Here is a 71,171-nt window from a genome sequence, read left to right as displayed (position 1 = left end):
CCACAATAGGGCTGCAACAAACGACTAATTTGATTATCGATTAATCTATAGATTAATGAAACGATTAATCGACTATTCGGACTACTACTGTGTGCCTTGCACAATTTCTCAAACGCTCTTATTTAGCCATCAACTTTTAGATTTAGTTTGAGGTTGTTTTAGGCATGTGGAAACTAACAATGAAGACAATAAAGATAAATACTTGATTCAAAAATACATATATTATTAAATTAACTTTACAAATTATGAACAAAATTAACATTGCTTTTTATTTGAATTAAATAAATAATATTTCACATCAAAAGAAACAACAATGTTTTAACAAATCTTATTAAATAATCTTATGACAGAACTGGAAACAGAATAGCTGAAACTTTAACAAAATAAATAACTCAGTTACCTCTAATCATTAACCCATGTTTGTATAATGTAGTTAACTCCGTGTGTTGCTGCTAGCATACATAACACCTGACGTGGAAACGTTACTCGTCGATGGGGCTACAGAGCTACTAGAAAGATAGTCGAACCCGGTGCATTCGTCCGTCTGAATGTGGTGCACTTTTGCTAAATGTTTAGACAAATTGCTCGTGTTACCGCCCTTACATGCTAAACACTTTTGGTGACGAGCATTGTCCACCTCAAGACGGGTAACATGTAACCACACCTTGGAGCGCTTCTCTCCACCATCTCCTCCGTGTGTTGCTGCATGTAGCAGATGCGTGTGTGTAAACTGCCCCGCCCCCTTGCAAACAGACGGGGGAGAGAGAGATCTCTTCTGGATTGGAAAGATAGAAAATACACCGACCATAGACGCATTTGTTTGTCTTTTTGCATGTTAGAAACGAGTTGGCGACACTAAGACTAAGAGATAATGTTTGTGTAGCAATAATACATGACCTTTCTCTTTCTCAACTCGCTACTCGGAGGGAAGTCGCTGTCATATGCCTTGTGAACACTCCGATAATGCCTCTCCACGTTACCTTTCTTTGGCAGAGCGACGCTTGCTTTACAAATAAGGCAAATAACCTTTGAATGTGACATCACAAAAAAAGATTCTCCCTCCCATTCTGTGGAAGTGGTATGTCTTTAGCTTTTTGCTCGTTCCCGCGCTCATTTTGTTGTTTGTCTCTCCCGGCACTTGACTGATTTTGTATCGCTTTGCATTCTGGGTTAACAGACTGGAAAGCAATAGGTCGCTTTTTCTGTCAATCAAGTCAACTCCTGAATTAAGTGGCAGGGAGGCCAAGGGAGGAGGGATCAAAACCTGTTTTGTCTATTTTAACGGAGCTGGACTTTTATTTATTTATGAATGACTCGCGATCTACCAGCATTGCCGGTCGACCGCGGTCGACGTACTGGGCACCTCTGATCTAGGTCCTCTGTCTCGAGCCAGTTAACTAGCGGGCCTTCTGGAAGCGAGGGAAACTCTGAAAGAATACGCCCATTGGCTACAAATCATTATAAAACGGACAAGTCAAATCAAGCAATCTGATTGGTTCTTAGCCGTGATATACTGAGCGTATACCACGGGTAGAATTGTAAGTTACTTTTCACAACAAGTCAGTATTCCTCCGCGTCTGAGAAAGACAATATACCGTTGGACTGGAACAAGAAAGCAGTGGAGAAGTAACAGGGCAGAAAGCCTCCTTTTTACGCAGCGGTCCAGACATAGACATCAAAGGGCAAAACATATTCAGTGTGCAGTTCCTTTGGCATTAGGGCAGGGATATCTAGACACTTTCCAAGGTTTGACATAATGAATTGTGCTACTTTTAAAGCAAGCAACGATGTTTTTAAATCTTAAATCAAAGAGGTCCGCAAAAACACTATCGACCAATCAGATTGCTTGATTTGACTTGTCAGTTTTATAAATATATTTAAATGTCTTCCGTTACGAAACAAATTTACAAAGCATAAGATGGAAACATTTAAGATTAACTTCGACCTCCACGTAAGCTAAGGGGGTTGTCGACCCTTCGCTTCGCGCGGGCCGAACCACGCCCCTTAGCTGTGATATAATGAGCATATACCACGGCCTGTCGTGAGCTATTGCTTAAATATATGATTGGTTGATCAAACTGTCAGTCCAAACGTACACTCTCATTCAGTGCAACATCCAGGGCATTCTATCAAGGATATATAATACCTTTGTTGAAGGATATTCTACCCAGAGACCCAGAACAAGATCTGATTGGTTGCTTTCTTTTCTAACACAAAACCACTGAAATGCGTAGTGCATGGACCGAGAAGGACAAACAAATCAACGTAACACTACAATGTTTCCCATACATTGATTTATTTGTGGCGGGCCGCCATAAATTAAATATCGTCCGCCACAAATGGATCCCATAAAAAAAAATATATATATATTATTATATTTTTTTATTTTATTTTATTTTATTTTTTTATTTTTTTTGGTAGTCTAATGGATAGTGAGGTGGGCTGATGATTGGAAGGTTGCGAGTTCAAATCCTGCCTGGAACACCACTACTAGTGTGCCCTTGAGTAAGGCACTTAGCCCTCGGTTACTGGTGGGGGGGTGCGGTGCCCCCACAAATAGAATCAAATTCTGTGGGAAACACTGCACTAATATTACAGATCAACAACACATACCCATTCTCATTTATTCATTTTATATACATTTTATTACATTTTATTTATATAATTAAATCGATTTTTTGGTTGTTTTATCTGAGTGTTCCAGGGTATTCTCTGAATACCTTGAAGGCCCTGACGGTTCGCCACTGGTTGTGTGCAACACTGATATCCTTTTTAAAGTAAAACTGGAATGTATCAGTTGTCTATTATTTATTTCAAATTGCTAAATTCAAATCACATATTTTTGTTTTGCATTCTTTTTTCAAGGGAACAAAGCTTACCTGACATCGCAGAAGAAGAAGAGAGATATGGCAATTTTGAAAGGTAAATAAAACTATTGTATTCCCAATGTATGTATATTTATAAGGTGGAAACTGACAAAACGGATAGCTTGTTTTAAATAGTCCAATTCATTTTTGTCTTTTCTCTTACACCTCAAACAAACAAAAAATATATAGAATGGAAGATATTAAGAGTTTCAAGTCGGTTTTTATTTACCCACTTCTCCCCTACCGCTCTTTGTCTCTTCCTCTCTCTCTCAATCAGATTTCAAGCTAAGGACATACGATCACCATGCGGATCAGATAAAGGCCCAGATGAGGACAGACTTTCCTGTGTTTATGACAATGCATTTTTGGAAGCTCAACAGCACCACAATAAAAAAAGTGGCTCACTGAAGAGAATGCAAAATACAGCCACAAGCAAAGGTGCAGTGACTAAGACTCATGATTAAATTATGCCATGATCCAGACCATCACGTGTCACTCAAAGTAGCATTCAAGATTCGAAAACTCTATACATAGATTAGATTGTTAGCAGGGGAATACCTTGTAACACCACATTTTTCCAAGAATCAAATGAGATTTTTGTAACTATTGCCATTATTAGTTTTGTTTCTATGATGATATAGAAGAAGAATTTGTTAATCTGTAATGACCCTTTATCTGATCTAGCTGCAAATAAAAGCAGGCTCTTGTCCTAATAAAATTCAAAATGTTATATCAGGGTTTATTACAGTAGAGATCCACTGGTCTTTAAATAACATGCCTAACACGAAAGTCAACATGAGCTTCCATTTTGCAATTTGGTTAATATTAACCAATGGGTGTGTTCATTGCTCAATGTAGAAATAAGATCAGTGAGTCATACCGGAATAGAAAGGAACTTGTCGTTTCCAGCTGCGTCTGGAACTTTATATATCAGCTCATCTTTGAACTACATTGTCTTTGATGAAACACACAGCAAGACAAACAGCATTGAGCTTTAGTGTTTATTTATTTGAAGGCCAAACACTTGAGAAAACGTCCAGTGTATGTGAGTAAATACAATTATTTATTTAATCAAACATTTCAGATTATCTTTGCTAATGAAATTCCCACATCTGTTTTTTGGAACCTGAGCTTGAGAGCCGATATGGTTTGTTTATTTTTAAATTGTTCTGTAATCATAGAGGGCTTGTATGAGGAACCGGGGAATTGATGTTATTATCTATGCTCTCTTTAAAGACAAAATGCTACTTTGACAAAAACAGTGTTTGATGATTAAGTTCAGAGCCAACGAATAAACATAATCACACAAACCACCTAAATAATTGAGGCAGCATTTGACAAGCAACTCTCATCTTCTGCATTGTGAAATTACTGTTTTTGACAAAGGAGTGGTGGCTTTAAAAGGGGGATGGAGCAATGTTAGGGTTTTATTCACCAACATAAAAGGATGTCGAGCACAAAAGTGGAGAATACTTTCTCAATATAGTGTACATTTAAACTGATAGCGTTGGCCTTTTTTTAGGTTGCTAAAATATATATATGCTGCTGCCCAAAACTCTGGAGTGCATTACTTAGGTCCTGTGTCTATAGTCCAACCTTTTTCCACTTGACACCATAGAGGTTTCTCAATACTCTAATTTCCCCTCCTCGACTCCTCGGTCCTCCGGTTGTGACCCAGAAATGGATTTCAGCGCGCCATGTTGAATGACATCTCATTTCTCTAAATGCACATCGAGGACCAAGCATCGAGCATCGAGGAGGCTCTCTGAAGGAGCTCTAACCGAGGAGACACTGATGGGTTCTCCACGGCTCCTCCACGGATGCATTTCCGGGAACGGTGGAAGCGTTACGCACGTTACGCACGGCCGGACTTATCTCAGCCAATGACAGCTCTGCATGCATCCCCTGGATATTATTTTAGTAACCGCTTGAACGGCGATGCGATGTTTACAGTGAGAACAGCTGTGAGGTCCGTGCAGAAAGCAGAGCAGTGTGTAAAATATATATCACTCAGTATAACAGGCCTACATTACTCTCTGTATTTGTATGCTGTAGTTATAGCCAAATATATAGTTATTACAAACAAAGAGTCGATATTTTTCTAAGACCATTTAGTGCTTCACATAATAAAATACACAACGGCTGTAGCCTGATTATGCTTTAGGAGCTGTAGGTGTGTGTGGTACAGACTGTGTTTGTGTTGTACAATGCGTAGATGCGGTGGACAGACGGGTTTCAGTTGGTTTGGTATCCTATGCTTACTTTTAATACTTGTAAATACAACTTTTGGCTCGTAATTTCAATTCCCCATTTCAGCGACTAGAGAGAGGGGGGAGGGGGGGATATATATATATCCAGTCTCTGTTTGTGTTGCGTTATTATGAGATTGCTCTCATACTTGTTTGATTCTGAAATTGTATATATTTATATGCATATATGTGCGTGTTTATGTTCGCATCTGTTATTATTATATATATCGCACTGTCAATCAATTAAAAGTAAATATATAAGTCGTCGTGAACACATCTGTCAATCAGAGAGAGGGCTGCTGTGCCTCCTGTCATCATTGATGGACGTCTCTTGACCGCTCAGAGGAGAGGAGTTCTCATTTCTCTAACCTCCTGCTGCTTCCCCTCCTCTCTCCTCGGTTCCCCTCCTCAGTCCGCCGCTCGCATCTCCTGTGGGCGGGAGTAAGTATCGAGGATAGGAGTCGAGGAAAGGAGTCGAGCAGGGGAAATTAGAGTATTGAGAAACCTCTCTAGAGTATTCTACTTCAGTTATTACACTGACTATGTACCTCATACAACCCAAATTCAAAACGTCCTATCTTCTGTCCCAATTATGTGGTTGTTTAAATATTCCTGCAAAATTCATTATGTATCAGCAGGAGTGTTTCTTTTTTTGACCATGGTCACATCGTCAAAATGAATTGCTTAATGACTTGTTAGTGATATAAAAACAGAGAACTAACTTGATCAACTGTTTCTGTAACCTTTTATGTTTTGAGTTCCGTTTTTTTCTTTTTTCTTGGAATAGGATAAAAATGGAACCAGGGGTGAAGAGTGAGGTCATTCTCTCAGTTTACATCATTTCCTTTCTCCTGGGCCTCCCAGCAAACCTCGTGGCTCTCTACGCCTTCAGTGTCAAGATCAACTCCAAGCCCGTTTTAACAGACATCCTGCTTCTCAATCTGACGGTCTCTGACCTGCTCTTTCTGATCATCCTTCCTCTCAAGATGCATGAGGCAGTGTCAGGCATGCAATGGGATTTATCCAGCGTCCTGTGCTCCATCACCTCCTTTATCTTCTTCTCAACAATCTACAGCAGCTCCTTGCTGCTAATGACAGTCAGTGTGGTTCGCTACATTGCACTAGCTTTCCCCATCACCTATCATAAGCTGCAGAAACCTGTGTATGCGATGATTATCAGTGCTGCTATTTGGCTGATTACAACAGCACACTGCAGCATCACTTTCATTACCCAGCACCTACCATCCCTGTCCAGCGAAGACTCCGGTGTTTGCTATGAGAACTTCACGGCGCAGCAGCTGGCGATCCTCCTTCCTGTACGTTTGGAGTTTTTCTTTGTGCTCTGCCTAATACCTCTTTTAATTTGTGTTTACTGCTACTTGAGCTGCATCGTTATCCTGTACAGTCGCCCCAGGATATCCCTGAAGCAGAAGCATAAGGCCATCGGCATGGCCTTGGGGACTCTAGCTGTGTTTCTTATCTGTGTGCTGCCGTACAACATCTCTCACTTAATGGGTTTCTTACAGGGTGAGAGCCCCAAATGGAGGCACTACACCTTGCTGCTTAGCACCTTCAACACCTGTATTGATCCCATCATTTTCTACTTTTCCTCCTCCACTTTCCGGTGCATTGGTAAAAAGTTGATTTTCAAGAAGTGTGTATTCACTGTTTCATGTAAACAGCCCACAAGCTCTAGCTAAGTCTATGATACAACACATCCAGCTGAAATATTCTTGTTGTATTGTATATAATGATTATTATTTTTGGAATAATAACAGATTGCTTTAATAGTCCAGTTCCTTAATGAAACCACGTCTCACATGGTTTGCCGTTAATAAGTAACACAATATTATGTTAAGATTATAAAATCCTGCTCAAAGGGTATGACCTGCTTTCCAAACACAAAACCACAAGTTATCTTTGGTGCATAAGCAAATTCCAAATTTTATTATTTTACAGTTAATTCTCAATTTTCGAAAGGGAATTCTTATTCTTTGCACCCTTGACACATTATTTCCTGTTTACTTTAACGTGGGCCTGCAACTCTTCTGCACTCATGCATTCTGTAGGCACACATGTAGAATATACCTGCAAAACAAAACATAGGTCATGTTACCACAAGTTTATGGCACTATAACAATCTGTTGTCCTGTAATACACAATGTTTGACAGCAAGACATATTCTCTTGTGTTAAAGTTACTGATGTTTGAGACTGAAAACTGTATTGTTAGCATTTAAGTGCAAAATAAAAGCTAAAAAGTCTGTAGTAGCCAAGCAATTTCTGTAAATAAAATTCAAGAACATGTAAGTGTTTGTGTGCTGAGCTGAGCTGTTAATTAAGGTTTATAACGTTTTCTCTGTGTGCAAATAACAATTGCATATTTAAAAAAAAGAGTCAAACTGATATAGAAAGTAGTTACACCAACTGTACTGCACTACTTCATTTGAACAAACCTGCAAAGAAGTTCATGAGCAGTGCCACCCAGCCTAGTATGTAGGACCAAGAGAAGCGCCAGTCCCCAAAGCGCTTGCCCAGGAAGTTCACAGTCACTCCAGTGTAAATGGCCATTGCAAGCAGAACAAAGAGAGCTGACATATTGGGCAGAGAGTGAAACATATTAAAATAATATCCATAAAAGTTCATTTCATCTGAGTTGGAAGAGTTTCAATAGCAGGCGTAGTAAACTTTATTGATATACAAATTAAATAATAATGGCAGATGTGATGAAAAAAAAATGACGTAATTTGGTTAATTGTATCCATGACTCACTTGAAACAAAGAACATAATCCCAGCAGCAAATGAGCGGTTGAACCTCTCAAAGGCCGAAAAGTGGGCAAATGAGAGGATTCCTGCGATGATGCCAGCAAAGCATGACATGGCAGAAAGGATCATGAAAGCACGAGTGGCATTCCAGTAGGCTGTAGGAGAGAGAACGAAGATATGATATAGAATATTATGTTAACCATGATAAACCTTTCATTTGGTATGAACAGTTTCATACTAAAATGTTCTCGGGGTCATTTGAAAACTCGCTAGAAATGAAACCGACCAATTTAACTCCAGACACATCCAAACTGCAAAATGTTGTTATGAAGTGTTAAAAAAGCCTGTCACTTAATGTTAAACAGAATGATCATTTAAAACTTTTTTAATGTTTTTTTTTATTTTACTTCAGTAAGATGCTATTTCTTTTTTGTATACTATATTATTGCAGTATTTAAATGTGTAGCCAGATATAAATGTCTCAAGGAATAGCTATATCAGTCCACCACTAAAACATTTTGAACATTTGATCATTAGGCCAAAATGTAACTTTAACAATACCTTTCGACCAAATACCAAATAGCATTTTCCTTGTGAACATGCTAGCATGCTGACATTAGCATTAAACTAAATACAGCTTTATAGAGCTGCCAGCATGACTTTAGACTCTTATTGTAGGTCAAATATGTAAATATGTGTTCCACCATTGTTGCTGTCGTTCTACTCGACCTGGAAGTTGAAAGTTACCTCAAAATGTGTTATTGACTCAGGGAGACAGATGGGAATTATTAGGGGAAGAAGCATGTATTTCCCACTTACCAATGCTGTCAGTCTGCATGTAACACTTGCCAGACATGCAGTACCTCCACAGGCCCTGGTGGGCAAAGCTGCCGGACAGACGGTACTGCATCCAGTAGTCTGTGGCTGCGGACACCACCAACAGGATGTTTCCCACAATGGCACAAAAGAGGCCCCCTCCCATGAAGCTGTGCATCATGAGTGACACTAGGAAAGTGGTCTAGGCTTTATGCACTGTGCAGGAGAAAAACAAGATGGAAGTCAGTGTTGCAAGTGTACTTGTAGCAATATCGTGAGTCTTTTTAACAGGGTTTGTAGCTTTAGTCATAATGCTTTTTCAGGAGATGTATTAAAGAGACAGGAATGGCCTGGAGAGGATGGAGAGGCAGGAAAAAAGTGTAGTCAGTCTGCTGTGATATGGGCCAACACCGCCACAGGTGAAAATGGGGGCTTATCGTTGAGCTACAGTTAAAACACCACCATTTTAGTATCTAATGAAGGGAAGACGTTGATTTACATTTCCTATTTAGAATTACCCTGCAGGCCTAGGAGCTTAAAACAACATTTTCACTGCCACATACCATTAACTCCGACCATTTACACAACTTCCTGGCAGCAGTGTTTACCACAACATTTCCCCAAATACTGACTCATTTTGGTAGACTTTTTGTAACCTTTGTGTCATAGAGATGTGTTTCAGCAATATGTGTACCTCATTCAAGGAGGAAGCTGCCCAAATATAGACGAGGATGTTAGAGCTATAGTCTAGCTGTGTTTGCCTATCCCTGAGAGCTGCTGGACTGGACAGAGTAATCATACCAACAATACATTTAGCTCATATGGACTCTCTCTCTGTTTGAACATGCTTTTCACACTGAACTGAATATGTCAATTACCTAGACCGACCACAGGAAACCCAAATCAGCAAATAGCTGAAGAAAATATGAAAGATAATAGAGGATACAAATAAAGCCACAAATTAAATATTGAACAAGGGCTTCAAACAAAAACTATAGCTTAAAAGAAAGAGGTCACTTTTGAGAAATGTGTCCAACTCCTAAAAGATATCCCTTAGGTTAAACCATTTGTCCTGTGAAGCTCCACACACCGTAACTGATGTTTTAAGTCAACAAAAGATTGATATGAAATGGCAAGAGAAATGAGCTTTTTACAGCAGAACATGTCAAACATCTGTGCCAATGGCATCCCTTTAGCTCTGAGCTTTCAGAGATAACATGCATCATCAATACTCTTGTGGAGGGGTGTAAACAGCTTAGATTTCTCTGTACACATGAAAGGAACCAGAAAAATGGCAAAGAACCATGAGAAATGTATCATGTAATAAACAAAAACAATTTATGCATCACACATTTACGCAAAAAAGGCACATTGAATGTGGATAATGCGAGCTATGTATTGAAAGCCTGTCCCTCTCACATGGTGGAGGCCCTCTAGGCCCACCTGTAAGACATACACTTTCTGGTTAACATTTTCTGATATGCAATCTACTTTATTATTTTTATCCCACATCTAAGTGGCAGCAGCAATTAACAAACGACCCGACATCATCTTACCTGAATTTATCAGGATAAATGAACCGTCTTAAGTACCAGCCTTTCCTCAGGGAAAGAGTGAGAGAGAGTGCAAGCTGGGAGAGAGTGAAACGTCAAAGAGGAATCCCTAGGCTGAACTCCAAAAAGTTATCCCCTCCACTTTTCTGTTGATGGAGGCACAATCCTCTAAAACAATCAGCACAGAACAAATGCACTTGAGCTGGTGGGCCAAAAGCCACGTGACTCTTTCACACTGAACTACATGGGAGTATTTTGGGGGGTCAGGGGAGAGGGGAGGGTGATTGATGGGGGAGGGTGTGGTATACGAGGGCGCTGCACTACAGTCCCCGTCTGTTGTTCTATATGGCATTCTGGAACTGTGGATATGCATAGGCTTGCAGTACTGCACCGGTCAATGGAACATGCTGAAGCGCACACTTTCTTTCACTGTGGCTGGGGTGTGGTTACGGGGACACGCTTACAACAGACCCATGACCAAAGAGCTGCTTAAAAAACAGAGTGCTTAACATGTTCACTCTGAATATGTAACACCATTGCAGAAACAGTAAAAGGCTGCCAAATACTGAATAAGAAAAATATAATGCAAGCTATATTTGGCATGCATATAATAATACAAATATAATGCACACGTAGCAATGCTATTCACACAACTTAATTAAAGCATTAACAGCTGCTATGATGGAGGGGTTATTCGAGGTTAGTAAAGTAATTTGAGAACAGGTAATTACATGTCAGATGGTCTGTGTTAATATTCAGGAAAACGTCCTCTGGGACACCTGAGCAGAGATTCCATCTTTTGTAATTAACTACCTAATTATTCCACATAAGGGATTTTTGTAGGTAATTAGATTTATAGGACAATACAATAAGAATACCCTGCTTGATAACGAATAATGCAAAAGATAAAAACACAAGGTACCAAGCTTATTTCTAAGGTGGACGCATGAAAAAAGTCTGATACTAGGAAAACTAAAACATCATTATCTTTAAACCGCACATATCTATTTTGGGTTTGGGGTACATTAGAACTCTAGCAGTAAAGTATCGTTCTTCCTTTTGTGGTTAGTATGTGTAGCTTACTGCTGACTCATTCTCTTACTGTGAACACTTCAGCTTCCTCATTTGTGTAATAAGCATGCCCTTTACCAAAGGGATCTTAAAAAACAAACAAAAAAACAACTCAAATATGGTGAGTGGGTTGTTTTTATATCGACTGTTCAGGTAAAAGATGTAATCTACATTTGTCCATTGGTGGTGTAGAAACATTTACATAGAGATGGAATGAAACAAAGCACCAAGTAAAATCCTCCACATGAAAATCACCTATCATATTAAATAATAAATGTGTATGGTATGATGGCTGGTTATCTGAGACATGAGAAAGACACGGGTGTGTCAAGAATCAGGTATAACGTTTACTGACCTCCACAGGAAGCAGCTGTACATATAACAAGTATCTGGTAAATGATCTTGCAACCCATTTCGAGGTAGACTAATTTATCTTCAATGTCACACTTTCCTCAACTATCATGCACTTCCTCATTTAACCATCGCACAGCGCGCCATTTCCTTTTTGAGAGTGTAACATAAACACGAGCAGCATTAGGAAACATTGATCACTTTTTTTAACGCTTAGTGGCGGCCAGTAAGGGTTATTACTTATACCAATGTGTTTGGAGTTATTTTGGCTTTTACCATTCCTGTGTTTTATATTTGTTAGTGTTGCATCCCTGTGGATTGAGCCTTTCAAATGATTTGGCTTTTCAAATGATTTGGCTTTTCAAATGATTTGGCTGATAACATATCTTCATATATTTAGCCGTGCAGCATTGTCAATTCAATTGTAAAGTATTTTATACCATTGATGTTACCAACATCTATTCAGAATCTTTATGTGATGGGATGTGTTGAGCACTGCACAATAGCTCCATCTGCTGCACTTATGTATAAGGCATCCGATCACCATGATGGAAACATCTTTTTGAATATGTTTTTCCTCTCAACAGAAGATGGATCAGGGTAAAACATGTATCCCTCTCAGTCATAGGTCATACCGGACACTGTTTACTGGTTGGCCTGCTGCTGTCATTGAAGCCTTTCCATGATCCTCCACTCTGTGTCTCCCACAGGAGAGGCAGAGAAGAGGTGAGGGCCGGGGGCGTCTGATCTCATGGGTCAACCTGAAAACACCTCCCTCTGTGGGTTCCCGACTGAGGAATCAAAGGTTTAGTTGCTGTTCCAAATACTACTGCACTATAAAACATTCAAAAGCAAGGGATCATCAAGTGTGTGTGTGGGAAGAAATGGGATTAACTTGGGGCCCGCTGAGTTTACATTATTTTTCTATATTTAATATTAAGGTTATTTTTCTATCTAATTCCACGTTGCTTTGAAAATGTACATTTCTTTTGTATGTGTGACTGCTTTGGTGGAAGTGCTTTCCAATGTCAACAAAAATATTTCAGTTTCAATATGAATTTAATTTTTTAGTGTCTCCTCCACTTGAACTTACAGTGGGGAAAAAGGTTAAAATGAAAAGAGAGAATTCACTTTTATGCCCTTGGATCTTGTACACTTTTTTTTGCTGGACTGTCTTGTTAGTGATCATCGAGTATCACTTACTACAGGGGGCAATGTTGAGCAGTTGAGCTCTACCTGTAAATGCCTCCTTCGTTGCGTGGTTGTGTGCTGCTGTGGATTGAAAAAAAAATGCAGTGAAAGGATGCATTTTTTCTATATGTAATAGTAAGTACTGAGAAGGATCTTGGAATACTGATAACACAGAGGGGTGATCTAAGGACACACTGTGAAGTTAGCTACCTGACTCTGAAGAGAAACTCTTCAATTCACCGAGCATCACATCACTGGAAACTGAGAGGAGGCTGATCAAAGAGCAAGCAAGTGAAAGAGAATAATAGGATGTAATGGTTTGACACACTGTACGGTATATCATGATGATCAGCACAACAGAGAATTATGGAGGAAAATAAAACAGATCGGACATCTTTACAAAGGCTTTGTATGTTTATCCATCAACCCATGGCAAGGGGTGAATCAACATACAGCAGCAGAACACAGAAATGATGGTAAGCATTAACATAATGCAGCCTATAGTTAATACTCTAATAAGCTTCTCATTTATGCATCTCAAGTGTAAACATGTTTTACATATTTCTAACATTTAATTGCATTTGTAATTGAATACTATATTGTAAAACAGGGTTACCTTGGCAGTTGCTTTCCCCAGCCATGTCTTGTGTGGTGCTGCAGAAACGTAGTTGTCCTGGATCAAATGAAAGAATAATCACAAGATTACTTTAATAACTCAAGATATGGAAACAACACATTGTTATCAAATCATGCATGTTGTTGACTGAAAGGAAAATGTGTAACAGCCTATAAACCATATGGAAACATTTGATGAAAGTACGTAGGGAGCAGTCTCTAAGACAGTGTTATTAAGATTATAGAATTATAGTTTATTATTGCAACATGCTGAAAAAGGGAATGTAAAGACGGGTATTATAAGCCTACATGTCGAGATTCAACCAAACACAATTTGTGACAGGATGTATGAAAAACCTAAACACATGCAAAATATAACAAATATAGAAAGTAAATATGTATACTTGCATGATGAAGCAAGTCAAATTGCAGACTGCAAAAATACCACTTTAATTCAGGTCTTGAATATACACATATTGGGATACATTGCTGTTGCAGCACACATTCAAATAATACCTTGTTTATTACTCCATAAATGTAAGTGTTAGACGTTAAGTTACATTAACTGCTAATATGCCTTTTTTTAATATTGCATGTTGATACTGCAATTTATTTTCAAAGAAACGCAAAAATCAATTGCAGCCCTAAAATAAACCTAAATCAAAAGCATTGCCTTCATCAGTGAGATGATAAAGCATTGTGCATTTTGTTCCATAAGGTTCTGTGTGACCAAGACGAACAGCATGGTTGTAAAGTGATAGCAAAAAGGAAAGAAACATTTTGGGTTTTCTTCATATAAAGCTAAATAAATGTACAGGCATGGCGTATACTTAGATTTATTATGAATACATTAATTACAAATTAATGAGAGTTTAAAATGGCAGATTATACAGGAATGTAGAACAAAACAACACAGAATATTCACTGAAATAAATATAAGATCGATTCGAGTAATTAAAATATAGAAACAAATATCATACAATAAAAAATGATATAAAATATAGTTAAAAAAATAATATAGACATCAGACAGTTGTAGCAACTCTGACAGGAGCTGGAGGCACAAATGTGGGGAGAGCCATCGATCTCTCCGAGGGAGTCTGAAACAACAAACACACAGGTTATCTACTATTAAGCAACACAGAAGAAGCATTTGTCTGCTTATGCATCTTTTATGAGAACGTTTACCAGGTTTAATCTGTTGTAGTCAGGGGGAGACTTCAGCCCTCCTGTCAGCAGGATGTGAGGAGTCGTTTCTGTTTGGGTTGTTATTGCCTGCGAGACAAAAGAAAGACATTGAAACAACCGGCCGAGAGACAGGAGCAGTATTCATTGTATCATTAGCCCTTCATGATTCAAGATGAAACGGATTCTTCTATCACATAATGATAGCATTATAAGGGTATTGGGTGAGGAGCTCACAAACACAGAGCCATTAGAGAATTACAATAAATGACGTGGGATAAAACCAATAGGATCAAAACAAACAAAAACATGATGGCAAGAATACACCCCAAGTTGTTCAGACAAAGAACTCCACACCCTGTAACAAGACCACAACTTAAATATATGACATTCTATATCTTATGCATGATAAGGAGTGTATGGCATTTATATACATAACTTAATGTGCCCTTTTTTATTATGTTTTAGTCAAATTATTCTAACCTTCTCAACTGCTCTGGACACTGGATATCTTGTCTGCCGACCTACAAAACAGAGGGAAGAAGGTCCAAATGTGATATTTCACCCGGTTTAAAAATGGATCGGTATTCTTTGCAAAGCCGTCTCCTACTTTTGTTCTTCTTTGAGTGGAAACAGAAGTAAATGGCGATGCCCAGCAGGATGATGAAGAGCAGACTGCAGGGGATTCCAGCTGCGATGCCCGCGATGGCAGCTCTACTCAGCCCTTCCCCTAGTATCACCATCACAACAAGTAGGGAATAAAGGGTACTACTGTAGGAAGAAAAGATGATTTCATTAAAAACACACTAACTGATAATGAGCCATACCTGGACCAATTCTCTGGACCTTAGACGGCTCTCCTTCCGTCATAAGAGCTTTAGGGATGACTCGAAATCTGTACGTCAAGATGGGATCGAGGAAAAAGACGTCCACACTCCTGACAGAGCCAGGTTTCTGCTGGATGGTTTGAAAAACGTCTGCACTGCCTCTCTTCTGGGTGCCGGTACGACTTTTGTTCGGAAGGGATGGTCCTTTCATTTGGATGTCAAACCCTATGTACAAAGCACATGCAATTATGTTTTGTTTGATACTAGTATAAAGTTGACTCATCACAAAAGTGGTACCACATTACACGCCTTTTTAATGAGGAAAACTAAGGTGTTATTTGATGTACATATATAGATTGATAGACAGACGGTTTATTGATCCCAATTTGGGAAATGTTTGCGCTGCAGCAGCATAAAAAACACAAGGCAATGTACATAAGAGAAATTAAGACAAGAAATAAAACAGTCCAAAATATTTCCGAAATAGAAATAAAAAAGGATTAAAAAATAAACTAGCAGAGATGGAGACAAAACAAATTCTGACATTTGCTATTTGCAGCACTTTGTTCCTTTAATTATTTGTTCCCAAAACACCGCGGCTTCACACATTACACAATATTTACACCCCTATGCTCTATGTCGACTGTCTGTTTTCAACTGTCTGGAGTTCTGCTGAGATGTACACATTCAAAACAGGAAGGTTGGGTTTGTGTGTGTGCTGTTCAAAGATTTTCTTGTGAGAAAAAAATGAACCTGGAGAATCACTGCTTTCTTTACCTGTAACGACAGAGGTAGGCGGGACCTCCCAGGTCAACGTGACGATGGTGCCGTTGAGATTACCGAACAAACTGAAATCTGAGATGGATGGTCCTGGAAAGAGAGGGATTATGAGCAAGGGGGCGATCAAGAGAGGGCACGAGAGAGAGAGAGGGGGGTAACAAGACTAGAGGGCTTTGTTCGACAGGGAAAGAGCAATCCCAGGTATTCCTTAGCTCTGAGGGCCCGTTGTTTCTTTTTACTTGTGTAATGCAAGTGTTTCATATCAGAAGCTGAAGGCAACAGAATACTTACGGTATTTTTTAAATAATACAAATAACAAAGTGTGTGGCAGAAGACCGGACTATCAATATAACATTGTCAAAAATGTTGTTACCAATGTTTAGTATTGGACATAAAAAAATAAATAAAAATAAAACCTTCATATCAAAATTAAGTGTTTTCCTATTTTCTTTTTAATTAACAATAATTGTTAGTCTGCCGATTGTTTCCCTGTTTTAACAATTCAAAGTTTGGTCTGCAACATGCCAACAAAAGGTGCCCAAAATGCATCTTAAGAGTCCTAAAGCCCAAGGTGACACATTTAAATGTTTGGCAGTCAAACGTATACAGATTTATATCACAGGAGTTACTTAAGAAATAAGAAATTAATTTTCTTATAATCTGAATTGTTACCGATTCATTTTACATTTATCAGGAAGATGATTGATTAACAATTTCATTCCTTTTCTGTATTCATCTCTCTATCTATTATTTCCCCTTCAGAGTGTCAAATTACATATTCACTTATTAGCAGCATTTCAATGTTTTAGTTATTCAATTTAGAGCTACATTTTTGTATTTATATATTGACATATATTTAATATGTATTTATATATTCATGTTTAACCTTCTAAAAATGCCACCTAAAATTGTTTTTAATGTTTTACTTATAAAATAGTCACATTAAATGAAGCAAAAATACAAGAACCTGAAAACTGCATGTCCTACAGTACTTCAGTATCTGGAGTTTTACCACAGCTTCATTTGACAGCAGCCACACTGCACCTTGTAAGTGAACTTCCCTCCTCCGGCTGCCCAGTGGGTTGCTGCAGGTGCAGGTATAGTTCTGGAGGATGAAGTTGCTGACATTGTAATCCTGAATCTGGAGCTGTGTGGCATTGCTGCTGATCTGGTATGTTGTTCCCGCGGCGACGGTCTCGCTGCCTTGGGACCAGGACACCACAGCTTCAGGCGAGGCCTCACTCATACACTCGATGGTGACCACTATTTTGCCGTCAGATGAAACTCTAGTCCTCACAGAAGGCAGGAACTTCATTGGACTACCTGGGGAAGAAAATAATGTTCTTCTGGGCTGCCTACTTCCTTCTCTAATGAACACACAAAGTGTCATTTTTGTAAGAACCAAATACTGGCTTCTTTATCTGAAAACGTAAGACTTACTTGCAGTCACGTTGCACTGATTCTGTTCCACTGGGTGGTCTGCCATGCACGTGACAGTTTTCCCGTTGAGGTTATCTGAGGCGTTGAAGGTCAGGCTGAAGGTCTCCGCTCCGCTGCTGGTTTTGCTCAGTGTTGGGAAAGAAAGCACGGCCTGTGGGGTTCCCCCCGGCCACATACAGTGGTACTGCAGATTGACGTTATTTACCGACTGCGCCGAGCACATCGGGTTGCCTGACGGTCTCTCTGTCCAAAGGAAAAGAATGTATCAGACATTATTCAAATGAACCAGGCATTCAGTCAAATGTGGGTGTTATTCAGACAAGCATGCAGAGTCGGAGCCATGTATTTGCAGGAACTTAAAGTTTTCCTAATTATTGTAATTTCAGCCATCTTCTTTTACAGTAGGTGCAAAGATAGACTGCAATCTCATAGCTCTACTAAAGATATTAAAACACTATCCTTGAAGTATATAATGTTGCGATATGTAAATTCAAAAACTGAAAGTTCTGTTATTTTCAGAAATGTTGATACAAGTTGAAACAGTCCTTTCAAATGCTCACCAAAAAAGGTAAAATCATGCTTTAGACTTACCATAAACTTTTAAAATGATGTTCATTTGAAGCTGTTCTTTAGACTGCTCAGTGAACAGCGTGCACGTATAAGTGCCTGCTTGATTGGTCTGCACATTTGTTAGATTTAAGACTCCGTTGAGTTGATCAGGAATCTGACTACCGAAGTCCCACTTGGCAGTCGGCAGTGGGAACCCTTCAGCTTTGCAGGAAACGCTCAGCGTATCTCCTGATAAATAGAAAGGCTGAGCTGGAAGAGCCTCCAGTATTGGTTTTTCTGGTCCATCTATAAACAGATCACATATAAAAAGAGGAGTCTCATGAGAAGGAGGGGATACTATCAAGGGACAGATCTATAAAGACATTTTATTAATCTTACACAGCACGGTGACATTTATGTGAGTTGTCACAGTGCTGAAGGGGTTCTTCAGGAACACCGTGTACCGTCCTGTGTCTTTTCGGTTTGGCCCGTGGATCACAAGGCTCCTCTCCTGCACTGTGTACTGCGAGTTGGAATTTATTTCTATATCATTGAATAACCACATCTGTTGCTGGACCACTCCCTGCAGCATGCTGTACTCAAGGGAGAACGGTTTAGGTCCCTCTATGGCAAATTCAGGCTGTGTCAGAATCACATTCTGGATTCTTTCTGTAAAAGAAAAAGGATTTAGAAGAACAGTTGGGTGAAGTAATTAGAGCAGGTCACTGTGGTTGTACCCGTTTGACTTTAAAATGCACCAAAAGTACAAAGCACATTTCATTTAGAAGGAAAAACTAGACTGAATTGTAAAGATAATAAATAGTGAAACTTTCTGAATGCCTGAAAGACTCCCAAAGTGCATTTTTGTTTTCCTTGAACACATAACACGGTTCATTACACAACCACCCATCAGCAGCCCTGGAGCTGGGAGGAATTCAGAGAAATTGCTTTAGCATTATCCAGAAGTAGCCGATTGAACCTGGATTTCCACCATCCTGCTGCCCATAAATATAGCAGTTAAGTTCAAAATAAAGGTTTAGTTTGGAAATGGGTGTGGTCCGAGCGAGGACTCTTCTAATGTAGGGTACTAGCCTAAATTAGCGGCCACTTTAGCTGGTTTGATCCCATCAAAAGATGGTCTATAAAGAAAAAGTGTCAGACTGTAGAACATTCAGGTTAATAAAGGTTTAAGAAGACATTAAATGCAAACCCTAACGGTAAACAATCATGTTTCTCACCAAATACTTCCAAAGTGAAAGAAGTCACGGATTTGGCCAGTCCAGATTTTGTCATTTCAAACGTGTAGTTACTGGTATATCCAAGTGTCACATTGACAAAGGTAAGGGATCCCTTTGGCTCAATGTTCAGCACCTTCTTTCTGTCTTCGTCTATGTCTGGGGGGACATCAGAGCCAATAGTCCATGTGACGACAGGTAAGTCTCCCATGAGCCAGGTAACAGTTGGGTCATCGGCCCCGGTGAAGGACACAGCCAGAGTCACATCGCTGCCAGCTAAAGCATTCACCAGAGTATGACCGACAGGAGAGACCACCAGCTGACTGGAAGCAACTGTATAATCAGTTAGAAGGAGGAAATATTATAAATATGTATCTCTTCGTTCTCAAAATCCATGTTACAGTAGGCCTACATGCTATAAATACTGGAAAGTGAATATGGTATGTGTCTGTTCCTACTAAAGTAAGCACACATATCATGTGAAACCTTAACAAAATGAGCAAGCTGAGAACAATTTAAAGCTAATTTCCTGTGTGGCTCCTAATGACAACCTTATAGTCTAGGTAGGAACAAGCAGAGCAAAAATGCTATTTCAATCCAGGAATTTTGTTTTAGGCTTACCTTGAAAAGAAAAGCTAAAAATGGCCAGAAAAACTGCGCATAATCTCCCAAATCCACCAAGCCACGCCATTTCAGTGAAACAGGACGACAGCCGAATTCGTTTTTCTGTTTTGAGTTGATTTAAAGGTTATATTTTGGCATATGAAAAGCAAATAAATGTCCTTGGTGTCTTGGAAAACGAGACTGAACAGTGTGTGGTCTGCTGTAGCAGGGCGCGTGAGTGGCTCACCTGTGCTGAATCAAAGCCTTGATTGTGCACGTGAGGCCACGCCCCTAGTCTAATTTAACATAATCGTTCCGACTTTAATTCTTTTTAGCTATAAGCCATTATTACACTAATATAACGTGACACATGAAGAGACTGATGATTTATTGTTTCAGTTTGAGTATAATATGTAAACAGGTAAGGTCTTCATGGTGGTACCTTTACCACAGCAGTCAATTTGAAAGTAGCCTACTGTGAGAAAGTAAACACGTTAAGCCTGTTTAGTGTCCAGCATTGCATATGTTCGATTTTACACTAAACACGCACCTTATTTCTCCTCTGTGTACAAAGGTCCGTTTTTAATCAACAGTCCATGTTTTGTGTTGTGTTTAATATTATATAAGAGTGTTCCTAAATGCAAGATGGCTAGCTCCAATACAACCTTGACATTTAAAATGAAATGGTCTACTTAGTCCTTCATTTCACATTTAAAATAAATATATATATTTTTATTTCAAAATAGTCCCACTATTTTAATTTCATGTCACTTTCACCAAAAGCCATTAAATATAAAAATGTAAAAAAAGAACCACACAGGTTGTTGCTTTGGTCTGAATGAGAAATTAGACAATCAATTGTTTAACACAAGTATCAAATAATTTAAATAAAAACGACCTGAAATAATGGCTTTATTAAATTGAGCAGTTTTCTGAAAGCGATTTAACTTTATGTTCAGTCTGCTTTGTGCTGCTGGTGTTTTTAACTATTAGCAGGCTATAAAAAGCCCTCAATATGGCACAGTATGATTTAACAGCAACATTATCATACCTTTATGAAAGTAGGATTTACTGCAGGATTTTGTTAAAGACTGAAACAATATGTGTACCAAAAGGATAACTAAGTATTGCTCCATGACTGAACATAACATGCTGCAGAAATCGTTTTCCGGACAAATGATATTTATTTACCATGTTATAGAACAAGAACACCGTCTAAAAATGAATACACTAAATCCTCCTTTCTCACCACTCCAACATAAATGGTTATTTCTTCACAATGTTACCTCGATTTCATCTCTTATACCTGTATACACGTCAAATTCACACCAACAAAAGTGCATCAAAAGAACAGTCACAGGTGTGTTTAGATATGAAAAAGACTGCTGCTTTATTGTCATAGTAATGTTCTGTACAATCAACAGATTATTGAGGCGCTTATGGTTCAATTCAGATTCATGACCATCTTCCTTTGCTTATACTGAGACACACAGTCTTAATCCTGAAACCCTGCTACAAATCACACAAGCTTTACAAATCACCAGCAGGCATGACGCTAATCTTGAAAGGAATAATCATCTTGACATGTGTGGGTCCATATTTACAAATATCATTTACAGAAACTGCACCTCGTAACATGCGTGACTACAGATTCACAAGATTAAACAGCAGAGTCAAGCAACTGTTGATGAAATGCATTGCTCCGGCAGTGTAATAAAACAGCAGCATGAATTATACCGATAGACATTTCTGTGGTTCAATTATTGCATATAGACAGCTTGTCTTAAGTCAGATTCTGAGCCTGCGATACAGATGAGTTTAGACGTTAAAATGCACATAAAAGACAAGATGATTCTTGTGTGGTGGTCTGGGTGGGCTGCAGACAGTGTTTCTCAGTACTCCTCTCCCGTCAGTACCTCCCTGTATATATCAGGAGTCACAATCTCAAACAGAGGGATTAGACAGATGCATAAACTGGTCCTCCGGTAGTGCCTGTGCAATTCAGTCCAGTTATTCATTCAGAGTCCTGCATGGAGAGAAGACAATGCAGACAGATAGTTGTAATTCAAGACAAGAGTTGCAATTAAAATCTTTTATTATTAGCTTAGCTTCCGCTTCCACAGTACACAATATAGTCTTTGCCAGAGAATTTAATTAGGTTTTCAAGCTGAAGAGATGGTGATATAAAAAGGATGTAACAATAATATTCCAAGCAGATAATTGTGTCTTTCCAAACCAGAGGTAACTTTACAGCATATGCACACACAAGCTGAACATGTATCAAGTAAGTCATAATAAAGAGGAAGATATACATTTATTAAGAATAATGATTTGTGCCCACTCAATTGATATAAATATTACAAACTCTTAATGTTACGATATATAGGAAGGATTCTGTCCAAAATGATCGAATGTTTGTTTTTTGCCATAGCTAAAAAACTAAGAGCATGGTTAGAGCCATCTGATATCCCTTGCTGACATAAGAGCTGTGACAAATAGTTGATTCATTGTTTAGTTGATTAAGGGGAAATTAATCTGCACATTTTTCAATAATCCAAGCTTCTACATTGGCTTGGAGATTGAAACATCTCTTTATTGGCAGCATCAGGTGAAGGCATCAAATGCACCCCATACACTTTTTTAATGATCTATTAATCATGGAAGGCATTTTCTAAGCTATTGTGAATAGTTTGTTACTGAACCTTGAGATCCTTGCTGAAGATGTGTGTTGATTGTGTTTAGTAAGTTATAATGATCTAGTTGTTAAGTCAGGCTCTACACTGGTAGATTCAGGGAAACTCACCCTTCTGCCAAGTTGTTCTCCCTGCTTATGCTCCCAAAGCCTCTATATCCTCCCTGCCTCCTTCAGTCTGGCCATCAGGTCGTCCACCGTCTCCACCTTCACCCCCGCCTCTCTTTGGGCAGGTTCGTCCACCCTCAACACCTCCAACCGTGATGTGATGTCCACCCCTAAGTCAGCAGGCTTCACGTTGGCTATCTTCTTCTTCTTGGCTTTCTGAAAGTAGGGAAACACAGGAGTGGGATAAAGAACAGATTCTGTACTATTTGTGTTTTTTAAAAGTACCTGTCAATCAAAGTATGATGAATATTGAATGCTGAATAGAGTGGAGCCCTAAACTGAGCTCCAAGCATTTTATAGTTTCTGAATAAAATACCAAGGTCATTCCTAAAAACAAGAATATGTCTGGCTTTGTTTCTGCCTCCTGCATTTCTGAACATATTTTCCGGCTACCTACCATGATATTGGGCAGGGTGGCATATCTGGGAGTGTTGAGTCGAAGGTCTGCAGTAATCACTGCTGGTGTGTTGATCTTAACAGTTTCCAGGCCACCATCAATTTCTCTCACTACTTTAATCTTGTCTCCTTCCATTGACAATTCTGATGCAAAAGTACCCTGTAATTATAAGGTAAAGCACAAATACATAACATTAAATACAAACAAAATCATTATTGCCAAAACAGGAACATGATCATTTCTGACCATGCTTTGGAAAGAGCGAACAAAAATAGTGTAAGAGAGCCACACTTGGATTGTAACTAATCCTGGGGATATGTGTCTTAAGAATGAACCAATTGACTATGAAATGTCAGGTGATTAGTAACAATTGTAATAATATGCGACATAAAAATCTAAATATAGGTAACTTTGGGGATTAGCTTGTTAAAATTAGATTACGACTATCTACCTATTGAGGCCTCACACAAAATGCTTACACTGAGAGATAATGTATCAACAAAGAGCTCCATCTATTGGTCAGCAGGTGGAAATTGCCCTCCACTGTCCAAACAGTCTTTGACCTGCTGATCTGTGCAGGATCACTGTAGCTCTTACCGACTCAAACTAGTCTCCGCTTACTTCGATAAGGCAGTCTGTACAGGGGCATAGCCTGACGTCACCACTGCTGCATTACAATAAATATTAACTGTGTTGATCTAATTTAGAGCAATCCCAAGTAACAGGCTGTTCTTAAGTTAAAACTCACCTGAGGCCAGTCCAGTAAGGCTGCTGTCATCTGACCAGTCTGATTGCAGTCATCATCGATGGCCTACAGGAGCAACACAAGTCATTTCATTACAACAACATTGGTGTGTAGATCGTTTCATCCCCGTATGAGAGCAGGAAGTGTTTTTTTTTAAATAACCTGTTTGCCGAGGATGACGAGTAGAGCGTCCTCCTTCTTGGCCAGAGCAGCCATGATCTTAGAGACCTGCAGGGGTCCCAAATTCTCATAGTCTTTGCCAGTCACTTCCACGTGAATGCCACGGTCTGCTCCCATGGCAAGGGCAGTACGGATGGTCTCCTAAGAGAGGGGGGAAAGAAAAGAAAGAACTGGTTTGAATAGAGTTGAAATATTTAGGTTGTGCTGCTCCCCAATTAAAAAAGTTAACAGACCCACAATCACTTAAACACAATATGGTACTGTAGGTCCTCACATGTCTATAACATGTATCTAATAAATGCAACATTCACTTTTTTTTTTTAAATATCAGTAGATAATTACAGTATGACTAACTTAACATTGTGGACTATAAATCCTGTATATATATATTGGTGATTTAAACTATTCTCAATTTATATACTGTACATGAAATCATTTTTCTGTATTACAAAAAGTATAATATAAGCAAATATAGGACTGCATTTTGGTTTGGTGATATTTACAAATTATTTACAATAATTGTGATGAGCCTATTTTTCTAAAGATAACTGAAACATAAGGAAATTAAACATTTGAATAAGCTTTTCAATAAATCAAACTGCCTAATTATGCTAAATGTATGATGATTTAAAAAGTAGTACCATCTAATTATTTATCGTTTATTTGTACTAGTGAAATGATATCCATTCTACAGCATGATTCGGCTAAACCATTATGAAAGATAGAGCTGAAGTCCAGCAAAAGAAAAAGATTAAACAGTTGAACTACTATAAAGAACTCCTCTAAAGTAGTTCCATCTCACCCACCATTGCTTGCTGTGGCCCACAGCTGACCACCACAACCTCCTTAATAAGCTTCTTCTCCTTCATCTTGACCGCCTCCTCAACAGCGATCTCACAGAAGGGGTTCATTGAGTGTTTAACTCCATCCGTCACCACGCAACTGTTGTCGGGCTTCACGCGAATCTGAGTAGGGAACAAGACCGCAGGACAGAGTCACTACAGGGGTGCTAGAAGACAAACAATCCAGATAACCTGGATTCAGGGGCAAACTGTCAGACACAAAGACAGAGACTCACACAGGAAGAAAGCACAATGTTTAAAGTGTAAACAGGCAAGACATGGAAAATGAAAGAGAATACATTTGCCTATTAAACATGGAATCTGGATAAAGGTCTTCTGTTTCATTAGTAGGACAGAAATATATGGACATCCAAACAAAGTATGTGAATGTTCATTTGCAGCTAGAACAGGAATCTGCCTGAAGGGTCTTAATCCTATTCTGTGATAATAGCAATAGAGAGGTCTGGCGATAAGGCTTAGCTAACAGCTCATGTTTCACCTGATACCGAAGGCATTTGATCTGGTTAAGGTCAGGCCTTTGTGCCGGGCCATATAACTTCTTCCACCTCTAACTGGAAGGGGAAAAAAGTGTGGACCACCTGACAGTGCATGCTGTTTGTATGTTCTGTGTCTATTGGCATTGGGCTTCAGCTTTAAGATGTCCCAGAAACCGATTCAAGGGACCTGGCCAAAATCACTGAAAAACAGCCACTGACCATAGAAGAACACAGAAATATGTGTATGGCCATATAACAAACCTGTATCATTTAACTTTATGTTATAAACATATGCAGAATAACAGTAACAAATACATGTATTTGAGCTAAATTGACCGAGCCAAGTATTTGAAAAAAAAACTTTTAAGAGAAGCAACTTTCCTAACTCAATGTATTTTAATCATCTGACTGATAACCAGAGAGCAGAGGGGAGAGAAGTGAGTATTGAACACTGACACTGCACATGTGCATGAAACAGCTGCAAACACATTTTTACGATGTGCTCAATCTGAGTGCCAGTATCTTTGCTGAAAATGTGAAATGATATTGACCTTACAATGATTATGTGACTTCAACATTGTCTTGCAGACTTAAGACGGGGGGAAGCTGATCTAAGAAGGACATGCCAATTGTTAAGACTAAAATTAGGTAACATCATTTTTAAATGATTTGCTTTACAGCTGCTCAGTTAACCTACAAAACCTCATGTTTTGCAACAATGGTGACAATAATCTAGCTGCAAATAACTCCTCTCTGGCATCAACCAAAAGTCTCTCCAACTGCTGCAAACTTCTTACTTTCTTTGGTTTTTAGTTGAGAAAAGTACAACATAACACTACCCTTATTTAATGTACAGGTTTTATTTAACTCTATCCATTGTACTATTTGATCTTTTATCATGATTTTTCTTCTCTTCACAATGCCTTTTCGTCGTCTGTCTCCATGTGTTATTTAACCTTTATTTGTCTCACTTAGTTTGGCTTTGTGTTGTGAAATGGACTTGTATCCGGCATTTGCTTTGCTAAATCTCCTTTTAACTGTGCTTTATAAAAAAAGGTATTATTATGTTGTTATTATGCAGGTTATCTGTCAAGAAAGTCAATAGTTATGTTACTAAAAGCTGTGATAATGTGCCACAGCCAGCTGGTATCAGGAGGCTAACGTTAGCTACACAGAAAGTCAACTGACTGAGTACAGAAAAAGAGTCTTTCAAACGTTAATACGCCCGTCGAGACATCAAAACGATATTACCTTAACGGCGTAGTCAATGACTCGCTTAACTCCAACGAGGACACGTCCAGACATTATTGCTGAAACGTTTATCAATGCAGAAGTAGACAGCTAAAGAAACAGTGTCACCACAGTGAACCTTCACCCAAGGAGTAGAGGTCGGACATATTTTAGTGTGACACCAGAGTGGAACGCCTCCCGTTCCAGCCAACAGGAAACGGACAAGAGTAACCAATCTCTACGCGGATTCGCTAAAAAGTCGCTTAAAGCCGTTGTTAAATTAAACAATAAGTCACCAAGTACGTATGTGATTTCTGTCAAATAAATTGAATTTAGGATGTTTGGAGAAAGTCTTAAATCCACATTAATTCCCATGATCTACTATCGTTATTGTTTCCATTACTGAAACTGTGGGACAAATCCATAGAGAAATCACAGGTGCATGGTGTGGTGCTCCTCATATATTTGTCGTAAATAGGAGCCAAAGAAGAAACGTTCCGCATAATGTGTGGCAAAGTTCACCGAGGTAGAGTGATGTAACGAGGGTTAAGCGATGTTTCATCTATTCATTCATCGATTGTGTTGGGGGCTCTGAATGAAATTTGAGTCACAGACAAAAAAACTATCAAATACAGTTATTCTGATAGGGAAAACATTAATATCCAAAGCCTAATCAATAGCTAATCTTGATATAAGTTTTTTAATATTCCTAAAATGAAAGAAAGATATGTATTGTGTCTGTTTTAAATACAAAACTCGAAAAGCCCTTGTTCCATTGATATATATTTTTTTTGTTTAATCTTTATTTTAATTTAATGCTCGATGTTGAGCCAGACAATTAGCCACCTTTTTATTACTATAAAACCTATCATGTATAATGAGCTTATTGATGTCTTTTATACATAAATATGTGTCCCCTGTGTGTCAGGGAACCCAAAAAGTGTCAGAAAACAAAACCCTCTCTCTTCTCCTCCGTACCCAAATCTCTAAAAACTGGGGTAGCCTACAACGGAGCTGATCCAGATTTGCGTCCGATATGACGTAGGCTAGGCCTAATATCGGAAATGTGGACCCACGGCACGGCAGAAACGTTGCCATCAGAAACAATGCCCGACTGTTTTGGACGTAATATGGTCTTTGTTTACATTAGCAAGCATCGCTAACACTCAGAGCTAACCTGTACTGAAGAGAGTGGGTGTTTCTCAATAGAGAACCGCAGTGACGCGTCACTTTGAACGCGTCATTGGTTTGGGGGTAATTTTGAGGCTGCACATGGGTAGACTTCACGTCCTTCAAATCCCCACAATGCTTTGCGCACGGACCAATTTCCCCAAATCTGTGGCGGAAAATGTAAGGCGGGGCCTCTCATATGACGCACACCTGCACACTTGTTAGCCTGTTCCACTCTTCATTTTCCGAATGCCAGGAAGGATTCTTGCCTAGCTTCTGAAGGAAGTGACTCGGAAGACAGGTGCTACCAAGCAAGCATCCTCGCGATTGAGAAACGGCCTGTGTGTCAACCACAGACCTTATTTTGAGCTATTTTCCAAAATCCTATGGAGAAATTGCATTGCGTTTTTGACGAAGGAACCGGAAGAGGTTTACTTCCGGGTTTTAGGACGCGTCACTGTGGTTCTCTATGTCGAGTAAAGCTGCTCCAGAGCCACTATTTCAAGCATACTACGTAATCAAGTGCCGCCGAAGGACTGTTCCAATGTCAAGCATATACTTGGAATTCTACCGAGCCCGGCGTACTTCGTAACGAGACATTTCGAGGCTGCACATGTGTAGACTCCGCGGTCTTAAAATCCCCACAATGCTTTACGCACAGACCAATTTCCCCAAATCTGTGGTAGAGAATTTAAGGCGGGGCCTCTCATATGACACACACCTGCACACTTGCTCCTGTTCCACTCTTCGTTTTCCGAATGCCAGGAAGTATTCTTGCCTCGCTTCTGAAGCAAGTGACTCGGAAGACATGTGCTACCAAGCAAGCGTACTCGACATTGAGAAACACCCAGAATGGGTAAAAAAGCAGGAAATAATAAAAGGAACTCACCTTGTGGTAAACCTGCAAGAGAAAAAGCATTTGAGCTCCATACTGTTTCAGAAATAATCCTTGATGTGGTTTGGAACATGATATGGCATTTTCACACGGCAGAATATAGCAGTATCTGCCGGTAGAATTCTGAGCAGGCATGCTCCTACTCCTCTTTTTTCAAGCTAAGGACCGAGAATCTGCAGTTCTCTAACAGGACTGAAATAGAGGGATATGAGGGATGTCTAAAATGCATCATCTGTTTGGAATGTTTAGCAAAACACATCATAGACATGTTTTTATATACATTTTGTATATATCTGAGACCCATAATATAGGCCTAAAAATAGTATAATAGGAGACCTTTAAATATAGTGTTAAACATGTCTCAGATCAGTAAATGGTGATTCATAACACATTATTATTATTATTACAATATTTACATGCATTTTACCTGTACCATTATGTCTGAAGCACTCTTTTATTATACTAGTTATTTTGTATTGTTATGGCCTAAGTGAGGTGTGTTTAATTGTTGGAGCAATAATAAATGTAAAAAGTCCAACATTCCCTTTCAAAATAGAGAATATGTCAGGTAAACTGTTTTTCTGATTGTTGTGTTCATGGGCGTAAGTTTGTTAGAAAAAGTGGTGCGGACAATTTTCCAGATTTAACATCAGCATAGCAGAAGACAAAATATGTCCCTCTACTGGGTGTTGAACCTCGAGCACCTGCATGAAAAATGTAATACATTTTTTTGTAAATGGGGACAAAGATTTCTAATTGCTTCTTTTAGAAAGAAACATAGGACTTTGAATTCATTTCCTTTATCATCTTTGTGAGTTTTCATGTTTTGACAGATTTTGTGTCCTTAAGCCTAATACAGTCATTTCAAATCAATCCAGTCTGCCCATACATTTCTCAGAAGTTAAGGCAGGCAGTCCATATCCTGATCACAGACGTGGGTTTGAGTCCCCAACTATAGAACATTTTGGGCTGCATATTAAAAATAAATCGGTGTCCAGTGTCCCCAGCGCAAATTACGCCTATGGTTGTGTTGACTTTTCATTGTGATTTTGGTTTCATGTTACTGTATGTATTTGTAAGCAGCTGTGACTGAAAGACCATCTATTTTTATTTGCATTTTTTATTTTTAAATAAAGGACGGGTTGAAAAAAAATCTGCGTAAAGTGTACATGTTTTGTTTTGTAATAATCGCCATGAGTGGAATACATTAATGAATACTTAAATAAAGTACAGTACTCGAGTATATGTAGGCTATTTAGTTACTTTCCACCACTGACAGTGTGCAGAAACGGTTTTGTTAACAGCTGCTGCGCTAGAGTCAGCTCGGGTCACCCAGCGGCAGCAGCAGCAGTGGCCTCCATTTTACCTCCGACACCGAGCCGTACCTCACGTGTCCTGGGCTTCTCTCTCACATGACCCGAGTGTTTGTTCCCGTGATCAGCACTTCCATCTCCATCTGTGACACCGAATATCACTTTTTATTCTAACCCTGATGGATATGCTTGAACAGAGTCTGGACAGCGCAAGGTAACCGAGAGTCGGCCAAAATGGCTAACTGGGACAAGCTAGCTACAACATGCTATTTCGGATAGCTAGTTTACGACGCTTACCAAGGCCTGAACTAAAAAGAAAACTGTTGTCAAATTCAATAAAATCTGAGAAAGGCGGTTAAGTTAGAAAGAGAAGTGAAAAACCTTGCCATCTGCATAGCTGACAAGTTGTATCATAAAGACCAATGTAAAAAAAAAAGATCATGGTTAACTTAGCATACAACGGTGCAATAGCTATGTTAGCTTAAGCTAAGTATTTAAACATAAACAAATGAGCAACTGTAGGTCAACTGAAGACAGTAGAAATGTTGTTTTTTTCTACATTGTGATTTTGCTGTTGGTTGTTTGGCGTCTTGCACAAGTTTGCCATCAGCTAAGGCAAAGTTGAGGGTCAGTAATTATATTTATATATTTTTGCAGGATAAACACATCGTTAGCTTGTCACGTTAAAACTCAGTGTTTTTGTTTATGTGGTTTGCAGCCAAGAAAAACAAGAAGAAGAGGTTGTCCAGACTTCTGAAGGTAAGAACCTATTTACTAAGCTATCATTCACAACATCTGGCACCTGCTGGGCTGTGAGACGTAATAATGGATTGTTTTTAACTTGTTTTATCTGATTACAATAAAGGTGTGTAGCATGCATGTAAGTTGCAGCATGCTTTGGTATATGTATTGTTTTGTGCAGTTTATCTCAAGGTTTGTTAGCTGTCTTTATTCGTTTTCCTCCTCTTCTGTTCTAACTGTCTTTTTCTGTCCTCTTTCACCCTTGAGACGGAACAGGAGAAGAGCACACAGCTGTTACTATAGCCAGCGTTCAGCAGGCTGCAGCATTTGGTGACCACAACATACAATATCAGTTCCGCACAGAGGGTGGACAGGTAAGCAAATAATGGAGGCTATTATGTCAGTGATTGTGATTGTTTTTTCCCTCCTCCCATTGTCAGAAAGACCGAGATAGTCCGTCTTCTCCAGTAGGACCCACATGAGGGTGTTGCACTTTTTATTTGTACATGTGATGTTTCGGTGTTGTTGTTTTTTGTTTTGTTTCTTTCTGTTAACTGGCAAGTGGGAACTAAGTATTTTTTTGTTGTTATGTTGTAAGTTTTTCATGTTTCTCTTATTATCCTATGATACTGTGTGAATAACAAAATATGAAGGACAGACCATCTATTTCCATTTATAGGGCAGGTAACATTTAAGGGGCAGGTAACATAAGATTAGTTTCTTCTCCCTGGTCCTTTTCGGTCAATGGTGTGTTAATAGAGACATGTTTTGTAAACAATTATTATACATTAAGTTGTGCATACCATGAACGGAACAAATACAAATGAAATGAATGCAGTAGTGGAACGTAGGAGTGGCAAATTGCAATACTGCAATGTAAACATATTCTGTTACAAGTAAAAGTCCTGAAAGATAAGGTTCAAAAGTCTAGGCAATCAAAATAAGTACCAAAAGTAAAAATATTACTTGTGGAGAATAGCCCATTTGGGAATTATGAATGTTATATGACTGGAGTATTATTAGTGATGCAATAATGTGTTAAGAGGGTTAGGCGATATGGAGAAAAGCAATATAAAAATATGTTTTTACCAAATACCTCAATCAATATTGTGACCATATTCAACAGTACACTTTTTGTGCATCTACTAAATGTTAACGGCATTTTTGGAAAGATAATCATCATTAATGTGGACTGGGCATAATGACTAAGTGGGTAAAGGCAAATGATAGAACAGTACACCGACTTAACTGGAATGCAGAGTTTTAATCACAGGAAAAGACAACACTCAAGCCCTATTATGTATTTTGATTTCCAAAAGATGATATTAAGTCTCATTATGAATAACACACGGGAGGCGTGTGGCGCAGTGGATGGAGCCTTAGTGTTGAGATCAGGGGTTCACAGGTTCAAACCCCACTGTAGTCAGCATGTCGTTGTGTCCCTGAGACACTTCACCCCAAAGTGCTCCTGTGGGGATTGCCCACAGTATTGAGTATGTAAGTCGCTTTGGATTAAAGCGTCTAACAAGTGACATGTAATGTAATAACAATCACTGATGTTGCAACTGGTAATATTAACCTAATACTAACTACTTTATAAACTGCAGGGTAGCTTTACCTATAAAAAACATATGCAAATGTATATGTTGATTTATATTTTGGGTTAATAATATAAATACGTCTAATAACTAGTAAGTAATGTTTAGTAGAATTACACGTAAATTGAAAGTATACATGTAAGTAATTAAGTACCTCAACATTATTCCCCCCACTTTTTGATATTTAGATGTGTCACAATAAGTGTTGTGTTGTTAGCGTAGCCGCCTCACTGTGAGAAAAACCTGGGTTTCTCTCACGAGTAGTCTTTCCTTTGTAAGGTTGCATGTTCTTGTTATGTGATCGTGTGTCCCTTTTGGAAACACAAGTCAGGATAACAGGCTCTAAATGGCTTGAACTAATGAATGTGTGGTTTTCTTCCCTAGTCCCATGATTGACCGGTGACCTTTGTCAAGAGCGTCTCCTTTTCGTCCACTAATGTGGCACGCATCGCAGCAGTGCTCTCGGATTGACTGTGGCATAGTTAAAAGAGCGGATAAATACGTCCGGAAAAACCAAATGTGTGATTTCCAAGTTGGTTTATCGTGATGATTAACACTGGAGGGAATAAAGTCAGCGATCCATGTGGCTCATTTTTCGTAAACAAGGCTAGTGTGAGAGATCATGTGATTCCAGTCTGGTCAGAGATTGGCATGGGGCCGCTGTCACATGTCAGTCAGGAGGAGAGTCACATGATGTAAGGATTCAAATACGGATTCCTGGGACAAACAAGCTCATTTTCTGACTTGTTTTCAAAATTGAATCAGGCACATTCTGATGCATAAGCAAATTGAGAGGGAAAGCAATATGCTTATGTTTCAGAATGTGCCTGAAGTAAGATCAATGCACAGCTGCGATTTGGACCACTGTGTCTAATACTAGGCTCCGGGGAACTGTAGCATTAGATATGCTAAACAAATCTACAAATCAGGTGAGGTATTGATTCAGGCACAGTACGCGTGTCAAAGGGAGGGTGGGAAATGGACTTTGTATAGTTAGTCCTTCTCTAATTTTCAAGTCTGACACGTGTTTCTCTCTCTACTCTTGCAGGTGACGTACCGCGTTGTTCAGGTGACTGACCAGCACCTCGATGGGAGAGATGATGGGGGGGGAGCAGTGAGTGTCGTCTCCACAGCCGCCTTTGCTGGGTCTCCCCAGGCTGTGGCTCAGGTACAAAAATCTTTGTTCTCTTTTCTTTCTTTTTTATCGAAGAAAACCCGCTGGTAATACGGACTATTTTTAAAGATGAACTGCATGCTTTGAAGTAATTCCATAGTCCTTAGAGATAAGGCTGGTAATAATTCAGCTTTTAGTATTCCAACAGTCTGCCTAAGGAAATGAAAACCAACAATGAATTCATCCTGCTAACAAACATTGTCTCTGTACAAGTATCCTGATGTTGTCAATTCTAACAAACCTCATTTGTACAAACACTATTGACAACGGGTGAAAGAGACAAACCACTGTACTGGTTGACATAATCCTTGGTTTAGATTTAAGCCACTGGTGTAGGTAATTCCTCTGTGCACAGAAAGCTAGAAAAGCAGTATAAAGAGTGAAGCATGGCTGAGCAGGACATTTCCCCAACACAGAGCTTTGCACAGAGATAAGAAAAGACACCTAAGAATTGTTTCAGAAGAAGGCAATGTTCAAAGCTACGTTTGGAACATGTTTTTGATCAGAAACAGAACACTTTCCTTGCAAGAACAGATTTGTTTTTTGTTTTTATTTGCCGTACACTGATGGCTCTGCCCACCTTGCTGTTATCTCTGCTAACAAGATCACGGTTCCTCCTTTTTCTCCCCTCATTCCAGCTGTCTAACTGCTTTGTGTCTTGCATGGGGGGTCTAGACGTGACACCGTTATCGAGCCTGACAGAGACTGAGATGTGTGTTCACCTGCTGTGACTGCTCCTTTGCTACTTGTTCAAGCCTCTCCTCTGTTTGTCTCCTATCTGTCACAGGCTGTGATCCAAAACCCTTTCAGTAATGGAGGAAGCCCGGCAGGAGAGGCCGTGGGAGGGGAGACGCGCTTCGCTTACTTCCCCGCAACTGCGGTGAGCGACGGGACCGTGTCTGTGCAGGCCGCCGCAGACCCCACACTCACACAGGCGGGGGGGGGTGAGTCAGCTCTCACACATAATTCAGGCCGAAGCTTAGAACAGTGTCACGGAAAAGGAGAGAACAAGAGCCATTTTTTTTTCTTGTAGTCGTAAATGAACCAACAACCCCCACAGCTCTGGTTCATGAGAGGAAAAAAACACCCTAAAAAGATTTAAATATTTTTTATTTTTGTTGAATACTTCTATGATGTGTGGTACAGGTAGATAATACCTTTGACAGTGCCTCAGCTTTTTTTATTTTATGATTATTGAAGTGTATTAACATTCTGTTCACACAATGAAAGATGTTCTCTCACACACCCAGCTACAGTTTTTGCTCAGTTTAAAAATATAAATTCCTTGCCCAGTTACAAAGCAGAAACGTTACTTCCATGGAAAAATTATGCTTCCTATAATAGTTTGCAAATGACAGATATTATCGGAGGCTGAAACGAGGTTAGTTACTCATTACATTACATGTCACTTGTTAGACACCCTGAGGTCACTTGTTAGACACTTTTATCCAAAGCGACTAACATACTCAATACTGTGGGAAATCCCCACTAGGGCTGCAGCAAAGGACTCATTTGATAATCGATGAATCTATCGATGAATGAAACGATTAATCGACTATTCGGACTATTTTGCCTCGCACAATTTCTCAAACGCTCTTATTTCAACTTTTAGATTTAGCTTGAGGTTGTTTTAGGCATGTGGAAACTAACAATAAAGATGAATACTTTATTCAAAAATACATGTATTATTAAATTAACTAAACACATTTTGAACAAGATTAACATTGCTTTTTATTTCAATTCAAAAGATACAACAGTTTTTTAACAAATCGTATTAAATAATGTGATAAAAGAACTTTAAACAGCTTTAACAAAATAAATAACTCGGTTACCTCTAATCATTAACACATGTTTGTATAATTGAGTTAACTCCGTGTGTTGCTGCTAGCATACATAACACCTGGGGAAGTTACTCGTGGATGGGGCTACAGAGCGACAGTCAAACGGTGCATTCCTCCGTCTGGATGTGGAGCACTTTTGCTAAATGTTTAGACAGATTGCTTGTGTTACCGCCCTTACATGCTAAACTGTTCTTGCACTTTTGGCAACGATATTTACTGTGTGCTTCATGTCACATGTCCACACACACCACTGCTCTTCCTCTTTAATGCTGCGTGTCTTCATCTGGCTTTACTAAGAAACGGGTTGTATCCGCATAGTTTCTCTTACGTATAGCCCTTTGGTTTACACGAGGCCGTAACAAAACGATAGAAACGGACACCGCAAACGATAACGGGTCCCAAGGTGGATAGATCTGCAAACGGAACGCTCTGGGGGGTCAAACGGCTCCGTGTCATCGCCTCTATACAATCATTTTCTGATAACGATGAAATAGCCCCGCCTCCCTCTCCCCACGCCTCCCTCTCCCCACGTCTCCTGCTGCTGCTGGGCTGTCAGAAGAGGGGGAGGGAAAGAGAGGCACCGTTTATTATTCTTATATTATTATACACCGAGAACAGAGTCGTTATCAATTTGTTTTAAAGCTCAATAAATAACAAAGAACCTCTGACCGGCACCTTTCTAATTTTGTACGGAAGATTTAAACTTTAACGGACATGTTGACCGGCTACATTTTTTTTTAACGGAAACTCTGTCGCACGGTCCCCTCGTTCCTTGGAAGAGGCGGAGAGGTGGGTGTTTTTCATCTGCTGGTGGACTACCTGAGAGATACAGCAGGAGAACACGCCGTCCACCGCGGAGAATAAACAGAAGGGCAACCATGGCAACCATGCTCTGGGGTCTTCTTCGCTGCTTTTGGTGTATTTTGTGGCGGCAGCAGCGCCACTTACAGGCCTGGCATATATACTACAGCGTTTCCAGCGGTCTCGTGTGAACGGACACGTTAATGAATCGAATGCGTGGGAACGGAATACTTTTTTGAAAACGCATACGGTGCGTAAACGCAAACGTTCCCGTGTAAATGGGGTCTCAGTGTCCTTGCGTTTTCATGGTGGCCCTGACGCGGCTGGTGGACTGTGAGTGAGGGTGGTCAGTAGATGGTGGAACTGTAGAGCAGGATGCAGCCCCCTGGCTCTGTCAGCCAACATCTGCTTGTTCTGGCAAACTATTGCCCAGACAGTGTTTATGGGAGGAATGGGAAATTAATCACCTTTTGTTTCTGCTGGTGTCTCTGCTCTATGCCGCACTGTTGGCCCAGACTAGAGGTCTGCATAGGCATGAAACGGACTCATAAACGAGGCCTGTACCTGCATCTTCACACCCAATTCAACCCAGTCTTATCTTATGTTGTTTTTCCAGCTATTCCTTTTTATAAGAAAAATGTTAGCTTGTAAAAAAACATGCTTGTTTTGTCCCAACAACAGAAGCCGTAGATGTTCAATTTACTGTCACATATCACAAAAACCATGTCATTGTGGTATCGGGGGCGCCTGTATGCGCATTCAAACGTCCACCCATCCTATTCTAGAGAACGAGACACCTCAGTATTGTTTTGAGGGAATTTCTTCAAATTTGGCACAAACTTCCACTTTGGACTAAAGAATGAAATGATTCGATTTTGAGGGTCAAAGGAAAAGCTCACTGTGTCCTGAGAAAGATGTGATGATTTTGAGAATGTTCATACATTAGGACACAGTTCAGAGTCACGGGTCAGAGTCCCCGTCATTGTTTTTCTTCTGAGAAAGAGCCTTCTTTGAATCTTTGATTTCTTGATGAGCTCCTCTTTACCAAGTATCTTATGCATTTCACCCTTCACTGACACTAAGGCACTTTTAGGGCAAATGCAGCACTTCCACGCTCCACGTCTGTTTCTAGCCAAGTGCGCATTTAACTCTGTTGCAATTGCATCACAAGAAGCACTTTTAGAAATCTCTGACGCCCTTAAAGCCATTTAGCTGTGTGAATAGGCACAACTCAATTAGGGCTTTTATGACACACTCAAAATGCAGAGGCACAAAACCAAAAGGAATTCACTGCTTTTTATTTATTTATTTCTGTGTTTTGAGTGGTTGCCTTGTGATGCCACAAACAGGGAAGAAGACCATGAGGTTGATTTGCTGTGGGTGACGGCTGAAGCCAGGGCCTTGCAGGAGGAAGAGGGCAGCTGTTTGACTTTTCTGTGAGCCCGAGGCATAACATACTGTAGGGTGAAGGTGGAGACTGGTTTACAAGCCTCCATCTCCTATGAGCTGAGGGATAGTGCAGGAAGTTCTGGAAGTAAACCACAATCTGGCAGGACTTGATTCAGGGGTGGAGTGCTCGACATTTCTACAGAGCGTCGTAGTGTAGGCCTTTCGCAACCACCATCATTTTTCACCCTAAAAAAACCCCCCGAAATTTCTAAAAGGATAAATTCTGTTAAAACTCACTGATTCCATTTCATTATGAATCCAAACATCTGATATTGAAGACCAAAGCTGAAAGAAAAAATGCAAACGAGCTGCTATCCTATTTCGTTTTTGGGAAAAGGAATAAACTACAGGCTGAACCCTAAATGCTGTTGGGATTATATCTTTAAGTGTTCATTAGTATTCAAAATGTGCCTAAGAAATGCAAGCCCTGTTATTTGGTTTACTGGGGATGGTTTTGTTTGATGGGATATTCATTTTTTGTGAATGTCTTTGGGGACTGGGAATATGATGGTTTCACTACGTGATAATTGTACATGAGAGGGTTTCAAGCAGAGTTGTTTATTTCTTGTAAGTGTTGTTTTGTATTTGTCCACAAGGATTTGGGCTGTGATGATTTCATTTCTGTTATTTGTTGTGAGATATTTCATTGCAGCCACAATATTGATTCTTTTATGCCCCTTTGTCTTTTTTTGTTCTCACTGCTAACCGATGCCTGCCATGTCTCCACAGGTCAGTTTTATGTGATGATGACCCCCCCTGATGTCATTCAGACAGGGACGCAACGAACCATCGCCCCCCGCACACAGTCCTACCCTGCGTGAGTATCAGCTCTATTAGTAGCTGACTGGGAACATGAGACAGCATTGATATAGCAGTTAGATATCCTGCTGTTTCTTTAAAAAAAAAACTCACTGCTGGTCAGCTGTTTTAAAAAGAGAATTCATATGTTCCATTCAAAAGGGGCCATTTGTGACTTGCTTGAGAAGTGGTTGGAGTTTAACAGAAGACAAATAGCTTTTTAATGTTTCTTCCACGGGGCTTTTCACAGCTATTAATGATATTTAATTTCAGTTATGACATGTTGTCATGGTTTCAAAGCATTTATTGGAAGAATACCAAGCGTTTGACTTTGTGAACGGCTTGAACAAATTCACATAAACTCTACACAGACTTTAACACATGAGTTGAAAAGAAAAAGCATGCTGAATTCACATAAATGCTAATGCAGGCCTGGGAAGTGGAGGGAGTTAAACTGCTGGGAACTGTGCAGAGGTGTACGAAGAGAGAAAGAGCACCAACACTGGTTTATATGGACTGCCTATTGGTTTAAAATCGATCAGATCCATCAATGATTGGATGTTATAAAGACATGTGACCACAAAACAACGTGCACAACTATTTGATCAACCCCAAGGCTAACTTTAGGCAACATGAAATGCTACTGTAGTTGTTGTATTAGTGAGTCTATCATCTCTCCTGAGTTTGATGTGAACGTTGATTTTGGCTTTTCACAAATCTCTTTATGATGTCTATTCCTAAAAATCTCCACATGCATTATTATAATCATGCATCAGAAGGGATCCATCTCAGACTATCTCCAACTGTTAGCCGCACGCTGCTGATTGCTGTTATTAAGATAATCAGCAGGCTCACGTGGGCAACAACAAACCCAGTTCTCACTTTAATTGCATGACACCCGCCTTGTTCTTGCCTTATACCGATATTTACTGAAGCTTAATTTTCAGATCATTGTCACATGTGGTACAGTTATGAGGATTGCAACTTTCTCTTGCCAAAGCACAGCAATTTGCCACTTTGGTCACCCGAAATGAACACAAGACCCATTGTTGAATTGAGTTGTCACTAGGGCTGCTCGATTATGGCAAAAATCATAATCACGATTATTTGGGTCAATAATTGTAATTGTGATTAGAAAAAAAATGTGAACAGTATGTTTTTAACAGTTGATTACCCTGAACTTTAAGTATAATTCAACTTATTTTTTTTATTTTTTATTATTATATAAAAAAAAAAAAAGTAATAATAAAAAAAAAAAATCGTTTTATTTTGATTACGTTGTTTTCGTAATCGTTGCAAGCCATAATCGTAATCGCGATTAAAATACGATTAATTGAGCAGCCCTAGTTAGCACTGATCTTAGTCAATGATCCTCCATTTCTCACCAGGCTTATATTAACCGTTAACATGTGAAACTGCATTATAGTTATTAAGCTATAGCACCTATAGGGAGTTGCTAGCAGTTGGCTTAGGAGACAGACACCAGACTATTACTTTCTCTGCCTATTATCTATCGTTTGGTATTTTGAGTGAAACAATATGGTTCGACATCATGGGTGATGACTGCTTCTGTGATTTCCATGCACATTAAGATTCCTCAAAGATTTAGGCTCCTTTGTTGTGGGCTGCGTTAAATAGAGTTGGAAATCCGCCTTAAATTTGGCAGCAGCTCTCCGGCGTTTGATGTTGTTTGATATTCACAGCGTACAACAGACTGCTTTCCAGTCACGAGTAAAGAACAAGCTTTGTTGCGGCGCACGTCTGCATTGCCATGTGTTGAAATACAAAGTGAACTATTTATTTCATCTCTCCCAATGTCTATCTGCAATATGTTTGTTTCTATTTATTCCCTCTCACATGAATAATTTATGACTTCTCTTTTTTGACACAAGCCTGAAGAGTTATATTTAGGTGTAAACTAATGAACAGTGACATGTGAGTAAAATGAATGAACATTTCCAACCCTATCTGCCGCAGAGATGAAAACGAGCTGCTGCAGCAGGAAGGTTTAAACTGGTGAGGACAGTTCAACATTTCTCTCTCTTGTTTTTTTTTTATACAGCAAATGATCCAATCAAATTAGATCACAAGAAGAGAGAAGAAGCACACAGACTTCTCCCCCCCCCCCCTCCTCTCCCTTCCCTCAAGTCCCCGGTGACTCTTCCGGTGCGAGACACAGATTTAACACATCTTCTTTGCCGACCCTGATCCATTGTTGTTAGTTGTGCTCGGGGCAAATGTGTGTCTCCATTAGGACTTCAAAAATGAGGTCGTTGCTCTTTATCTGGAAACAAACGGTACTTTTATTTTAGTATCATTTTCAAAGTGTTGTAGTTGTTCTGTAGCCTAGTTTTCAATAAGTTCGACACAGAATTAGAGTAATTTTTTCCTATGTGCTCATAAAAGCTGCATTATTTGTTGATGTGACAGGAAAACAATAGAAGCCACTTGATGTCGATCTCACCTCGTCTCTTTCTACATAACTCTTTGTAAAGAAGCAGTTTATGGTCACAAAGGCTCATCTTTTTCAATATCATCCATTTAGAGAATGTAAAGCACAAGCTGTAGTCACCTGCACCTCGACGTAAGCTTAACTGGGCCCTGGCTCGATGTAATAATATAGGGGAGGGCAGAAGGAGTGCCAATTGCATTTCTTTATCGAGGATCAATATAAATCTACACAAATGAACTCCCGGTCTACCTGCTGGCTTCAAATGATATGGATCGAGCCCCTCAGCCGCGGCTTGTGTATTGCTCATTTTCCATGATTCCTCTCGCAACAGTCATTCTCAGGAGCACTCGGACGAGGTGTGCGTTTCTCTGAGCCTGTACATTTAGTTATTCACACAGTCCTTCACACTGTGCTTAAGAGTACTGTTGGACTGACTCCATTATACAGCTGAAATCCCATTAAGATGCGTTGAGATACAAGAGAGACTGCAGTTTGGCTGACTATCTCAAACAGAGATATCAGCCGAGGAGACGTGTTGATGGGTCACAAATTCCCTGCTGTAGAATAAACACCTGTCATATAGGGACATACAGGGAACATGCATTTATAAGACTTGGAACAAATGTTCTCTCTCTCGCTCTTTTATGTTTTTTTATTTTGAATGCAATTGAAGTATTAATTGACCTGTGATTATGTTACTGTGTGTGCTGTGGTGGTGGTCCCTGTCACGTCTCAGGGACTTGATTAACTGAATGCCTCAGGAAGGACACAGACAAGAGACATTGGTGTCATTAGCCGTGAGCCCAGACTTCCAATAGACAGCATCTCTTTTTTTTACAATGTTGTAATTTCCCAGCATAATAAAGCAGAAAGCTCCCTCGGGGCCACACCTAGGAAAAGGACAGCCAACAACAATAAGAAGGCTGTCTGGGTCTCAGTTTTGCGGTCAGGCCATCGGCAGCATATGGGTGACATTTTCTGCTTCATATGGCTGCGCATCTTTTAGCCTTTCTACAAAAGGCAATACTCAACTTCAGAATCTCCAGCTTCTTTTAAATAGCACACATTTAGTGACAAGGGCTGTGATTACAAAAGGCTGGAATTGAAAGATAACAGTGAATAATAGTTTTCAATAGGCAAGGGATTAAGTGATTTTTGGGGATTGCATTGGATTTGTTCCTGATTGTAGGGTAGCCAGAGATGGAAGATATTGTAGTGTGTGTGTGTGTGTGTGTGTGTGAAAAGTGTTTTATTTCCTTTCTGTCTGCAGGAAAATGGATGGACCGCGAACACCCAGAGATGAAAGGAGAAGAGCGCAACATAATGAAGGTGGGTAATTAGCTTTTGATTGTGGCTTTTCATTTCACCAGACAGTGCAGCACAATGCAGTGTGGTGCTTAAATGGACCCTTCTTTTGTTGAAAGAAAATTACCAAGCCCTGTCAAAATATTCCATTAAGAATAGATGACAACATGTGTTTACGGACCGGCCACTAGAGGGTGCTGTTGAGCTGTCAAAGCCAGGGCGTATTTGGCCCCGATAGTGCCGCTACTCAAATGACAAGATCTAGGAAATTAAAGCCTGGTTCGTTCAAACAAAATCGCCTCTGATCTCTCAAACTTAAATAACTTTGAATCAGGAAATGCTGCTTTCCATTCATATTATATTTAATATGTGTCACCTTTTACTTCACAGTTGAAAGGCGGCGAAGAGACAAGATCAACAACTGGATTGTCACGCTTTCCAAGATCATCCCGGACTGCAACATGGACGGCGCCAAGACTGGAGCAGTAAGCACTGTTCCTTCACTCTTCGCACATGCCAACCTTTTAAATGATTATTTGTGATTTTAATATCTTTTTTTTTTTCACTTGGCATTAAGTCATCTCTGTCCTCACAGAGCAAAGGGGGCATCCTGTCCAAAGCCTGTGACTACATCCGAGACCTGAGGCAAAGCAACCAGCGACTGCAGGAGAGTGTGAAGGAAGTGGACAGGATACAAGTGGACAATGACTTGTGCAGGCAGCAGGTATTAATATCCATCTATGCTCTCGCCTACAAATATTTGCATCAAGCCCAGTTTCCAGGACTTCAATAATGGGAAAAGAAGGTCTATGAATGTCAAAATATTCCTTTGAGGTGTTCGGGTGTAGCAGATAAATAATAATAAGGCCGCCATTGTGGGCTGCATATGTGTCTGTGAAGATTGCCACTGCGTTGAATTGATTAGTTTGCTTTGGACGTGCATTGCAACATCCATTCACTTAAGTCTCAGGAACTTGAAATCCAGCTTGCTTTATATATGCATCCTCATTTCTCCAAAAAAAGCCCCCTGGGACTTCAGCCCTGGAGCTGATCATCACAACCCGACTAAAAGGGATCAAAAGAGTTTGCGCCTATATAATGAGATGTGTTACCTGAAATCAGCGCTTTGAGAGTCTGTGGGAATAGTATTCACAGCGGTTGCGTGAGAGCTAACTGCATGCTAATGCACTCCAAAGTATTGTGAAGTCTGGCAGCTCTGAGGCTGCCACATCTCCCCGTTGAATCACAGGCCTGCGAGGCTCTTGGCAATATATTCGTATTCTGATGCTCAAAGCTCAATATTCTTTCCTCAGTCGCTCAGTAGGGAGGCAGAGAATTGGGAACGCACCCAAGGGAAATGTAGCGAAGATGACATACCTCAAGATTTGATAATCCAGTTGGTGGTGGACAGAGGTGTCTTTGAAAAGGGGAGCTGCACATACCACTCTTTAATCCTGGGGATTGAATAGCCCTGTCTGTACATGACACACAGGCAGCACAGTCAAATGTCTTCAAAAGGAAAAAAAGTTGAGTCTGTAAACTTGCTGCTATATTAAGCTGTCACAGAGATGAACACGTTGATAATGAGACTTTTTGTTTTGCTCTTTGTTCTTAAGATTGAAGAGCTGAAGAATGAGAATGCTTTGCTGCGAGCGCAACTCCAGCAGCACGGCATCGAGATGGTTGGAGAGACGCCACCGCAGTGAAGCAGAGACAAAAAGAACAAGGAGGGGGCACCACCACTCAGACAAACAGTCGACATGATGAAAATAGAAGGCGAGATAATGGAGGAAAAAACAAAAAGGACTTGTGAAGAATCACTTTTTCTAGTGAATGCATCTCTCCCAGGCTGCGAACCCTTCACCGGCCTGTGGTGGCTGTACTAGGCTGTTTCATTCCTATTGAGAGAACCACCCGTTACAACTCTGTAGACATGTGCTCCACTCACCACCACCAGAGTGCTTTTGCTAGCACACGCTATGAGAGACAACCTCTGCTGAACTCCTCCCTTCATTTGTATTTATGTAGCGTCACTCGTGGACTATGCTGTTAGTCATGTACATTTTAATTTAGCTCCCTGTCAGTGTATTTTACCCCAAACTTTTGATTTGGACTTAGTTCATGCTTTTATTCGTTTTTTATTTTTTTTTTTAGTTCCGTATTAATATTTTTTTTTAGCTGCTTTAATTTATTAGTCCGCTTGCTGACAGAAGCCTCGCCGGAGACCAGTTACAGTGAAGCTCGTGCACACAAGAGAAGCAGATTGAATTTTTAAGTCAGAAAACATCAAAGAATGCAAAACATTGTGATTCTACAGGCAGAAGTAATGTAACACACACAGTTTAACTAGACCCAAAGACAAACACAGAGCTGTGCTGGCCTCTGCTTCTGGGCTGACTTATGTAAATAGGACTTATGATTTTTTAATACAGATGTTAAAGAATGTTAGAGCAGATTATCTCTGGGAGAAAACAATCAATAACTCATTATATTCCCGCTGGTCCTTTGTCATAATAATTACCATGAAGTGTGTGCTATCTTGGAGCTTGATTTGAACAAAAAAAAAAAAAAAGTGGTGTACCGGTACTTGAATTGTTGGGCATTTGCTTAACAAGAGAAATGATTAAAAAGTCAACAAAATCCCTTTTTCAATTTCCAACTGTTTAAATGCTATTGAAATACAAATAGAAATGAAGGCGATTAACAAACACAGCACGCTGGATTGTAGACTGGAGTGGGATGCGGTGCAAATTTCAACTTTTGCCAAACTATATATAGAAACTATTTTTTTTTTTTTTTCATCTTTTGTTAAAGTGTGATTTACCGGTGTCTCACTAGGTGTAAGAATAATCCCCACATGTTTCATTTCAAGCTGTTTGGTCTATTTTCGTGTTGCAAGACTTCAAATGCAGCTCCACGCACAAGGGGGGAGACACCCTGGAGAGCAGCACTCAAAGACTCTCTATGGAAAAAGGAGTACACACACATTCTGGGTTGCACTTCTTAGCTGAGCACAACTTGTTCTCCACGAAATGAAGGAAAAGTTTGAAAGAGGGAAACTCGATCTCACATTTTTTTTCCACCCTCTCAGGCGAACAATAAGTAATTGGTTGTAGAAACAGCAAGAGCCAATATTAACATTGTTGATGATTTTGAGAATGAATATACATGATGTCTCTGTTCCGCTTTGGGCCATGTGAGTGAAAGTGGGGGGGGGGAAAAGATATCAAGCTTCAGAGCCACTTATTAGAGCACGATCGCTTCTCCTTGTGTCAACATTTCCGGATCCCACAGAGAAAAACTAACTCTCAGACCGCTGGAGAAATCAGGCCGACTATCACGTTTTAATATCTCAGACTCTGCAAGTTAACAGCTTGTGCTTTGGAAATGCTGTTCTGCTTCTGCTGTTAGATTCAAACCTGATATGAATAGTGCAAGTGTCTGATCTATCAAACGAGGCTCCTAGCTATGGTTGAATGATGGATGTTTTGCGGTATAATTTTTTACACCTCAGTGAGAGCAGAGAATGTGAATGTGAAGACATGAATAATGCTTTGGAAGATGGATGTTCACAAATGAAAGGTCACTTGTGGCTAATTCTTTTTTTGTTTTTTTCATTTCTTTTTGAAATGGCAAAAGAAAGAAAGTGTTTTTCTCTGTAGCAGCCTCACTGTTCTCAGGTTAGATCTTAAGACATTTTTTAAGTAAAATGGTGGAAAATAAAACTTTCACTATCTAATAACATTTATCGACTCTGGTTGTGTCTCATTGTCCTTCTGAAGTTCTTGGAACTATGCAAACGTCAATACTTTATTACTTCTGTCAAGTTGGTTTTCGGTTCATGATATGTTTGTGTAACTGTTAGTCAGCAGGATGTTTTGTAACAATAGAGATGATTGAGAAATGAGTCATGGGCTTTACTGGAATCCTGATCTGTGGCATTGAAATGCTCTTTTAGTTTGAGACACATTGTTCACTAGTCTTCACCCATCTACACATAAACATATGACATCTGACGTGTTTTCTTTATTTTTTTTGAAACGTGAAATAGTAAATCCCCTGAAATGTTCGTTTTAAATCTAAGGCATTTCTCCATCACCTTACATTTTAAATTAGTTTGGGTTGAAAAAACATTCCAAGTTGTCGTTCATTAGGTTTTGAGACTGAAGGTGTGGTTGGAACAGATTTGATTAACAAGCAAACAACCCACCAGCTTTCATCAGATGTTGATTAAAATCATGCTTCATCCTGATTGGTGCGTTTATGTGAACACACCATTCCCAATGGAAAAGAACCCAGATGAAAACACTAAGAATAAATCTTTCAAAATAACCAAACATTTAATAATTCTACGAAGCAATGTTGGTTCAGGGAGGACTCATTGTGTGAAAATAGGTTTTTAAAGTCTTCAAAAAGAGCCCATATTACTTAAAACATCTAACGTTTCCCTAATGGTGTCCTATTGAGATTTACCGCTTTTAATCAAACTAATTGAAATCTACCCATCGTCTCTAAGAAAAAAAAAGGCCCAATTCAACATTGTTTAAATCCTTAATATTCTTTGATATGGTAGATAGGTATTCTTTAAAGATGCTCAGCCTGAAAGCCTTTCAGAGTTCCAGATAAAGACATGTTTAAGACAGCCTTTTTAACACAACACATTTGGAGGATTAAGCTTCCTTGGAGAAAGTAGGCACTCCCTGCGTACTCTTTAGCTCATCCGATCGATTGATCAACACTCCGGTAAGATTGAAACCTGTGAGCAGTCGGAACACACAGAGGGCACCTTGGGTGAGGAAGATCAATGGTGGATAAAAGGCGCATCTAAGCCTTCAGTGAGATTGAGTTTGACTTTGCAGGTCAAGGCACTTAAGCATCATTTGGCTGTTCTTAAAGAGAGAAGTCATGCTTTGGATAATCTTTTAAATGCAGACTGCGGTGTTGTACATGCGCACAAATTAAGAGTATTTATAACTCACAGACTCATTATCTATCAGTCGTCATTAGTCTGTTTAATTTGACTCGCTGTTCCGACCCCCTCCAGTGTCTCCAGGCTTGTCATCTGCCATTCAAACACACACACAGCCAGGCGGGCGTCTGTGTGTCCCTGTTTGTGTTTGAAGTGGCTGATCTTTGATCCCACGTACCTCTCAGATTGGGAAATAATACTCTCAGTCTGTCAGTCAGTGTGCCTCTTTCACCCAATGCCTGTAAAAGCCCTCTGAAGAGTGCTGTTTGGAAAAAAAATAAAAATCTAAAACAACATATTTGTTCCTACTCTAACAAATGTAAAATGACGCGAGTGACAGGGACTCTCACTTTTACCTCTCACTGCAGATAATAGAATTACAAACTAATTAATGTGTGGATTGGAAGAGGTGTGTCTCCGCTTTGAGCAGTACATGGTTAGTGCTGAAATTAATAGATTTGGAACAGGGGCTCATTTCTAGTCAGTACTGAGCAAATGTCCATGTTTGCCTGGAGGGTGGGACAAAGCCACCTGCTGTAAACAAATGGGAAAAATCTATGTTTTTAAAATCTATGTTCAGGCCAGTCTACTTATGCACATGGTTGACTGATTTTCATCAAACCGGGCAACACATTCTCCTGGAAAGCCACAGATTCATGTCCTGCAGGCTTTTCTTACATTTGTGCTTTTGGGGCTACAACAGCTCTCTGTGAGGAGCAAACATTGTCCGATGCCTGTTTCTCATTCGCTCTCTCGGAGGTTGTTATTTGTCGAAAAAGGGCTGACAGAAAGAGTCTTATTCCATCTGACATACAATGCTTCCCGTACATTGTTCCTCTCATCTTTCTTGGGCCTACATTAATAACTACACAACACCTGTCTAGTAGTAGTATCAGCACCAAGGTATGTTTTCTGTTGCTGTCAAGACATTTTTATTTTGTGTTGCTTTTTTTGAGCAGACATGGTGTTAGATTCTTAAAAAAGTACACAAGTTGAATGACATGTTTGACTTGGAGTTTGAGCACACAGTTCATAAATAAGAAGAAACAATGGGGAGTGTAGTTTTGAAAGTATTCGCAGGGTAAAACTAAAACAAATCACAGATTCTGCTGACAATAGAGTTTTATTAAGGACCGCCGAACAGTGACAAAAGTGTTATCATCACGGTTTAACATTTTAACTCAGCAAAACATCATGTATAGCAGCCAAAATCAAATGAAAAACACTGGACTACAGCTCATATTTACAAAGCTATCAGTTTGTTTCTAACTATGATTTGTTTCAAAGATCTTAGGATACAAATCTCTGCATGAACACATTTCCAATCACCTATTGTCTTTTTTAAAGGAATATTGAGCAAGTATTTTGCCATGCAATGTTTTCCTGATTTGTTTTTCTCTCTTGAGTATGTTTTGGGGCATTTTGGTGCCCCTTCGACAGAGACGGGTAATGAAGTGGCGCCTCCCCGACTGGAAACAGAAACATTAGAGTTAAGTGCCTTAACATGTTTAGATGAAAACTTTTACTGATGTTTTTCAGGTTTTTTTTACCGTGTTAGTCTTGACACTTTTTTGTAAAGTGCTTAGCGTAATTGTTTTTATGAAAAGGTACCATATACATCTGGTGTAAACTTCTTCTTTATATTTTTTAAGGAGATATTTCGCCTTTTCTTGAATGGAATTAATATTGACAATGTTGGAATTTCCAGTAATGTATTGCAACATGCTTCAAAGTGGGGAATTATTCCCCAAATTCTCCAGTGTCAGCTTCCGAGAACCCATCAGCCTTGCTCCATACCGCCCCCTTAGTCTGAAAAACGACACTGCATTGGTTGAACTGAGGAGCAGTACCTGATCAGAGGCCATGACTATTACAAGTTCTCATGTTTGTTTACAAATTCTTCCAACACTGGTTCTTCCATGTCCTAGTTTTGAGTAAACACTCGCCCTGGCTGTGTTTTGGCGGCGAGTGGGGTTGTGTTGGGTTAGGTAGCAGACAAGCTGATATAAGTAGAATGTGTAGAGTGTCTTGCAGCTCAATATGTAGGGACGGGAGGAGGGGGGGGAAAGGGGGCAGGAATGGAGGACGATGATGAAATAGGGACAGAGGGGGCAATGCCCTCGAACAGGAGAAAAAGGGAGAGTGGCGCCTGCTGAGGTGAATCTGTCTGCCGTGCTGGTGCCTGTCTTTGTTTGGCCAGATGATTCCTACTGATAGCTGCAGTGACCGATATGAGAAACATGCTCAGGAACAACAGGCCAAACCACGCATGCTTGGAAAACCCAGATCTGAAAGTTGTTGTTTTTGTTCACTGTTTGGCACCTTTTTATTTAAAGTTTTCTATTTTTTTTTTCTCTAATGAACTCACACTGAAATTGAATCTGATATTTTTGTCCTGGTCCAGTCAACCTGTGTCATATTCAGATTTCTCATTAGCTGAGTCATGCCTAGTGAAGCATGGAAAACAAAATGACATGTGTTCATCGACATGTGAGTGGACATTATGTGCCGATTCTAATAGCGGACTAGAGCTCTGTCTCTTACTCCATATTAAAGAATTGTGGGTCGATTCCAACCGATGTGGAGCCATTCATGGTTGTATTTGTTGACACTGATGTTGTGGTCACCCAAAGCAAGCAGCGGGGTTATCAGTGAACGAGACCCACTGACGCAGAGGTCCCGCAACATGTTGTATACTAATTGAGTCAGCACAGGCAATTTGAAAAAGATACTGAAGGTATAATGAGAATTCAAATGGCCTCTGAATTTATCAGCATGCACAGGCCACATTTGATCAGTTTGTACCTTTATTCTGCCTTTTTTTTTTAAATGTTTAAACATTATTGATGTTTGTATTTTATTCACAGCCTTATGTTATTGTGGAATAGTTTTCTTACCCTGACAGGATAATTAATCTAAAGGTGTTTATCGCTGCTTCAGTGATAAGAGGAAAAAGGGTCCTTACAATTTGTGTACGTTATTTATTTATATGCAATTGATAACAATCTGGTTTATTATTATGCCATTATCATTAAATCTACACTGTTATAATTTCACACTGGAATATTTGTTAAGGTTTCAATAATTGGTGTGCCAGGAAATTACTAATGGTATTTTAATGAAAAAAAAGCAGCTGTCATTTGTCATGTGGTATGTTATTTATTAAAGGAATATGGAAATACAAAAAAGCATTTTCTCATGCACATAAAGTAATGATATAGATTTGTTTTGTCAGTGGGGTAATACACCTGAAGCAATGCAAGTCGTCGCTGTCCAGACATAATAAACCTCATCAGATCACATTATATTCATCTTTAACTAATGCAAATTGAAACACCTTGACTCTCAAACAGAGGATTTTAATCCTTGCTTCTTTTCAACCACTCTCAAAGGAATTTAATTTGGTTCAACTGCAGGTTCCTGTGTATTATGCAAAAACTGAATGTGTTAAAATTGAGCGGCTAATTATTCAATTTGAGAGGTAGTAATTAGATCCTTTAGACCAGGGGTGTCAAAGTCAAGGGCCAGGGGCCAAATCCGGCCCGTGACTTCATTTTATGTGGCCCCACAAGAGCTTGCAAAGAATATAATATGTTTATTATACGGTTACATGCCGATCTACAGAAGCACGTTGCCCATAAACTACATGTCCCACAATAGCCGCTTTCACACCAAGTACTTTGCCGTATATAGTTCCCAGTACTTAGTCCCGCCAAACTCTTTATTCCCGGAACTGTACTAGTAAATCGCGTTCACACCGAAATAAGTCCCTGAGGGAGGATTACGCAAATGAAGCCGCTGACGTCTCTTCTTCTTCTTCTGCTTTGGGTTTACTGGCAGGCCGCAAACAACTTCACGGCGTATACTGCCACCCGAAGTCCCGGAGTCCGAAGCGCCAGAAGCGCCGACACCCCCTCATCACTCCACCGCTCCCACGTTTTATTTTATGTTGCCATAAGTTAGTCTCTCTCCGTTGGTGTGCTAGGCTAATACTAATGCTAATAATTCTAATGCAAGCAAATAAAATGGCGGCTTCACAAAACATTTCGGAGTTTTATGGGGCGTGGTTTTTCAATTCGCCCAGCCAATCAGAAATGGGAACCTTTTTCTCTCCAGGAAAGTACCTGCTCTCTAGCAGTGACTAAAAAGGGGTGAAAAGGTTTGCATGAACTCGGTTCTAGTTCCAGATCTTTTTGGTGTGAAAGCAAAATCCCAGGAACTATCGGAACTATTCCTGGGAAAATACTCCGGTGTGAAAGCGCCTAATGCATCTCAAATTTGACTTATTTCTCAGAATTTGAATTTTTTTTCTTCAAAATATACCTTCTCCTTAGAATGTGACTTTTTCTTAGAATGTTAGTTTTTATTTTTTTATTTCACTTCTTTCACTTTCTTTTTTTTTGTGACTTTTTCCCCAGAATTTTGCTTTCATTTTCAAATAATTTTGTGACATTCTCACTGAAGAAACTTGCAATTATTTGCCCTAGACTTCTGCTCTCAGACATAGTTAATGATGAAGTTATTAACCTATCCGATAATAATCCAATGCAGAGGCAATCATTTAATATAATACATAATTTTATATATTTTAAAAACCTTTCATACATGAATTATGAAAGCCTCACTCAGGATTTTTACCAAGTGTTTGTATTGCTCTTGGGGCATGACAAACAAGATTTTAACTTTAGTTTATTGTTATCTAGTTTTTTCAAATTTAGAAAAAAAAAGTGTTATATGTCCACTCAGGTGGACAGTATGCGTTAAAGTCTAAACTGAAAACTTGTAAATTTGGGAAAAATGATAAATAAAGATGTGCAAACTTAAAATTAATAACTCAAGTAGCCTATATTGATTTAAGGCCCAAAAAGATATTGCAAATGAAGTATTTTCAAGAAGAACAGTAGCAGTAGCAGTATGAATTTTTGTTGAAATATAGCAGTGATGCATGACGTCCACTGTAGTGGACAGGTGAATAATCCACCTGGTCTCACCAGAATGTGTGACTCCACCACGACTCCTTAACACCGCAGTACGTGGTGGAGTCACAAACTCTGCTACATTTACGTGTCTGTACCACGCAAACAACCCCAATGTAAAGTGAATGAGGCTCCTTTGTCGTGGTGCACACACGCATTTCTAGAACGTTCTGAAGTGAGCTTTTTATTCTATAGCTTGTAGTAACTCACGGGAGGCTTCTTTTCTTTTATTTGTATTCATAATAATTTTTATTTTTCGTCAGAATGTATTATGGTGCATTATTTACCAATTTTTGTAACTTAGTTATTTTTGAAGGAAGGCCAGAGCTTCAGCTGTGTCAAATAGATTGTTCCCTTTAGTTTACGTTATTTAAAAGACAATTATATTCCTATTTGATCAATACAGGAGTATTGTAGGCCAATTTTAGTCATTGATATGATAATGATGGTGAAAACCACTCCCCCCACATCGGAATGACGATGGCTACTGACTGTATTTTAAATGCTTTTTGTTCACAAAACAAAAAGCATTTCTATTTGACATAGCTAGCCCTAGATTTGATGAATTAATGTACTACTGTACAATGGCACTTGTGCTATACTTGAGAAATACCATTTCCTGTTTTATTTTTACTACAATACACCTCAGAGGGAAATATTGCTTTCTTAATTTTAAATTTTTCTGACAGTTATACTTTGCAGATTAAGATGAATAAAAACAAATTATAATCCAAAAATATATTATCATTATAATGGGTTAAACACAATTGTATTGATCCCTGGGTGAAATTCACAAGCTAAAGTATAGTTAAAAAAACTATATATATAAAAATATAAATACAAAATAATATATATATATATATATGTATATATATATATATATATACATATACACATATATATGTTTACATATATATGTGTATATATACAGTATATATATAGATATTTATACAGATATATATATATATTATATATATATATATATATATATATGTATATATATATATTTATATATAAATATGTTTATATCTTGATATAGGAAATAAGATCTTACTTTATTGTGAAATGCAAGTTTACTGAAAAGTTTTTTAATGACTTTCACAAGATGTTAAACTACTGAATGGCTCTGTACTGTACCTACAAGTATTAATTAACTTTAAAACATTAATATGTAGTTGTTACCTTCCACTCCACAAACTCCAGCGATTAAAAACCAGGCCATTGTGTGTGTCGTAGTGAAGGTGTTGTGATGAAGGAGGGGGGTCTGCAAAATTAGTATATGTGGGGGATGGGCCTGGCCCGGATGCTCTGACCGTTCCACTTCCTGCCTGCCCGACATTACCTTACGGCTGCGTCGTGTCAAAAATAGGATTCATCCTAATTTTAGAGGAACCCTGCGCCGAGACGCTTCTGGGACACAAAGCGCCGCGTGTGGTGGAATAGCACCCATTGACTAGAGTGGCCGCGATTTTTACGAACGCCGCGGCGCAGCCGTAGCGCGACGCAGACGGACCCGGTGGAAACTAGGGGTTAAGGAGTTGTGCTGGAGTCACGCATTCTGGTGAGACCAGGTTGGAATAATCATCATTTCCTGCAAACATAAAATCAATACTTTGACAATTTATGAATTATATGATTCCTTAATGGTTACTTGATGTCACCAAATGTTTTATACCTGCAGGGAGCGCTTTCCATGAAAGGATTGGCAGGATATCGGCAGGTGACTTGGTCCATCTGGCTTTCTGTCCTTCATCTTGGTTTAGAGAAATGTATCATGCACTTGCACTGACTTTCCACTGAGTGACAGTGTATGGGATGATGCAAAAGGTTCCTATGCAGTGGCTGATGGTGCAACTATGCCATCAAAACCAAGGCCGGATTATTACCTCCAGGGGCCCCTGGGCACTGAGCACTCATGCCCCCCCCACCCCCCCCCCCAACCCACGTACCAACAAGTAACACCACGCCTACCCAATCCTACCAACATGACCAATATTTCGAATTTTCAGTCAATCTGGCATTTCAAATCGCACACCTATTTGTCAAAAGCAGGGACACAGCCACATATACCTCATTCACACCAACGGTGTTTCAGGGCCGGTTCGGAGCTGGAGCTTGAAAAGCACCGGGTTTTCCTGTTCACACCGCAGCGGAGCAGCCTCTTAGCTCCGGAATCCGGTTTGTTTCAAGCACCAAAAAATTGTCCGGCCAGAGCAAAAGCACCACATACGTCATGCTTACGTCGAGGCGGGGGCAGAGACAGGATCAACTCCTGAACAACAACAAAAAGCCGGCGTTGTATCCAGTTTGTACACAACGATGGAGAAACTTAACAAACAGCAGTGATCCACTGAAGAGACCAGTTACCTACTGGGAATCTGGTCTTCCAAAGAGGTACAGATGAAGCTGGAGCACAATCGGCCATTGTTGTTGTTGTCGGGTTGAGTTGTGAGGGGTTTCCGCGCGGTTTGGCTTTATGAAGCAGGCACGCAAACGGTTACGTCATGACACAAACGATGACGCAGCACCAGTCGGACTCTGGGCGGTGTGAAAAGAGCCGGAGCTAAACCGAAGAACCGGTTCCGAACCTGAAAAGCTCTAGCACGGAGCTTGAACTGGAGTTGCGTTGGTATGAATGAGGTAATAGTCCAACCAAAGTAGGTCTAGCCTTTTGCCCTTTCAGTCAAAAATCACAAGACAAAGATACAATGGATAAGATCTCCAGACAGTGTATGGCTCAAGAAGACCTAGGTAATATCAATCAAAACCTCAGAACAGCACCCCACTTAATGCCAACATATGACTGGCTGGCTGTACAAGTACACAAGGAGTTCTATTTGTCACAAACATTGAGAGTTACAAAAGTAAAATATGTAGTGAAATTGTGTGGTTGGGGTCGGGCTGTGATTCGACTATACACCGCCGCCGCGTAGTAATAAAGTTGAGCGCATACATAGTGAGACCTACAGTAGGAGAGACCTACAGTAATTTGACCCTATGGAAAAGCTGTGTTATTTATGGCGAAGTGTGAGTGTCATTTAAAACAATGTATGATGAGTGAGGTTGTGCCCGAAAAAAAAAAAGAAAAATATATATATATTTTTTAATCTTATCACTGAGGGCCCTCTTTGCTCAAGGGCCGCTGGGCACTTGCCCAGCTTGCCCATATGGTTAATCCGGCCTTGATTAAAACCCATGCATATACAAGAAATCACCTTTTGAAAAGCTGTCCACTGTAGTAGCCTCGATGCGTGAAAGGGTTAAATATATATAAATGTATATTTATATAGTCTTAAAGTTACAACCGGCCTTTTTAGTGCAATGCTAATGTGGCCCGAGATGAAATTGAGTTTGACACCCCTGCTTTAGACTGAGCAATGGATATTCCAAAGCGGCGCCCTCTCCTAAATGAAGGATTTCCTGGGTCGAAACAAGTGCAGCTCGGCCAGCCATGCAGTAGATTGACCCGTGCAATCTTGGCCTTTGCTTTGGGAATCTCCAGCTCATTGTTTTCCAGGAAAAAGTTACATTTTTGGTATGTATGTATGAAGCATTGCATCAATATAGAATACACATTGCTCTCATATATTGTAAAAAATAATGGTTTCCAGCAATAGCAGCAGCTTGTTCATGTGTGGGATTACGTGTTCTGTGAGCGGAAAGTAATTTAATTTAAAAGTGCATAGTTGATTTGATATCTCTGAACAGACAGTGGGGCACACATTGAAGGATATTTCAGAGGATCTCCCCCCCCCCACCCCCACAGTGTTGCAGCACTTTGGAGAGGAGGAGGTCAAAACTTCCCCAGCACAGTTAGGTAACCGCTGACAGAAATGGGCCGGACCTCCCAGAGTGATGAGGCAACACTGAGCCCCAGACTGTATAAATACAACACAATCGTCATGCTCACCCATCAGACAGCAAAAGGACTCTGACAGCTGACCAGGGTCACAGAAGATCTGAAGAAATCCACTTGCTCAGACAATCAAACCAACCATCACTGGAGAAGAAGAAGAAGACATTTGAGATATTGTGGTGCTTCTCCACAGCCCGACACCCATGACAAAGAAGACTTATCAAGTCTAATCTTCAAAGGATTTAATAACTAATCCATTTAACCTCAACCTAAAAATGAAGGCATTTAGCATTGCAGTTGCAGTGACACTCGTGCTCGCCTTTATTTGCATTCTGGAGAGCTCTGCCAGCCCGTTTACCGGGGTAAGAATTTGACTTAAACTCACTTCATTTGCTGCCTTATGAGCTATACATGTTTTGTCAGGATGCTAAAATGTGTCTCCTAAATATGCGTAATTCATTAACAGGTGCAGGAGCTCGAGGAGGCAGGGGCCAATGACACTCCAGTTGCGGTATATCAAGAAATGTCAATGGAATCGAGGATGGTATGTTCAATTGACTGAATTAATTAAGCCAATTACCTTGAGCAAATTAAAATGTAAGTGGATGTGTTTTCCCTATGGAGTGCCCTGGTCCTCTCTTTCCCTATACGGAGGCTGAAATGTTGTAGATGAAAGCTCTTGCTCATGTCTCTTGTTTTTTTTTTCTCACTCAGATGCCAAATCACATCAGGCAGAAGCGGCAGAGCCACCTCTCCCTGTGCCGCTGGTGCTGCAACTGCTGCAAGGGCAACAAGGGCTGCGGCTTCTGCTGCAGGTTCTGAAGATTCCGGCAACGACCACAACATATTAATATACGAAGCTTTTTTTTTTGTCTTATCCTAAGAAGTAACCTTTTCTTAACCTCTTTCTCCAATGCATTACCTGTGCTACACTGTTTTGTATCATTTTTTAAAGAGGTATGATTCGTGTAAAAGCACTGGAAAAAATGATTCTATGTATTTATTTTGGATGTTTTAATACTTAAGTCTTTTTGTAATGTCAATTTGTTTCTTAAAGAATCCAGACTGTGACTGTCTCTTTGCCTGCTCTAAGTCTAACAAGTTAATATTTGCTGTTGAATAAATAATGAACATTTGAAGCAACTTCAAAAATGTTTTTGTTTTTGTGTCATTAGTGGGAAATATATAAATCAGCCTTATTGAAGCCATTTGTGCTGTTGTGAATGCAGTATCCAAACAATATTTATATAAACATAAAAAATAGATGAGTTTCATATACTCTAAGCCGGTCTTTTTGTTCTCTATCGCTCACATTACACCTAACTTAATTACAATTTTTGAAGCATGAACATGTATGTCAGTTACTGTACCTCGCCTATGGTTTTCCCTTTGGACAGGACTCTCTGAAACACATTCTTCATTTCAATGTTCCTGCTCAGATACAAACATAAATGATCCTAATTTCTCTAGTTTTAATATTTCAGGCCTTCATGACTAATCATTTTGTTGCAAATGTTTTCAACTCCAAATACTTTCTTTAGCGGAGCTCAGGAAGTGATACATTTTGTGTTTCCTGTAGTTTATTTTGGGTGCGGTAAATAGAAGAAGTGTACTAAGCTGGTGCCATAACTCAGATCTTAGGGAGGCTTGTGGCATAGTGGAGTAGTGCGTTGGTGTTCGAATCAGGGGGGTCACAAAAAAAAGTGACCCCCCTCTGCAGTCAGCATGTCATTGAGTCCCGGGTCAAGACACTTCACCCCGAATTGCTCCTGTGGGGATTGGCCACAGTATTGAGTATGTAAGTCGCTTTGGATAAAAAAGTAACATGTGATGTAATCTTCATCATGATTTAACATATCTACTGAAAAAGCATCTCAGCACAATTGTTTTTTGAAATGGCAAGTAATTAGAAATCTAGCTACAAGTGTACTGCATATATCCTGTCTGACATCTGTGACAGCGGAACATGTTATTGGAAAATCCAACAAAGCACCGGTATCGACAGTGTGCCCTCTGCTTGCTCAGCTAGTTATTGCAGCTTCTACCTCTGAGCGTGATATCATTGTGTCGTAAGAATTCCCATCGTGTTTTCATCACAAACAATAACAGGCAGCAGAGATTAAATTCACCATCCAGTTGCTCACATAAATGACTGCAATGTAACCTTTTTATTCAAGATTTGATCATCCCTTAATAAGTATTTTTTCTTCTCTTGCCGATTACTACGGGCTTTGTGTGTCATATTATGGGTGTTAAGTTTCTGCTGTTGCATTTAATTAACAAACTGCTGAAGGCAAAAACTATTTTAAGATGTCGCGCAGTTAGGGATCTTAAACAGCTATTCTTGGTTGTCATAATGTCCCATCTTGTAAATAAGATAGTGTGTGTGTGTGTGTGTGTGTGTGTGTGTGTGTGTGTGTGTGTGTGTGTGTGTGTGTGTGTGTGTGTGTGTGTGTGTGTGTGTGTGTGTGTGTGTGTGTGTGTGTGTGTGTGTGTGTCTGTGTGTGTGCGTGTGTGTGTGTGTATGTGTGTGTGTGTGAAACACGACAATCAAAGCAGTGCACATACAGAAACAGAAACCTTTCCCACAGGAAGAATCAGTCAAAGATGAGAGAACTGAAATACAGAGTTTTCAAAGGCAGAGTGACTGACACTTGAAAGGAATTAAACATCTAGTGTGTTTACTGTTAGAATGTCTGCTTTATTAGATAGAGAAAGCTCGGAGTAAAGGCAGGAAAGGCAGGATGGCAGCAAAGCGTGGAGGTCAAGTGTTTATAAAGTTGTGTTTGCTTATAGATAAATAAATAATATGAAGACACACTTTATTGATCCCCGAGGGGAAATGAAATTGTTTTTAGTCTGTTGTTATTTTTACCCATTAGACACAGGCCTAATCAACCCATGTATGCATAATGGAGAGATGTCAGAGTGAGGGTGGGGGGGGGAGGAGGCTGCCCATGAACAGGCACCTCAAGAGGTTTGGAGTCATGTGCCTGCTTAAGGGCAATGGCATTCCTCAGGAGGTGAACTGGCACCTCTTCAGCTTCCAGTCCACTTTGCGTATTTCATAGAGATCTGAACCAGCAACCCTATGGTTCCCAGGCTACTCTTAATCAAGACTGCATTAGAACACATTGAGAACAAACACAATAACGCATTGAAAATACTTAACCAGCTTTTTAGAACACGTTCTATTGGCCCAACATACACACCCAAACAGGAAGCAAAGAAGACTAAAACTCATGGTGCAATCTATTTTTTTCTGCTTTGATTTCTATGAATTGTTAATGCCTCGGGGGATTATATAAAAAATTGATGAAGTTTTTGACACTGATGCATTTTGTTGGCAAGCACATACATTTTTTGAAATGTGTCTGTGTCCTAACTCTGTTCAGTGTAATATCACATAAACAGACTACTTACCATGGCATCCCTCCCGCTCACTGTTTACAGCCTTTTTTATTTATTCATAATTGAGAGAATATTGCTTTGGGCTATCTAAGAGAGAACTTGTGTCATTATTCGCTTTGCAAACAAGGGACTGTTGTCAGCCTGTTAAATTGAAGACCTTTTTTTATGTAATGTGCATCAACAAAGAAATTGCATTCCATTACAAATAGATTGAGGCTTTTGAGAGCTGTTTTGGGACCGAAAATGGCCTAGTAAAAGGCTGATGTTAGCATAGACTCTAAACTAGAAGTGGACCTCGTCAACTATGACGTCCTTTAAAGTACCAAAATATCACAATAGACTTTCATTAACTGGAAACACACTGTAAAAGAATAGCATAATGTGAAAAACACGGAGAGCATCCAAAACACTGTGAAGCGACCTGTCAAAAATGTTAGACACGTCACCAAGCATTCGCTGCCTTTTCTTCCATTTTACTCTAAATGTGACAATCAATTTCAAAATGAACATCATGCTACATTGAAGAAGATGTGAAACTGGCAATTGTGATGGAAATATCTTCAAGTCAAGAAAATGTTTTGTTTACCAAGGTGAAAAATCAAGTGAGATGTGGGTTAATTCTTCATAGATTTCTCTATAACTGGACCTCATTGTGCAGGCAACGCAACTTTCAGGCGATACAGCATTGACTTTACTTTTCGGACCTGGTTTTTGCCTTGAAGTTAGATTTTATTTTTGATTGATTCAAAGAAAGGATCTGACTGCCGGAAACATTTATTTTTAAATTTCATCCTAAATGTTTTCTTCTTTTCATTTTAAAATAAAAAGTACTTTTTACTCCCCTGCCTTCTTACTAGTCATTCAGGGAGTGGACAGAGTTGAGCTTCCACTTGACATCCACTAAAGTTAGGTCATTTCTTCTAAAAAAAAAGTAATCTTTAAGAATTTGGGTTCCTTCAGTATAACCTGTTTGAAAGCTTCCCCGAGTTTTAAAGCTTGCCCGAGTTTTAAAGCTTGTCCGGGGAGAAGTGTGGAAAACTTGTGTTAGTGAGCCGAAATCCCTTCTCTACCCTGAAGAGGTAGAGCTCAGGTTCCCTCTTGGCTACAATTACAGTGAATTCACCAGGGAGTTTAAGCATGATTAAATGCAACATAGGATGTCCGAAATGTCCCCTATTGGCTCTGAACACACACACACGCACACACACACGCACACACACACGCACACACACACGCACACACACACACACACACACACACACACACACACACACACACACACACACACACACACACACACACACACACGCACACACACACACACACACACACACACACACACACACACACACACACACACACACACACACTGTACACAAACAAAGAGAGAGGATTCACTACACTCAGCGTGTATATACATTTAACCCTTTTTATACCCCTGTGTATTGTCATCGTCACAACTGCCATGCCCACTAAGATTGCAACTGACATCCTTCGACACATATCATCATCTAACAGGAGCCACTTGTAAGTGTGGCTGTCACTCATTAGTCATTAATGCAACAATTCTCATTGTATAGAAGTCTATGAAAAAAGTACTACTCCTTCTTACTTCATTAATGGTCTCATGACTGGTTTCAAGTCTTTTTCAATACAACGTGTTGTTCATTTAGAAAATAATGGCCTGGTTTAGAGAAAAATAGGCAAAAAGCAGGGTATGCTTTATAGTGGGGCTACCTTTTGATTGGCAGGGCGCTACCGATGTGTTTTTTGGTATGGGTGCTCGTCATGTTTTTTTCTTACACTACAATTTTAAACCATTGTCTTTAACCAGTTAATTAAAGATAATCATTGCAATTTGTTTGCCCAAAAATGTATTTTACAGCCCACATTTATTTTCAAAAAGCGTTCTTAAAGGGTACAATGATTTATTTTATCAGAATCAGAATACCTTTATTCATCCCACGGAGGGGACATTTACATTTGTTCCGGTAGAAAAAGAGCCAAATACATCTTCTTCTTTTTTTTATCAATATGTTTATTGATTTTCAGCATACAAAAAATCACATACATAGGACGAAGACATAGAGCCAAAAGCAATACATATATACTTAGGACAACTACATTACTTTACATTACAGAAAAATAACAACACTAAATTACTGTTCCAGAAGGTCTGGGGACGTTTTATACCAAGAACAACGACCTATCTCAATTTCTGAACGATCCTGGGGCAGGATAATTTGTTATAATATGTTAAAATTGCGTCATTGGCTTGATCCTATCACTTTTCATGTGAACACACATTACAATAGGCTATGTGCTTAAACTCTTTGCAGCTATTTAATAACTGGTGTATAAAGTGATAATATGTTCAAATGTATATTACTGTGATATCCTCTGCAGAAATACGGTCCTATTGCTGGAAAACTGGAGGGTTGCCGATGTATTAGAGTGCCCTTGCTGTATGTATGCATGTACCAATTTAATTTAGTGTTGCCAAAGACATCTTAATGTTTAACAGAAGTATGCATAAAAAAACGGATTTTTTGATATATACAGTTACTAACATTTGGCGCATACTGAAGTCTTAATCAAGGAATGTGGCCTCATCAAGAATTATTTTGACTCGAAACCCAAATTATTCTACCTCAAATGGTTACCAACGATAGATAGATTCAAATTGTACGGCTCTTCTTGGAGCTGGGGCCCTGGGTTGATCCATTACTCTCATTTGGCCAAATAAACAGGACCCAGCCCTAATATAGTCGAATGCTAGAGAGGAGAAACAACAAGTCATCAAAAGAAAATCAACATAATTGAGGGCAAAGGCAAACTTCAATAAGAATATTTAATGATACAACAAGAATGAATGCCACAGGCATAGCAAGCACAATGATCTCTGTTGTCTCATCCTTGATAGCATAGCAGTTCCACTTCAGGCAAGTTTGTTTATTAGATTTCATTCAAATTAAAGTGTGTAACATCGAGTGTGGTAATTTGTGTGTGGAATTTTATGTGTAGGAGGAAGAAGAAGAAGTGGTGAGGAAATCATTTTTGGTACTGATAAAAGTGAAAGGGTTCAATGACACTTGCTTTGATCAGGCTTAAGGAGCAAAGAGAAACAGCTGTGCAGGTAGTTGACCAATCACAAAGGCCGTCTGGTGTCAGGTGCAACACATTGTGGGTGTGTGGGACAGTTAGGACAGGAGCATTAAATAACAACACACTGCACGTACAACCAGACTGAATGTGACAGAGGTGTGAAGACAGCGCTTCAATAGGATTAATTCTCCTCCGACTGAGAAATGAGGGGGCTCTATTTCAGTCAAAATGGTTCAAAAATGACTTTTTATAGCTTAGGCACTACAAATAATGACACGTTTAAACAAGAAAACTAGGCCATATGTTATTAACTATGTTCTAATTGACACATGTGCACAACTAAAATCTCAACATTGGACAGATCAAGTTTCAAAGTTATTCATTATTGTGTCCAATGCCTTCAAGAAAATAAATGTTTGTTTTATTCTCGTTTTTTGCAGTTTCCCCTAGTAACAGCAGTCATGTTGCATGTCATTTTGTTGCCCTTTTTCTACTCTGCCTGACTGCAGGGGGTATGTTTTTTGTTGGGAAAGTGATGTCGGAGTATACCTTCTATTCAGTTGCCCCGGTGACAGTGAAGCATGCATGCACAGTACCTGGGCTCTGTAAAATTAAAGTAGCTCAATGGAAATCAGTTATCAATAATGTCATTTTGCGCATTATTATGTGTTTTCCTGTTGTTGCATGTCAAAATGATTCCGAGAAAAATATCTATTGAATTGTTTTTCATTTTAATGATGAATATTGCCACCACCAGAGGGTTTTTCTCCAGCTGTGCTCTGTGATGTGTCCCTGACCATCCCTGAACAGAGGTTTGTTTTCATGCTCATTGATGTCATGTATGGCTATATTGTTTTTTGTTGAGGCTCAGTGATTTCCACCAAAGTGCTAAAAGTTTTTTTCAAAATAACAAACCTGACAAACTTTGTTCTCTCAACAATTGATAGGGCTTATTTAAAAGGAAGGCGTTTTTTAGAGGGGATGAAATAAATGAAGGAGAAATTATGGAAGATTTAAAGCCTTAATAAAAAAAACAAAAATGTAATACAAGAATAAGAGGCCGAGATTATAAGTAACAACCTAAGAGCCGTCTTGAATTGCATTAAAACGAATGAAAGGATGCCATGATGAGAATATAGAGGGAGTCTTTGTAATGGCTTGAACTTTAATATTAAACTGGCAGACAATCTATCTGTTCTATCAGAGGTTTAAAAAATATAATTTCAAAGAACAAACAGATGAGTTAAAGAATAAGACTAAGTCTAGACAAGCAATTACCATTGGTGTTGACACTGGTATAAAGCTGGCCCTCTGATAGTGGAAAGAGCTCAGGTCCTGATGAAATGTATGGCTCTGCAGTTTTTCAAATGTTATTAACTTGATATCTCTTAAACAACCAAAGATACCATCCACACTTTAACATGCGTCCATTGCTGAATGCAAAAAAGTGTTAAACGCCTTAAGACCTTGAGCCTTACATTTTCAGTGATAATAGTTTCTTGAGAAGATAATAATAATATGCTTTTCTACAGGAGATTGAGGTACGACTTGCCCCTCTACAGATAGCTAAATGGTCTGCAGAGTGCTAGAGCACATGTGTCAAACTCAAATCAGGCCCTTGGTGGATTTAATTTTGGCCCGTAGGATAATTTTTAATCACTATTAGATCTGGCCCTCCGGTATATTGCACGCACACCTTCACTCAATCCTGAGGGTTTCCTCCGCTCAGAGCCTGACCCAAACATTGATGAACTTGCACCCAAGATGAGATGCCAAGTATCTGGCTTGAACTAGCATCACAGAGCAGCACACTGAGTTTACATGGATGTTTCCTTCTTCACTTTTTCTCTCACGACAACAGGGCATGTTTGGTTTTCTCTTTGAGGGAAATCGTTTTTTTGAAGCTGTTGTTGGCCTGTGGAAAGATTTATTCATAAGAAATGACTCCGGAAAAGCTGCAGGTAGTTTTGCAATAAACATTGAACCAGTCCGGCCCTCGACTAGTACCCATTTCTTTATTTTGGCCCACTGTGTATTTGAGTTTGACACCCCTGTCATAGAGCTTTGTAATATTTTGGACAACTCCAAAGGAATTATTATGAACTACTTTTATTCTTCTGGTCCTTCTGAAATGTGTCTTTTGTGTCCAAATGTTTGCGGATTGTTGTTCAAATGTACTTGAATTCATGTGTTTAATTGTGTTCCTGTTCAAGTGTGTATCTCTCATGCTGTGTTGCTATACATCTTGGAAATAAAAATATATTTGTATGCCAGAATCGTGTGCTGAAAATGAAGAACAACACCAAATCGGATTAAGTTCTCAACGCACATCCGGCCAGTCGTCACGCAATTTCACAAAGTATAAGTAAATAATGCAAACTCACAAGCACACAGGAAACACACACATCAGATAAAAGTGTGTGTGCAGAATAAGTGAGAAGAGATAAGAACATTTGCCTGATTTTAACTGATTCTACTTTACTTAAAGTGGACCTATCAGGCTTTATTTGAATAATATAATATAGGACCATACCTATATAAGGCATATTTTCACTTTTTATTTTTCAAAATACCAAACAGATCATGCATTTGAGCCATTCCTCATTTCGCTCAATTTAACACTGTCTTTGCATGGGCTGATTCTGTGAGAACAGCACCATCTACAGGCCTGGCGTATGTACTACAGCGTCTCCAGCGCTTTCGAACGGCAATGTCCGTGGCTGTCTCCTCCTGATTGGTGGAGTTGGCCCAATAGCCGTAGCGCCACTTCTGTGACGTCATAGAAGTGTTCAAATCTGGATCAGTCTGTATAAGATCTGTTGCAGCCCCTTTTTAAGAGATTTGGGTATGGAGGAAAATAGAGAGGGTTGTGTTTTCTGACACTTGGTGAGTTCCCTGGAACACCGGGGACACATATTCATGTATCCAAGACGTACAAAAGTGTATTTTGCATGATAGGTCACCTTTAAGTAGTTTGAATTGATGCTATTTTATTCTACAATCATTTGATAACTAACGTAACAGGTTACTTTGAAGATTCAGTTTATTAACACAACATATACATAACCTAATAAATACTTATGGAATATTATAGGATTACTATTCAGCAGTTTATGAGGTTGCTAAAACCATCCCCACCTTTACCAGCTGCCGCTTTAAAGGGATGAACACCTAAAGTTCCACATGTGTCAAACTCAAGGCCCGGGGGCCAAATCAGGCCATTGGTGGATTTAATTTCGGCCCGCAGAATAATTTTAAATTACTATTAGATCTGGCCGGTATATTGCACGCAGACCTTCACTCAATCCTGAGGGTTTCCTCAGCTCAGAGCCTGACCCCAAACATTGATGAACTTGCTCCCAAGAGGAGATGCCAAGTATCTGGCTTGAACTAGCATCACAGAGCAGCACACTGAGTTTCAATGGATGTTTCTTTCTGCACTTTTTTTTCTTGCGACAACAGGGCATGTTTGTTTTTCTCTTTGAGGGGAATTGTTTTTTTGAAGCTGTTGTTGGCCTGTGGAAAAATGTAATCATAAGAAATGACTCTGCAGATAGAGCCATAAGAAATGAATGCAACTGATTATTTAATGTTTAATGTTGTTTTTATAGGCAATCATTTAAGCTTTGTTAGTCCCAGGTTTAATATGTGCAATAAGTTCATTTCAATACGTTTTGCAATAAACATTGAACCAGTCCGGCCGTCGACTAGTATCCATTTTCTTATTTTGGCCCACTGTGTATTTGAGTTTGACACCCCTGGGCTAGAGGATAAGATGTGCCATGCACCCCCATTGAGTGTCCCTTGACTCAAGCCAGGCTTCTTTTGTGGACTTTTCCATTGCTTTTAATATTATTCCCCCATGTTGGCTTGCAGGGACACTTCAATTTAATATTAATGACACTGGATTGCTTCAAGACTGCTAAAGTTAACCGTATATTTTCTGAAAATCTTCACTCATCCTCTGGTTCACCTCAAGGTTGCGTTCTGACTCCCCTCCTTTATATTCCCTCCACAAACAGCTGTCAAAGTAAATACTAACATTTGGTATACCAAGTCTCTTTGAAGGAGAGAAACGAGAACCAGTAGTGGATGACTTTGAGTGGAACGTTTCTAAAACCTAGGACATGATCATTGATTATAGGAGTTAGTCACCCACCCCTCAGCTGACAGATATCAAGGAGACCCAAACATAGATACGATTTCTAAAAAGGTCGAACAGCAGTCTGTTGAAACTACAGTTGCCAGCTGATGGATCTCCACATGTTTTAGAGGAACTGTTGCTCTGTTTCCTTCACAAAAAAGCAGCCCCACCGACCCTGACTTTTCTTGCTTTCATCCTCATGACATCTGCAGAAATGCAACGTTCTTTGATGTTGTCCCAATAAATAAAATATGAGAGCTCAATTCATACAGATCACTGTTTGGGTCACTTCAACAGGCATGTGAACAGTCTAGGTAAAAAGATCTGGAGACAAATCTAAGCATTAAGCGCTGTAAAGTGAACGTAACCTTGGACTGTCCTGATGACCCCCTGCAGAGAGAGTTTGACCTCCTGAATCACATCGTAGATAGGCCGTCTCCGAGGACAAAGAAATACAAAGTCTCTTTTGTTTGCACAGCAATTATTATCTTCCTCGAAGGATTCAAGCCATGGATAATTGTATTATTCACACAAATGCTTTTTCCTACTGTGAAATGACAAAATGTCTTCTTTGAGAAAGGCCAATGATCTCTTAGGGATCATGAAATTGTTCTATTAAATATATTGGCCACAAATGTGCCAATATAGTGCCATTGCTCTTGTTAACATTTTTTTATTTTAAGTATGAGTTGCTGATCTAGAACTTGGATGTGAATGCTCTCCCCTCTTGCTCTTAAACGCTTTGTCCTAAGACAGTAATCCTCAAACTGATTTGCCTGGGGGCCATATTTTCAAAATGACCGAGCATTCAGAGGCTTTGTCAGGGGGTCTGGTTGCTCTCCCCTTATACTCTCATTTTATAACAAGGTCTTTTAGTATATCATTATGCTTTCCATCATTACAGTCCAAAAAAAATCCCATTGTGAATTAGAAAATGCAGCCTTCTTTTGCTTAGATTTGGAAAACATAACCAGGGCCTTAATCCACTGTGCAGCCGTACAACCAGTGGTTAATTTGAGCCGGATCCTGCCGGAACAGGATCCGGCACCTCTTCATTTTGGCCACCCTGTGTTCCGGCACCTATTTGGGCAGATCCGGTACCTCTCACAAAAAATTAAAATTTAAATGGTTCAAATTAAATAAAATATGCAGATATTAATTTACAGAAAAAATCCCAAGAATTTCATGTCGTTTATTAAGATTAAGATTTGAAAGAGTCGGAGACCTGTGTTGACGCACTGAAAAGCTGGACCAACGGACAAACGTCTTTCACTTTTGAAATTCGCCACATGAGGAGCACGTCGCAGAGAGGAAGAAACGGTGATTCAATGCAAGCATGTCAAAAAGACAGTTAAATTGACTGTCTTTCTTCAAAAAGAAGGAAGAGGTAATAGACACTTCAAAACGAGTCAGAAAAGCCTCCACAAGCAGCGACGAGGGCAGCTGCAGCGGTCATGTTGATGGTCAAAACCAGGAGGAGGTTAGCGCCGCAACAGCTAGCCAGCTAGCTAACCGACAGCTAGCCAAGCCCGGGCAGCGGGTCAGGTTCACCGCCAGCCGGAACAGGAGCCAGCTACCGTCAGCCAGGTGGACCACCAACAGCAACGGGTGGGTACCCTGGCATCAACTAGCCCGGTACAACAGCCGGAGCAAGAGGCGAGCGGAACCGCGACATCAGCTGGCTTACAACAGGAAGATTCAGTAGGAGAGGAGAGCGCATTGAGCGTAGAAGAGTGTGGGACGTCCAGCGACAGGTCAGTTTTTTCTAACTGTGGCCAAGAACTTGGAGGACCGTATGTTATCTCAAGGAGGCCGGATGCCAGATAAAACTGGATATAACAAGTTCATTGAGGAGTTGAAGGTGCTTTACGCACAATACTGGCCCGAGGACGCAGGTGCGCTGTATGGAGAGACTGAGGTCGAGTCACTGTGTCAGCGCTTCAACATTGCCAACCCGCGCGCAGTCATGTGGGCCTACAGAACGTACAGAGACTCAGATGGTAAAGACACCCCCGATGAGCTGATGGAGTTACTTGTTGCTGTCAACAGCATTCCCATTGCAAGTGCTGAATGTGAGCGCGGATTTTCTCAAATGAACTTGATTTGCACTCCCAACCGTAGCTCTTTGCTCACATCCACCATGTCATCTTTACTCTTCCTAAATCTTGTTAGACCCCCCCTGGCTAAATTCAATCCAGTCCCGTACGTGAGGTCCTGGGTGGCCAAAGGACACAGAACTGCCACAGACACACGCAGTAAAAGCAGAAAAAAAGAGATAGAGGACAATCCGGACATGCTCGTGATGTGGGGTGTTTTAAACAACTAAATATGGTGAGCAAACATACTGTCTATTAATAGGCCGCCGTGCCAATCTTTGAATAGGCCTAATAAATATTTTTTTTACACGTTAAACCTGTTGAGAAATTAATTGCTGGCTGTATACTGAAGTCCCACCTGTGGTGATGTGGGCATTTGCCTATGTTGTGCGTACTAGCCTAAACAATTATAAATTATCGTCATAACATTTATACCATGGATACTATTTGAAATTGAGGCTTGTAAGTCCCACAGCGTTGCAAGTGGACATTTTCATGTTGTTTTCAGCACCTTTTCTGTATACGTTCCGGGACCTGTACGCGTCTCGTCATCCCTGAGCTGTCATATGTACTTTGCGTTCCGGCACCTTATGATTTACAAATTAAGCACTGCGTACAACTATACTTCCACAAATTAAAAACTTACATGATTTAACATTCTCCAAAAAAGCTGTGTTCACATTAATCACTGGCCACTAGAGTATTTGACACAAGGGGAAACACTTTCATGTACCTTCTCTAATTGTATCACCCTGAAAGTGATACAAATGTAGTTATTACATACAGTTCATTTGTACAAAAGCCATATTTTATATCTTTTAATCTAGCCATTTCTATTTTTTTTACCTGGATGGGATGCTGCTGTCACTGGGGAGTCCACTCAAACTAAAAGACCATCATCTGCTTCAAACTACCTTTTAGTCAAATCTATTTCCCAGAATAAAATTCAGCTGAATTCTGCACTTGTGATGTAGCCGGCAGTATCGTGAAAGGTAACTATTTGTCATAATTATGGATCTCTGCAGGGCTGCCTAAGGCTAGAGCCACACTGAATACTGTGTGTGTATGTGTGTTTAGAGGAATGCTGGGATGACCTAAGGGCTCTCGAGACCTGGTGTGATTTAAAAAGACAGGGCTGGGAATAGACACAGTCGCTCTGTCGCTCTCTTCCCGTCTTCCATTGATTTCGCTCAAAGGCTGAGTAGAACATGTTAATCAACTCCATAGTTCGCCCATTGCCAAGCTTTTGGATAACATTTAGAAGCCTGATACTATTGACCGGCGGCCATCATTGAAATTCCACCACCTCTACTAAAAGAAAGGGTCTTCCTCCTGCTGCCCGTATCACTTCTCTTCACACCCTGTGTAATGCATCACACCGTACCATTTGCATTTAGATCACCATTTTTTTCTTGCCTTGCACATTGTGTGCCGGGATGCGAGTCGATACTGTGGTGGGCTCCTAAGGAGAATGGATGGAGGTGGTAATGAAGGCGAACCACCAACACAAACACGCCGCCCGGCCATTCCTCGGCCTGGCGCCGTGCAGCACCTGGAGCCGTTAGTTTTAATTAGCGGAGGGGAGTGATAGGAGCTCCTCACCCCTCCCACTCACCCACCCACCCCCTCTGGTGGGGAGCAGCTGAATACTGATGCAACCCTCGACTGCTGCGCATTTTTTCTTTTCTTTTCTTATTGGTATTTAATTGATGTAACAGACCCAGAATGACTCATTTTACCACAACAATTACACACTCTGACATTAAATCCAATGGGAGTGTTTGTTGTGATGGAAAAATAAATAATCAGGTCAATATTTTGATGAGTTCGGTTCAATTGGTTAATTAAAGCAATTGTTTTTTCCCCATTCTGGAGCCAATTGCTATCATACAATAACAGCTTTTCAAATACACACCACTTGTGAGACCTTTGTTAAATTCACTTTGCTGTAAAAGAGAAGAATAATGTCAGTTACAAGAGAATGACATGGTTTATCAAGTGGGCAACTTTCCACATTTATTTCATGAGTTTAACCTCCTGACCGTTGAGCAGTAGATTCCAGCATCCTTAAACACTGCCTACCCTCTCCAACCCTTCTCTCAACAGTGATAGGGCCTGAAGTCACCTACTCCGCCCTGACACTTCACCCACACACTGCACAGATCCCATGTTAGCTGAAGCAGAGGAAAAGCAAGACCCCTGTCCTCTAAATTCTGGCAAAGCATGAGA

General features: G+C 39.8%; 6 protein-coding genes across 7 annotated transcripts in view; 3 read left to right on the top strand and 3 right to left on the bottom strand.

Annotated features, from left to right (window-relative positions):
• The window catches only part of LOC307046652 (free fatty acid receptor 3), an 8,331-nt gene extending 906 nt beyond the window's left edge, over window positions 1-7,425 (top strand). The window contains exons 3-5 of one of the 2 annotated variants that reach the window (XM_079693135.1): window positions 2,866-2,922; window positions 3,145-3,305; window positions 5,904-7,425. In XM_079693135.1, the coding sequence (XP_079549261.1) occupies window positions 5,911-6,816 (906 nt within the window). In that variant the 5' untranslated portion in view covers window positions 2,866-2,922; window positions 3,145-3,305; window positions 5,904-5,910 and the 3' untranslated portion in view covers window positions 6,817-7,425. Of the gene's footprint in view, window positions 1-2,865; window positions 2,923-3,144; window positions 3,306-3,778; window positions 3,913-5,903 lie in introns of those variants that run through there. The other variant, XM_079693134.1, reaches the window with a different exon arrangement.
• On the bottom strand, window positions 7,086-8,900 carry lim2.5 (lens intrinsic membrane protein 2.5). The gene is made up of 4 exons (XM_079693136.1): window positions 8,702-8,900; window positions 7,888-8,037; window positions 7,572-7,706; window positions 7,086-7,204 (listed from the first exon to the last, which is right to left on the bottom strand). Exons 1-4 carry the CDS (start codon window positions 8,877-8,879, stop codon window positions 7,143-7,145), a joined length of 525 nt encoding a protein of 174 aa, XP_079549262.1. The 5' UTR covers window positions 8,880-8,900; the 3' UTR covers window positions 7,086-7,142.
• A 5,399-nt stretch (window positions 8,901-14,299) lies between these two features.
• Window positions 14,300-20,351, bottom strand: vsig10l (V-set and immunoglobulin domain containing 10 like). The gene is made up of 12 exons (XM_079640434.1): window positions 20,116-20,351; window positions 19,498-19,827; window positions 18,659-18,928; window positions 18,302-18,565; window positions 17,711-17,953; window positions 17,315-17,593; window positions 16,268-16,360; window positions 15,491-15,715; window positions 15,274-15,393; window positions 15,147-15,187; window positions 14,667-14,753; window positions 14,300-14,578 (listed from the first exon to the last, which is right to left on the bottom strand). Exons 1-12 carry the CDS (start codon window positions 20,183-20,185, stop codon window positions 14,504-14,506), a joined length of 2,097 nt encoding a protein of 698 aa, XP_079496560.1. The 5' UTR covers window positions 20,186-20,351; the 3' UTR covers window positions 14,300-14,503.
• A 1,111-nt stretch (window positions 20,352-21,462) lies between these two features.
• Window positions 21,463-27,030, bottom strand: etfb (electron transfer flavoprotein subunit beta). The gene is made up of 7 exons (XM_079694573.1): window positions 26,870-27,030; window positions 25,086-25,244; window positions 24,262-24,420; window positions 24,103-24,165; window positions 23,355-23,513; window positions 22,901-23,113; window positions 21,463-22,123 (listed from the first exon to the last, which is right to left on the bottom strand). Exons 1-6 carry the CDS (start codon window positions 26,921-26,923, stop codon window positions 22,943-22,945), a joined length of 765 nt encoding a protein of 254 aa, XP_079550699.1. The 5' UTR covers window positions 26,924-27,030; the 3' UTR covers window positions 21,463-22,123; window positions 22,901-22,942.
• Window positions 27,031-30,200: 3,170 nt separating this feature from the next.
• usf2l (upstream transcription factor 2, c-fos interacting-like) lies at window positions 30,201-46,131 on the top strand. Its single transcript, XM_079694287.1, has 11 exons — window positions 30,201-30,440; window positions 30,945-30,985; window positions 31,235-31,341; window positions 33,614-33,733; window positions 34,527-34,683; window positions 38,560-38,647; window positions 40,606-40,644; window positions 42,351-42,409; window positions 42,776-42,870; window positions 42,963-43,109; window positions 44,002-46,131. Exons 1-11 carry the CDS (start codon window positions 30,406-30,408, stop codon window positions 44,089-44,091), a joined length of 978 nt encoding a protein of 325 aa, XP_079550413.1. The 5' UTR covers window positions 30,201-30,405; the 3' UTR covers window positions 44,092-46,131.
• Window positions 46,132-56,225: 10,094 nt separating this feature from the next.
• On the top strand, window positions 56,226-57,338 carry hamp (hepcidin antimicrobial peptide). The gene is made up of 3 exons (XM_079641349.1): window positions 56,226-56,548; window positions 56,653-56,730; window positions 56,901-57,338. The coding sequence occupies exons 1-3, from the start codon at window positions 56,462-56,464 to the stop codon at window positions 57,006-57,008; spliced, it is 273 nt and encodes a 90-aa protein (XP_079497475.1). The 5' UTR covers window positions 56,226-56,461; the 3' UTR covers window positions 57,009-57,338.
• The last annotated feature ends 13,833 nt before the right edge of the window (window positions 57,339-71,171 follow it).

Source organism: Notothenia rossii, assembly GCF_949606895.1.
Source record: "Notothenia rossii genome assembly, chromosome: 7".
Lineage (NCBI taxonomy): Eukaryota > Metazoa > Chordata > Actinopteri > Perciformes > Nototheniidae > Notothenia > Notothenia rossii.
The sequence above is the reverse complement of the archived record's forward strand: the minus strand, read 5'-3'. Positions and strand labels throughout refer to the sequence as shown.

Coding starts and splice junctions, on each gene's coding strand:
- usf2l (XM_079694287.1), top strand. CDS start 30,406: ATGGATATGCTTGAACAGAGTCTGGACAGCGCAAG. Junction 42,410..42,775: donor AAGAGCGCAACATAATGAAG/GTGGGTAATTAG, acceptor TTTACTTCACAG/TTGAAAGGCGGCGAAGAGAC. Junction 42,871..42,962: donor ACGGCGCCAAGACTGGAGCA/GTAAGCACTGTT, acceptor CTTGGCATTAAG/TCATCTCTGTCCTCACAGAG.
- lim2.5 (XM_079693136.1), bottom strand. CDS start 8,879: ATGATGCACAGCTTCATGGGAGGGGGCCTCTTTTGTGCCATTGTGGGA. Junction 8,038..8,701: donor CATGCAGACTGACAGCATTG/GTAAGTGGGAAA, acceptor TCTCTCCTACAG/CCTACTGGAATGCCACTCGT. Junction 7,205..7,571: donor GCTCATGAACTTCTTTGCAG/GTTTGTTCAAAT, acceptor TTTGTTTTGCAG/GTATATTCTACATGTGTGCC.
- hamp (XM_079641349.1), top strand. CDS start 56,462: ATGAAGGCATTTAGCATTGCAGTTGCAGTGACACTCGTGCTCGCCTTT. Junction 56,549..56,652: donor CTGCCAGCCCGTTTACCGGG/GTAAGAATTTGA, acceptor ATTCATTAACAG/GTGCAGGAGCTCGAGGAGGC. Junction 56,731..56,900: donor TGTCAATGGAATCGAGGATG/GTATGTTCAATT, acceptor TTTCTCACTCAG/ATGCCAAATCACATCAGGCA.
- vsig10l (XM_079640434.1), bottom strand. CDS start 20,185: ATGGCGTGGCTTGGTGGATTTGGGAGATTATGCGCAGTTTTTCTGGCC. Junction 19,828..20,115: donor TTTTAGCTTTTCTTTTCAAG/GTAAGCCTAAAA, acceptor CTGATTATACAG/TTGCTTCCAGTCAGCTGGTG. Junction 18,566..18,658: donor CATAAATGTCACCGTGCTGT/GTAAGATTAATA, acceptor ATCTGTTTATAG/ATGGACCAGAAAAACCAATA.
- etfb (XM_079694573.1), bottom strand. CDS start 26,923: ATGTCTGGACGTGTCCTCGTTGGAGTTAAGCGAGTCATTGACTACGCC. Junction 24,421..25,085: donor GTGGGCCACAGCAAGCAATG/GTGGGTGAGATG, acceptor CCCCTCTCTTAG/GAGACCATCCGTACTGCCCT. Junction 24,166..24,261: donor TCGTCATCCTCGGCAAACAG/GTTATTTAAAAA, acceptor TTGCTCCTGTAG/GCCATCGATGATGACTGCAA.